General features: G+C 34.6%; 5 protein-coding genes across 8 annotated transcripts; 3 read left to right on the top strand and 2 right to left on the bottom strand.

Annotated features, from left to right (window-relative positions):
• Nucleotides 1–2404: 2404 nt before the first annotated feature.
• LOC144558377 (indole-3-acetaldehyde oxidase-like) lies at nucleotides 2405–13016 on the top strand. The gene is made up of 10 exons (XM_078307216.1): nucleotides 2405–2651; nucleotides 6362–7927; nucleotides 8441–8700; nucleotides 9008–9217; nucleotides 9553–9771; nucleotides 10451–11416; nucleotides 11596–11691; nucleotides 11782–11880; nucleotides 12005–12194; nucleotides 12610–13016. The coding sequence occupies exons 1-10, from the start codon at nucleotides 2510–2512 to the stop codon at nucleotides 12822–12824; spliced, it is 3963 nt and encodes a 1320-aa protein (XP_078163342.1). The 5' UTR covers nucleotides 2405–2509; the 3' UTR covers nucleotides 12825–13016.
• A 15690-nt stretch (nucleotides 13017–28706) lies between these two features.
• LOC144558374 (indole-3-acetaldehyde oxidase-like) lies at nucleotides 28707–36014 on the top strand. Of its 2 annotated transcripts, XM_078307211.1 has the most exons (10): nucleotides 28707–29005; nucleotides 29263–30906; nucleotides 31133–31386; nucleotides 31724–31933; nucleotides 32191–32409; nucleotides 33127–34089; nucleotides 34381–34476; nucleotides 34798–34896; nucleotides 35008–35197; nucleotides 35554–36014. In XM_078307211.1, exons 1-10 carry the CDS (start codon nucleotides 28873–28875, stop codon nucleotides 35766–35768), a joined length of 4023 nt encoding a protein of 1340 aa, XP_078163337.1. In that variant the 5' UTR covers nucleotides 28707–28872; the 3' UTR covers nucleotides 35769–36014. The 2 variants fall into 2 exon arrangements, 1 of the variants encoding a protein (XP_078163337.1); XR_013512889.1 differs by lacking the exon at nucleotides 35554–36014 and having other exon boundaries at nucleotides 28738–29005; nucleotides 34341–34476; nucleotides 35008–35048.
• LOC144558375 (uncharacterized) lies at nucleotides 35948–38047 on the bottom strand. Of its 2 annotated transcripts, XM_078307214.1 has the most exons (3): nucleotides 37844–38047; nucleotides 36347–37064; nucleotides 35948–36289 (listed from the first exon to the last, which is right to left on the bottom strand). In XM_078307214.1, the coding sequence occupies exons 2-3, from the start codon at nucleotides 37048–37050 to the stop codon at nucleotides 36151–36153; spliced, it is 843 nt and encodes a 280-aa protein (XP_078163340.1). In that variant the 5' UTR covers nucleotides 37051–37064; nucleotides 37844–38047; the 3' UTR covers nucleotides 35948–36150. The 2 variants fall into 2 exon arrangements, with proteins under 2 accessions (XP_078163340.1, XP_078163339.1); XM_078307213.1 differs by having other exon boundaries at nucleotides 35948–37064; nucleotides 37844–38043.
• A 1438-nt stretch (nucleotides 38048–39485) lies between these two features.
• On the bottom strand, nucleotides 39486–40175 carry CRR42 (DUF3148 family protein). The gene is made up of 2 exons (XM_078307215.1): nucleotides 39843–40175; nucleotides 39486–39730 (listed from the first exon to the last, which is right to left on the bottom strand). The coding sequence occupies exons 1-2, from the start codon at nucleotides 40118–40120 to the stop codon at nucleotides 39628–39630; spliced, it is 381 nt and encodes a 126-aa protein (XP_078163341.1). The 5' UTR covers nucleotides 40121–40175; the 3' UTR covers nucleotides 39486–39627.
• An 11150-nt stretch (nucleotides 40176–51325) lies between these two features.
• Nucleotides 51326–59276, top strand: LOC144557773 (histone deacetylase 15-like). Of its 2 annotated transcripts, XM_078306348.1 has the most exons (17): nucleotides 51326–51443; nucleotides 52417–52757; nucleotides 52937–53024; nucleotides 53309–53370; nucleotides 54022–54097; nucleotides 54257–54321; nucleotides 54882–54937; nucleotides 55133–55256; nucleotides 55337–55462; nucleotides 55594–55644; nucleotides 56266–56334; nucleotides 56620–56728; nucleotides 57077–57156; nucleotides 57482–57564; nucleotides 57668–57713; nucleotides 58158–58326; nucleotides 58856–59276. In XM_078306348.1, the coding sequence occupies exons 2-17, from the start codon at nucleotides 52443–52445 to the stop codon at nucleotides 59002–59004; spliced, it is 1668 nt and encodes a 555-aa protein (XP_078162474.1). In that variant the 5' UTR covers nucleotides 51326–51443; nucleotides 52417–52442; the 3' UTR covers nucleotides 59005–59276. The 2 variants fall into 2 exon arrangements, with proteins under 2 accessions (XP_078162474.1, XP_078162475.1); XM_078306349.1 differs by lacking the exon at nucleotides 51326–51443 and having other exon boundaries at nucleotides 52318–52757.
• Nucleotides 59277–72089: the final 12813 nt, after the last annotated feature.

The raw sequence follows: 72089 nt of genomic DNA, 5'->3' as shown, positions 1-72089 counted from the left end.
TACTAACTCGACTAAAAGTTGAGTTAGCTCACTATTCTCACTAACCCAAGTCTTCATCCAAACACATCCAAAGTTAGTACGGATTGGTGAGTAATGAGAATTCTATCAAATTTTGGCTTGATAGATGGATTGGGAATTGTGCCTTACATAATGTTTATCCGAACTTATTTAACATAGCATATGATAAGGAGATTCTAGTTTCACATGTGTTTACTCCTAATGGTTTACAAATTTCTTTCTGTAGACAGTTAGTGAGTATTTATCATACAGAGCGGTGTGTTTTATTATCACATTTTCATAATTTTGAGCTGAGTTCTATTAGTGATAAATTAGTTTGGAGATGGATTAGTTCGGGTAGATTTAGTGTCCATATTTTGTATGCTTGGTTGGCTTTTGGTGGAATCCCTAATTCTACATTTTCTAACATTTGGACTGCTAATATACCGTTAAAGATCAAAATTTTCCTTTGGTTGGCCAAACAAAACATAATTTTGACGAGGGGTAATCTAGGTACGTAGAAGGGGTTGGCAGGGTGACCAACAGTGTGTATTTTGTGAATCATATGAAACAGTTCCTCATTTATTTCTAACTTGCCCTTTGGCTAGTCAGTTGTAGACTTGGATATATAGCTCAATTTAATAATTTCACTTTTACATGTACAAGACTTCTATATTGCAAAACAGGCTAGTAGTTTAGGAACACAAATCCTTGCTATAGTTAGGTTTTGGTGTTTAAATCAAAAGTATAATGCTTTAGATAATCTAATGTTTATGTTACCTCCTGATGTAAAGGGCCTATTAGGAGATTTACTTACTATCTCTGTGGTGGCTAGCATGAATACAATCCCTATGTTTGAGATCGATCATATGAGGAATGAAGAACCTCAAAATGGAGGAACAAGAAAATTCACAGCAACTGTTTTTTTCTTAGTGAAGGGTATTTTGCTTATTGTTGGATTATGTTTTAGTGCAGGGTATTTTGTCTATCAAGTTTTAGTTTTTTGCTTGATGGTATCCGCTTGATGTCTGTTGTATGTTTGCATGTTTTTGTTTTATGTTGTTGTTGGTACCAGTTTTTAATACCGGATCCACAAACAATTAATGTAATCTGATTTTCGTTTAGTAATGAAAATTGGCAGATCTATACTCACTTCTTTGAAAAAAAAAATATTGTATATAATATAATGTACACATTTTATATTCAATTATTTTTTCGAGAAAGCTAGAATTATCACTAACAGAATAGACACATTCTTTTTACATTTTATATATAATTAAAGAATCACATTTTTTTACGTGAAAATAAATTTATATATCCTTTCAGTGATAATTAATTTGCACGAATATAATGACTATATGTTCACATTTTATAATTAATTATTTTTATGTAATCTACTCACTAGCTAAGTGCATATTCGGAATAATATTAACTACTATGATAATATTGTATGGTTATTCTTAACATTTGTTATAGTTTTTTTTTCTTGTTCTCTTAACATATTATGTGTCATGTGTTTAGTTTTTATTATTATTTTTTATAATATGTCCCGTTACACATACAAGCATAATACTAGTATATGATTTAAGAATAAAGTTAAAATGTCTTCATTTAAAGTTCAAACAGTCGATTCAAACCTCACAACATGATCTCTATTTTTTTAAATGTGCTTGGAGACCAAAATTTATATATATTTTTTATTATTATTTTTAGATGGATACAAAATAAATGTTTTTTATGGTTCAAAATGCTCGGGAATATATTTTTTTTTTTACGTTCATTTTTATTCATTTCTCTTGTTTAAAATATTTTATTGGAAGTACAAATAAGGATGTCAATTTAAACATGATATTATTTTATTAATAAATCCGTATCATATTCAATCAGGCAAGTATATATGAAGTTTTTTATGCTTATTTTTTTTATTAAAAAATTTCAGTACATTCCAATATCTTTAAATACTATTTTAAATAATTGAATATGTATTCTATAGAGAGACGGAACTTTATGTCACCGTACGTACTAAGCTTGTGGTTCCTTTACGTTAATTTATTGAATATGAATATAAATAAAGATGTTTTTATTAACTTAAATGAATATGAATATGAGAATACACTCTTATGTAGATCTCTAACCTAATTCAATATATTTAATCATGGGCTATATAGTCAAGTGAGATTCGGGTCGGTTCCAGAGGATCGAGGACTTTCCACCTAACAATTTTATTACAAATTGAGACCTTACAAAAAAATAGATAGCAAGTGCGTCGATATCGACGGAAACAGAAATTAAGTTTGAGAAGTAATTACAAAAAAAAGGAAACAGTTTATAATTAGTTGACTAGAGGTAATCGCTGTCCCGTCTGCTCCTAGCGTTTCCTATATATTGATCATCCTTCTAGTCATCGACGGCAATATATTTTCTGATTCTCACCAAGTGTAAACCTCTACCATTCTATATACTAAACAGAGAAGGCGATAGGGAGAAGGAAAGAGAAGAGAGAGGGGAAAAGATGGGGAAGAAATTGGAGAGGTTGGTGTTTGCACTTAATGGAGAGAGATACGAGGTGTTTCCGGTGGATCCTTCACTTACACTGCTCGAGTTCATTCGGACAAAAACTAGTTTTAAGGGCACCAAACTTGGCTGTGGTGAAGGTAATTATAATTATGCTGGAGTCTTGGTTTTAAAATCTGGTTTCGCATTTAACTAAAAATGTGCATTGTACGTAATTATATTATATGTTAGGTTAGATATAAATTAAAACAAAACTTTTGAGTTGATTGGGCCATGCATGCACATTGATTTTTAGTTCATATAAAATTCATTGTTCGGATATAATTAATATGAAAAGGTCGTCAAAATATTTTGTGAATAGTTCGTTTTGTAATAATAAAATTAATATTAAGTAAGAGTTTCTTATCTCAAAAATCAACTTAAAATTCAATGGATAGATAAATAATAAATTATTTACTAAAGTGAGAATAATCAGACTAAAATTTATTTATTCAGGGATTATACGGAGATATAAAACGTATATACATCTTGTTACTATGATGTGTTGTAGCGGTATTAAATCAGTACTAGGAATTCATAATAAGCTAATTCGCATAAAGTTTATAGTTAAATGTTTTCACAATTTTATATTATAATACTGGAAGGAGGGTGGTCTGAGAATGACTCTGGTGCCGTTTGCATAAAGTCTTTGATTTTCTCGATCTTCTAAAAAAAAAGTCTTTGATTTGTTTTTGGTGGAAAGTTAATTGAGTTCGGATCACCAAAAATAACTCAATTTTTTAGTTTAGATCCGAACCGTCAGATTTGAATCGGATCATCGTATTAAAAAGGTTATGTACGCTCCATCTCAGACCGGATTGGTCTGGATTCGAATCGGATGGTTCGAATCTAAATTAAAAAATTGAGTTACTTTAGAGGATCCGGATCCAAGTTAATTCCTACTTCCATAATATTTTCATCAATATTTAGTGTACATACATTTTCTTCATCAATTCTACATCTTTTGGGGAATTATTTAAAATAAGAAGTTAAAATTATGATATGAAAATACTAACAAAATTCAGAACTTAATTAGAAAGACATGATTTATAATATATATATATTTATCCTAACTATTTTTTTCACACACGATAAATAATGTATTTTTTTCTCTTAAAGCCTTTAGTTGAATGTCCCTCCTAAGAAGGGTCTGACTTTCAATGTCCCTCCTAAGAACTCATTATAATTTATAAAGTGCTAGATTTGAGGGCCAGAATTTGTAATCGCTGTCCATAGAAGGATAGGCATTCTCATAGCGACATTTAAAAGGCGGTTCTTGATTTTATTTTAATTTTTCAACCGAAATTGTTAGCCATTTTTATTAATACTCTACAAAAAAAGTTAATTTTAAAAATGTCCCTGTCATTTGTTTTTTTTTCAAAACTGCCCTGACAGCCAGGCCAACGGGCGGCCCAAAAAACCCACCAGACCGCCCCCTGTAGGAGCGAGTCACACCACTAGCGGACCCCCCCCCCCTTCCCCCACGGGCGGTCCTCTTTTTCTTTTTTTTTAGAGAGATGTTAGTATTTTGATTTAAATAATTTTGTGAACAAAAAGTTTTCTTGTTTAGAGTGTATGCCAAAAAATAAGACATTTGATATATTTATGAAGTGATGTCGTAACTCTTTATAACTTTGATTTTATTTATCAGTTGGATATCACAAGTCTAAATATAACACTAATTAAGGACTTTGCCTTTATTCAAAAATTTCCAAGTTCTGACAGCTTGTTGATTTTCTTCTCTTTATTTATGGTACTAAAACAGTAGTTTAGAGCTACTAAAATATGTTCAAACCTCAAATTAGATCTTTGTCCATGCACAAAGCACCTTAGACCGACCTCTGGTATGGTATCAAGTTCAAACTCAGGAGCCAAGCACTAGGCAAAGACCACTGGTATAGTGCAATGCACTAAAAATTTCAAATTTGACCTTTGCTGGTAAATCAACAAGTATGGATTGATATAGGGACTAAACTGCAAAAATGATTACACCAGCATGTAGAGCATTCAAAAATACACAGAATTGACATAAATTTCAACTTATTTGGATTTTTCTACAGTTAGTTATGAATTTCTAAAGTTTAACTTTCGAAAAAACTTTAAACAGCCATAACTTTGGCTAGGAAAGTTGAATTTGCGTGTATGAGCACTTTTCGAAAAGGGGAGGACGAGACGGATCCGATTTTGCCGGGATGTTTTAATTCGCGCTAATAAGCATTTTTATGACACATTTCTCGTGTAATTCCACCAACGTGAGAGTTATGGGGTGTTAGGTAAATATCAGATAAATAAATGGAGAAATAGAGAAAGAGAGGATTAAGCAAGATACCAAAACATTAAGCAGGCGAGTACAAGAAATAAAAGAAGACACAAGATTTTACGTGGAAATTCTTTCAAAAAAATTCACGGAAGCACACAACACAAATTCACTAAATCAAATAAGTCTTACAAGTACAAAATTTACAAGTACAAAATTATCAAGCATAAGCATTCTCTCTCTCACACACTCCCTCGCAATTACAAAAAATTAAGAGCAAAACCTAAAAAGGCTTCAAGCTACAGGCTCACAAAATAGCTAATTTCACATAAATTACGACACAACCTCTTTAATTAAAACACACACAGTGGCGGTTCCGCCAAACCATATTCAAATAGCGGTTCTGATTTGAGTCCGCTACTAACTAGAAAATAAATATGGGCTATGGCCCATCATTTGTCTTCAAACCAACAATTCTCCTCAAGACAATGCTTCTATTTGATCTCATAAGTACCATGTCATGCTTTAACCTACTCATAAGGTAGAGTCCTCAACCAATCCGGCCTTGTCACAACAAGCTTCAAGCTTCAAAGGCGGTAAGGATTTCGTCAACACGTCAAACTCATTCTCACTTGTATAGACCAGTGTTGTAAAAAACATTCATTTAGGCCGATTAATTGGCCGATTAGTCATTGGCGGTGACCAAACTGTCATAGATTTTCCGACTAAATGGCCGATTATTTCCGATTATGGCCAATTATTCTCGATTAATCGCTTGGCAGTACCATGTTCGTCTGACAACCGCATACCGTTATTGACAGCACTGGTATGGACCTTCTCCAACAACATTTTTTTCTTCTCGAGCACATCATGTACATCCAATGATAACGTATCTCCATGTGCATCGACATGGAGTAAAAAGTGAAATTATTGCTCAAATGAATTGCACTTTGACTATCATAGAATAACACATATATTTCTTACTGAATGCTCAACTCGTGAAAAAACTTCTTCATCTACAATAGTTATTTACATGCTAAGCCAGCCTGCAACCCATTTATGGGGGACACAGATTGGTTCAGAGGTCCCTCAAAACTTAAATATATTTAATATTACAATGTATTTTTTTTTACTTTTAGGGGATTTCTGAGCTAATATGAGGTCCTCTATAAACGGACCGCGGATTGGCTTAGTGGTCCGAATAAATATGGAATTCCCCATATTATTATGAGGTGTTTTGATTTTTTTTTTTTTATTAGGGTATAAATAAAAATTTCGGCTGTTAGAGGCTCAAAATTTATGTTTGAAACACTACTGATTGCTTGATGCCTCGTAAGGTCATATTTCTTTAACCTGTAAAAACATATTTTGTTCTTCCTAAAGACCAGATTAAAAATTAGCTATCCGAGGGTGCACTTGAGGTTCTGAACTGTAAATGGAGCCTTGCTATTAATGGGCCATCAAATATGACCACGAAGTATAAATAAATAAAATAAAATAAAAAGTATTTAAATTCATTTTTTTTCACTTGATGCTACTTTTCCCCTGTTATAGGTGGCTGTGGAGCATGTGTAGTCCTCATATCCAGGTACAACCCCATTACCGATGAAGTGATCGATGTCTCTGCAAGTTCATGCCTGGTCCTTCTTTGCAATATCAATTACTGTTCAATTACCACCACAGAAGGCCTTGGAAATACCAGAGATGGCTACCACGCTATTCATGAAAGGTTTGCGGGCTTTCATGCCTCCCAGTGTGGGTTTTGCACTCCTGGCATGTGCATGTCTCTTTTTTCATCCCTTGTCAATGCAGATAAAGATAATTGTAGACCTAAACCGAGGGATGGGTTTTCAAAGATCACAGTTTCAGAAGCAGAGAAGGCTGTAACAAACAATTTATGCCGGTGCACTGGATACCGGCCCATCGTAGATGCTTCCAAGAGCTTTGCTACTGATGTGGACTTGGAAGATTTGGGATTGAATATATTTTGGAAGAAAGGGAGTGATGCAAGTAGTGAAAACTTGCCACGCTACTGCAGAGGCAGTGTGTGCACATTCCCAGATTTCCTTAAATCTGAGATTAAATCACTGTCAAATATTAGGAGCATTTCCCAAATAAATATTTCTGGGGAGGGATGGTACCGTCCCGAAAGCATTGAAGAACTATATGAATTACTTAATTCAGATGTATTTAATACGGGCAATGTTAAACTTGTAGTAGCGAACACAAGTAGTGGTGTCTACAAGGACCAAGACTTGTATGACAAATACATTGAGCTTCAAGGGATCCCTGAGCTTTCGGTAATTGAAAGAAGTAAAGAGGGCATTGTAGTTGGGTCAGCAGTGACAATTACTAAGGTCATTGAGCTATTAAAAGAAGAAAAAGATTCCAGTTTAGTTTTTAACAAACTTGCCGACCACATGAATAAAGTGGCTTCCCACTTTGTTAGGAACATAGCGAGTATAGGAGGAAACCTAATCTTAGCTCAGAGAAGGCAATTTGAATCAGACATTGCTACAATTCTTCTTGCTGCTGGCTCAATTGTTAATATCCAAGAACCATCGAAAAGATCCAGTCTAACCATGGAGGAATTCTTGGAGAGGCCTCCTTGCGACAACAAAACTATTCTTCTGAGTATATTCATCCCATCATGGGCCTCATCAAGTAATCTCTGTTTCGATACATACAGAGCAGCACCACGGCCTCTGGGAAATGCCGTGTCTTATGTCAATGCCGGTTTCTTGGCTCTAACTTCCACTGATAATACATTAGAAAATACTGTTTTAGATCACATACAACTTGCTTTTGGTGCATACGGGACTGAACACGCAATAAGAGCACGAAAGGTGGAGAAATATTTAAAAGGAAAAATTGTATCTCCATCAGTTATTCTGGAAGCTATAAGGTTACTTAGAGAAACAATCATTCCTAAAGAAGGAACAACACATGCAGCCTATAGAGTTAGTTCTGCAGTTGGCTTTCTGTTCAGATTTCTATCTGCCATGGGAACAGAGCCAACTGATCTGTCTCTATCTTCAAGGCAGGATATCGTAGTCGACAAGGAGTATAGTCCAGTTGGACTACCAATTAAAAAAGTTGGAGCCGAACTCCAAGCATCTGGTATTTTTCTCATCCAAAAAGTACTTACATATATGGTTTGTCTTCGTTTTAACTTTTAACTCTCATCTGTGACATTACCAGCCTTTTTTCTTATTTAGAATAGTAATATTGATTGGACACCTAAACGAACCCATATATTGTCAGAGGATAATAAAATATCACATTTTTGTATATGGACCAATAGTCTGTCACTTGAAATACAAGTTAGAGCTAATAAAGAGTGAAGGTCAAAGCCTGGCATGACGGCTACCTTAAAATTCATTCTATATTTCAGCATAGGTAAATTCATAACCCCAATTTTGATATTAAACTGTGACCGCATCAGCTTATTAGTTGGTATGCGATCTCTGCATCCCAACATGTATCTTGGATGCTTAATTTGGTCTCCAAAATAGGACTTATTTACTTTCAATATATGTTATTAATTTTGTCCACATGATTTATTACAAATTATCTGTAGTCAATTTTATCTACATCAATAATTATAAATTAATTTTTTATTGTGCATGTCAGGTGAGGCGGTATATGTTGATGACATCCCTTCCCCAAAGGATTGTGTTCATGGTGCATTTATTTATAGCACAAAACCTCTTGCTCGAGTAAAAAAAATCGACTTCAAAACCTCCCTGGCATCAGAGAAAATATTAGCATTTATTTCTGCCAAAGACATTCCAAAAGATGGTGAAAATATAGGTTCTCAGTCCCAATTTGGTACTGAGGCTTTGTTTGCTGATTCGATAGCTGAATGTGCTGGTCAAGCACTTGGCATTGTGGTACTTCTTTAAAAACTAGCTAAATATTTGTGATAATATTTAGGTCCTTCACATTTAATTGTTCAAGGTTTCCCAATAGATCCTCGTAGGTTTGGTTAGATTTAGAGGTCCGAGGTTATTGGCTTGTCGAACTAATTTAAATCAAATATGTGTAAATCATATAGATAAAAGCTGTATTAATTTTGTAATATGTTCCAACATGGAAAATATAATAGCTTGTGATCTTTACTGTACTAATCGGTCAAACCTCAAGAATCAGCATCTGTTTTCATGCATCAAATCCAATACCTTGGATTTTCTTTTGCAGGTTGCTGAGACGCAGAGGTACGCAAACATGGCTGCTAAGCAAGTGATTGTTGAGTATAGCACCGAAGATCTGGAGAGTCCAATTCTGACTGTTGAGGATGCAGTTGAGAAGAGCAGTTATTTTGATGTGGCATCTGATTATGTGCCTAAGGAAGTCGGTGATTTCTCCAAAGGAATGGAAGAGGCAGACCTTAAAATTTTATCAGCTGAGGTACTTCTCTTTGTACTATTGAGTTATTTCTTTGATTTTCATTTCAGAGGCATTTATTAACTGATTGGACCTTGGTGAATCACTAAACCAGTAGGACTCGGATGGTAAGAATAGTGCCAGTGTGGTCTGGAATATAAGAAGAGCCAATTTGGTCAGTGATTATTAGAATAGCTACGCCATTATGAAGAGATGCAGAATAATGGGTTGCACAAGGACGCCATATGAGTTAGTTGCTATTCTGATATGGGTGCGAACTTGCTGGCACCATCCAATCCATAATGTCTTCATACAGACCCTTAAATGAATTATGTGCATTATTACCCTTTTTCTTGTAGGTAAAACTTGGCTCACAGTATTACTTCTACATGGAGACGCAAGTTGCTCTGGCCATTCCTGATGAAGATAACTGTATCACAGTTTACAGCTCGTCACAGTGCCCTGACTTTACACAAAGTGTTGTAGCAAAATGTCTCGGCATTCCTTTCCATAATGTCCGTATTATCACCCGAAGAGCAGGAGGCGGTTTTGGTGGGAAAGCTTATAGATCTATACCTGTGAGCATTAAAATCATCTTATAATAAATTAGTGGAGCTTGATATATATACCTCACTGGTATCACTGTCCAATTCAAGCACCAGCATGGGATGCTGTCACATAAAATTCCCAAATTAAAGTTTCTATTCACTCATGTAGGGAAAGGTATCAAATGCTACCAACAGTGTTACTCAGAATTAGGCACTCATCATTTCATTTAGAAGAATTTTATGACATGAAACATTTTAGCGACAGCATTATTTATGCCTACAATAAAATATGGACTTGTAGCTCATAATTCTTAAAAAAATGCTAAGTGAAAATCCACTACCCTTTCTATCTATATTATAATCATGCCTTTTCTTTCCTGCACACTTAATTTTTAATTGATATTTTTAAAATTAGGACAGGCCATTTTCTTAACAAGTAGACCGTGATAGGTTACTGACACCTTTAATTTGAGAAGCTTTCTCCTAAATGACCTGATTCATCAGTATAAATGGCTCACAGTATGGATTTTTATCTCTAGGAGATGAATGGCTCACAGTTTTGGCCATAGGCAATATACTTGAGAAGTATACCCGATTTATTCAATGTTTCTGACTTTCTGGTCTAAATTATTTCATCTCCAAAGTTAATCATATATTCAGAGATAAGAAAACCAAATTGATCTGACCTAAATTTATTATCCATTGTCAGATTGCAACTGCGTGTGCACTTGCCGCATATAAACTCCGTCGGCCAGTACGAATGTACATGGATCGCAATACAGACATGGTAATGGTAGGAGGCCGGCATCCATTGAAAGTACAGTATGATGTTGGATTCAAATCAGATGGTAGAATCACAGCATTGAACACGTATGTACTAATAAATGCCGGCATATCGAAAGATTACAGTCCATTTTTTCCCATTGCATTCATAGAAAACCTGAAGAAGTATAACTGGGGCAACCTCTCCTTCGATATAAGGATATGCAAGACCAACCTTACTTCCAAGTCTTCCATGCGAGCCCCGGGAGATCTGCAAGGATCTTTTGTGGCTGACGCTATAATGGAACACGTGGCTTCAGTTCTCTCCCTGGAAACCGATACTATTCGGAGAAAAAACCTTCATTCATTTGAGAGCCTGATGCTCTTTTTTGAAGGCGTGAATGAAGAAGCTAATAACTACACTTTGCCTTCCATTTATGACAAGCTCACACTGGCATCAGATTATAAAAACCGCGCTGAAATGGTACACAGTTTTAACCGCGCCAATAAATGGAAGAAACGGGGCATTTCTTCTGTTCCAATTGTGTACACAGTCTATTGTTTTCCGATTTCTGGTAGAGTATCAGTCCTTAATGATGCGTCAATTGTTGTTGAAGTGGGGGGAATTGAGCTTGGCCAAGGGCTATGGACAAAGGTGAAGCAGATGACAGCATTTTGTCTCGAGCAGTTGTGGGAGGATGGGAGTGAGAAGCTTCTTGAGAGAGTGCGTATAATTCAGGCAGATACTTTAAGTTTGATACAAGGAGGGCTTACTGCTGGGAGCACAACATCAGAATGTAGCTGTGCAGCAGTTCAACTGGCATGCAGTGTTCTTGTTGAGAGGTTGAAACCTCTCATGGATAGGCTGCGAGAGGAAAAGGGTGCTGTTTCATGGGACGTGTTGATTTCTCAGGTTTGCCACTCTCTGTACTATTATGTTTGTAATGTTTATTGGTAATAAATAAAAAACGTTTAGTTACAATATACCTATTGCACAAGTACTTAAATCTTTGATTGTATTTTTTTTTCTTCATGCTGATTATAATTTAAATATTAACAAATTCTGGTGTCTATCCTTTTTGTTCTATGCAGGCTGTTGTGGAATATGTGAACTTATCAGCAAGTTCTTTGTACGTTCCCGGCGAGAATTCTACTAAATATTTAATTTATGGAGCCGGAACTAGTGAGGTTAAGCATGCACTTGTATTATTTGTTTATTTATGCAAGTAACCTTTTTTTAATTTCATCTATAAATCTATTGGGAACATTTAATTTCAGGTTGAGGTTGATCTTCTTACTGGAGCAACTACTATTCTAAGGAGTGACCTTTCTTATGATTGTGGTCAGAGCCTGAATCCTGCTGTGGATCTGGGACAAGTTAGTACCATAATTATATAACTACAAAAATAAACAAAGTTTTGCATAATTTTTCAAAAGAATATATGAATCCCATGCTTTAGGAAGTGGATCATAACTTCTTGTTGTTGTTGAATATATGAAGGCTGAAGGTTGCTTTATTCAAGGAATCGGTTTTTTCTTGTACGAAGAATATTTGACAAACTCTGATGGCTTGATGGTCACGAATAGCACTTGGAATTATAAGATACCAACTATTGACGTCATCCCGAAAGAATTCAATGTTGAGATTATCAACTCCGGACATCACAAATACCGGATCCTTTCTTCCAAAGGTAAAACTCTTTGGTAGATAAAAAAATCATATGATATGTTAAGTGTACAGCTAACTGCACGTCTCTGCTTTCAAGCGAAAATATATCAAGTGGCTTTTCCTAACTAGAACTGAAGACCAGGAATTGTAACTGGCTATGTGTGGAAACTCTGCTATGTAGAATGCTATTGTTCAACTTCTCCAACAGACATTGACATCGGTCTCAACTTGAATTTTACATAAAATTATTCTTAATTTTCATTTTAAGAATGCTCCTTGGAATATTATTATAACAAGGTTTTCTTAAGTTAACTAAAATTTAAACTCAGATGCCCACAAACCAATTGTGTAGATTACTTATAAATGATCAATTAAGTATCCAGTAAAGAATTTTTTACTGTATAATAAACTAATGATTAATGTATAATGTGTTACAGCATCAGGTGAGCCACCATTGCTTCTTGCAGCTTCTGTTCATTGCGCAGTTCGAGAGGCCATTAGAGCTGCTCGGTTGGACTACTACTACACTTCAGATGGATCAGAAGGCTCTGCTCTGACATTTCAAATGGATACTCCGACCACAATGGAGAAGGTAAAAGAGCTTTGTGGGCTTGATATTGTAGAGAAGTACTTGGAAAGCCTGATCAAGTGACGTGGCAAAAATAATTGGTGGTTTCTGTTATAGAAGAAAAATGCATAGTTTTATAGTTATCTTAAATTTGCCATGTAAGATACGACCTTATTATTCGAGGTATAGCGTGAAAAGTATATTGCGGACTTGTTATTCCACAGAACATAATGTTATCATGCAATAAGGTTCTTCTTTAGACCAAAGATTGTTTAATATCGGAGAAGTCTCTGTTTATGCATTTTGTTTCAAAGCATGTGAACGTTTTTTTTTTATGAAATTAAGTCTGTTGTAATAACCCGTGTCAAGAAGAAAGTTGTACCATTTTGCAGAAATAAAAGACGTTAGACTAATTTACGATTCAATTTTTTCTCTGTTGGATCGGCGCATTAACTCTTATCATCATCGAGAGAGAATTTAGATACTTCCCGATTTTTCAAGCATAATCATATTTTCTTTAGCAATTAAAATCAATAATTTTTCACATGAATAGTTGTAAAGCATTATTTGTTGCAATTAGGAAGGATGAGTTCATGGCTAGTATAATTTATTAATTACTTTTTATATTAAATCTAAGAAATTTTTAATCACAAAAAATCTTAGTATATCATGATGCTATTTTTTTGGATATATATATATTCTCAGTTTCAAACTATTAGTAGTGAGAATTTTAACATAAAATCTTATGAAGCAGCATTAAAACTTTGGCAGCTTTAAAACTGCCAAAGTTTGTTTTAGTAAACTTCTCACCAGTTTCAAGTGGGAACGACACGGGCTAACTGGGATCAAGAAGACATTTAATATAATTAACGAAGCACATAAAAGAATAATAAAGTCTTTAAAATTGAACAATAAAGCATTTAAATTTAAATTCATCAGTGATTCGATGAACTTCTGACAGACTCAAACGAAATTATTTAAAGTGAACAATGACATGCATAAATTGAACAGTAAGTAAATCGTAAAGTTGTGAGCCTCACATTATAATACAGAAAAGAACACTTGTTCTACAAGCTATGCATAAAGACATAACACGAACAAGTACCGAAATTTTTATTAATAGAAAATATAATAAAAAAATATCCAGATTAGGGGACGCTTTTCGGGATTTTTCAGATATAAGGAAAACGTTTTTAAATATCGCGGCCAATGGCCGTTGTGGCTTATAACGGCCATACTTAGTGCCTTATTAACCATTCTAACTACATTAACCATGCTAATTGAACCAGAGAAAAAAACCGGAAAAAAACCCTGTCCGTTGTGAATAGAAACGGCCAGGCGAAAAAAAATAAAAAATTGCTGTCCGTGATTAATAGCAACGGCCAGAAAAGAAAAAAAAAAAAAGAAAAAAAAAAAAAGAGGCTGTCCGCGATTAACAGCAACGGCCAGGGAAAAGATAAAAAAAAAAATAAAAAATTCATGTCCGTGATGGTTTGTAACGGGCAGGGGCGGAAGAAAAAAAAAAAAAAAATAGCGGGCCGTGATAGATAGCAACGGCCATAGCCCATTCTTTAATTCACCTCCCTCGTTCTCTCACGCTCTCTCTCGCTCCCCTTTCGCTCGCTCTCTCTGTCTCTGTCTCCGCCGACAGCACCAAAAGAGAAAAAAAAAAAAATCGGTGGTCCTAACTGAGGAAGGAGATCACAACAACGTACAAAGGACGTTATAGAAAGCAACGGCCAGGTCTTCCCTCCATTTCGTCCTCTCTCTTTCTCAAGTAAGTTTTTTTTTTTTTTACTTAAATTAGTAATATCTCAATAATTTGTTAATTTGATTAGTTGTGAAGACAATTATTAAGTTTAATTAGGTGAAATTACAACCAATTAGTAATTTTTTGAAAAATATTGTTAATTAGGTGGAATTGTAACCAATTAGGTGGAATTGAAACCAATTAGGTGGAATTGTAACCAATTAGGTGGAATTGAAACCAATTAGGTGGAATTGTAACCAATTAGGTGTAATTGTAACCAATTTGATTGTAGAAATTAGTAATTTCTCAAATAGATTTAATTTTGTAATTAAGCATCAATTTTGTATTTAAGTTTAATTTCATAAATTAGCACACACTATTTAGGTTTAATATTTTAATTAGTATCCGATTAAGTTTAAATTTACAAATTAGTTTAAATTTTGTCAAATTGTACCAAACTTGCATTAACTTTATGTTTTCATTTTATTCAATTAGTTCTAGATTTATATTTTAGGTTTTATTACAATTTAACAAATATTATGTAGAAAATTCATCGTATTATGTACCTCAAAAATGTACACTTGAATATAAATTATTTAAAATGTTATTCATGCAGGATGGCAGAAAATTTTAGCAATCTGTTATGGATGCCGCATGCACAGCATAAAATATCATTATTATCTGATCCTGTAAGTTACTCGATGAATCATATAAAATTCAAATTTCATATAACTTTTGCTATGAGATAAATGCTTGAATTACGATATTGTTTTTAATCAAATTGTATAACAATGACAGACTTATAACGGGTTGGATGTTCGACACCATCGGGCTGTGATTCCATTTCACAAGCTCTGTGAACCATACGTGCAGAGGCTTGGTTTGTTTCAAGTTGCTAGAATGAAAGAAATAAATATTGACAAATTCCTCCTCGCTGGCCTTATTGAGCGGTGGAGACCAGAGACACATACGTTCCATCTTCCAGTGGGAGAGATGACAGTCACACTGCAAGATGTTTCATGTTTATGGGGATTACCAATAAAAGGGGCTCCGGTGACTGGTTTTGCAGACGTACAAGCGTCTGAATTAGTGGAACGGCTTCTTGGAGTTGGGCTTGCAGCTCGGCTGCTTAAAAAGAAGAAGAGAACGGGGCCGAACGAACAAGTTGTTCGCACGACTTCTGGATATTCTATAGAATTGAAGGAACTACGCAATCAATTTCAGGTCATGCCACACTTACAGCCGGGTGAGCCTACAGAAGAGCAAGTACAACAGTATACTCGGGCTTACATACTCGACTTGTTCGGGACCATGCTTTTTGCTGATTCTTCGGGAGATTCTGTTCCTGTCATGTATCTGCAATTTCTTGAAAATCTCAACTCACCGACTCAATACAACTGGGGTGGTGCTGTTCTAGCAGTACTATATAGAAACTTATGTAATGCCGTTGAGCGTAGCACAAGAACAGTGTGGGGGCCGACTCTTCTTCTCCAACATTGGTGTTGGACCAGATTACCGAACGGACGTCCTCGTCTCCTCGGTGGATGGACTCCAAATTGGGGCAACCCGGATTTAGAAAAGTAAGTACAAAAAATTTTACAATAGTTTAATTTATCATTTATTATGTGTATTAAGATTATGTATTTGTTTATTATAGGTGTCCTGCAATCGGGGAACAGTGGTGTTATTATCATAACTATAAGGAAGCTCACGGTCGTGCTGGAGTTGGTTACTTTCGTTCGACACTGCAAGATCTTGAAGACCACATGGTAAGATGGGAACCTTACAAAGATAAGTTACAAGAGAATCCACCCAAACTGCCGTTACGAATTTACGAGGAGAGTGATGTATGGCTTGCATGTGTCCCACTAATACACTTTTGGATAGTGGAACATCATTATCCTAATCGAGTGATGAGACAGTTTGGGTATTCACAGGTCATCCCACCTCCTGAACCATTGTTGAACGAGATTGAGGTACGTCGGTTACATAACATTAGTCACAATGTCAGTGTGGTCAGAAAAAATTGGGCCAATGAGCACCAATTTTACATAGAAAGGGCATCTAATCCTGCCGACAACTTGCCTGAAATAACGGGGATATGGACGGATGACCAGCTTTTTGATTATCGAACTTGGTTTCAGAGGGATTGTATGTTTAACGTCTTCTTGAATAGAAGGTTCATACAGGGTGTTGATAATCCCATGCCCGAATATAGAGATGAGCACGGCGCAGTAGGGTACATTCCCAGTGCCCCGAAATCAACACGTGTTGTAAGTTCAAATTTAATTACAAACACAATTATTCTATCATATAAGTTACAAGTTTTTTAATGTTATAGGGACTACGAGGGGTAAAATTAAATGCCATTAGTATAGCTCTGAGCAAATCAACCTCAAACACTTACAAGGCTATCGGGAAGTTTTTGCTAAAAATAAGTTGTGGCCTTCTACGAGATAATGGGATGGAAACTAAATATCGTAACATGATGAGAGCGGCCAATCTTCCGGAGAATCCCGATGACATTGAAGTTGGTGATATTCCACCTGATCAAGAACCCATCCCACCCTTTCCCCAAGATGATAATCCCAACTATCAACAAAATTGGATCAACTCTGAGAACGGGTTGATGGACTATCTCGCACAAGTCGCGAACATGCCACCTCAGTACGATCTGGTAAGTATAGAAAACTTCACAGTAGCTTTAACAAAGTCTTGATTACGATGCCGATTATGTTTATTGAAATATTAATGTAATTTTTATGACAGGGAGCACATGATCATGTTGCACAGGGAGACGCAGGTCCCAGCCATGCATTGATACACCTTCCATGGTTTAGGGATCTCATTATGGTTAGAATCTCGGTATTTACCGACTTTTTCCAAGTATGCAACTGCAACCGGACTTTTCATCCGTAAAAATTCGAAATATTCCTCACACCTTCGTGGCTTCTTTTTTTCACTAGTATTTTAAATATGTCACATATTTTTTTATCGTGTACCTTTTTCATCAAATTCTCGGCTACGTGTTGAGAACACAATCTGTGAACGCACTCGCCACCATCCTCGTACCAACCACCATATTGATCGGTGAATACTTTCTTGATTCCCATGTGCCGGTCAGAAACAACACACATGAACTTAGGACCGATAACCTCAAAACGCAACCACCTCATGAACCATCCCCACGTCTCGAATCTCTCTTCATCGACTAATGCAAAAGCCAGGGGAAGCAACTGGTTTTCCGCATCATAACCGCATGCCATCAATAATCTCCCTTGGTACCGACCAGACAAGAAACATGCATCAATACTAATAATTGGCCTGAGATGAGGAACTGCAGCAATGCACGGACCGTAAGCCCACACAGCTGCCTTAAACAACCTTTCTGTTGGATCTCCTGTAGGTTCATGCGCAACTCCATATTTTGTGCCAGGAACGGCTCTTTTGATTGCATCCAATAGTGGGGTGAGAAGGTTGTACGCTCCTGACCAACTACCGAATAATTGTGCGATTGCCAGCTCTCGGCCACGCCACAACCTGTTATATTTGGGAATGATTCCCGGGTATTCTTTACGGACTAGCCCTTTAACACTTTTAATGGTCAAGGTAACATTTTCCCTAATATCTTCTCGTATAACATCGGCGATCATTTCTGCAGTTAATTGTGCATGATCAGTACGAGAAGCATCGGCATTGCACGTATGTGGTCCTGAAATTGTTCTAATTTTCCACTTAGATGAAAAAAATCCAGACACGGCATATAAACGCCATTCACACCGCCAGTCCTTGCATTGGACTGTAAGGCTGGTTCTATTGCTACCAGTAGTTTTTATTTCGATATTGTTTTTTATGTGATAAGAATATATTTTATGTTTTAGAGCCTCTTTCGAAGAGTACTCTTGACCTACAGCAAATGGATCACAGAGGGGTTTGGTCCTACCAAAGTAGCTGACATCTGCTTCTCGAAATGCTGAGGTGTCATTGAAAGTTGCCACAGGGTGACTCATACCACGATCAGATATGGGAAAATGTTGAGCCCGAACACGGGGTTTTTGCGATTGTCTCGGGGTATCAACCGGGACATCCCCTTCTGAATCAGCTTCATTTTCCCAATCAGCATCATCCTCACACGAGTCAGCGTCATCTTCGTCATCACTTTGAGGCACGTCGTCGTCAGGACAAGAATTACCAACCCTTGGTGGTTCAACCCATGGACTGTTGTCATTATTGTATTCTGCCTGAACAGGCAATGACAACTCGTTTACATTAGGATAAGGGTCACGATAAAGGTCTTCCCTCTGTGTTGGTTGTGTTTGATAGGGTTGGAATAGACTGGGACCCGTTTGTGGAACACTGTATTGGGTATATACAGCTTGTGGTTGTGTCTCTGCTACCGTACTATCAATAAATAACTGCGGTTGTATTGAACCGACAATTGGAACCAACTCAACGTATAAATCAACATAAGTAAACTGGGTACTCGTGTTTACACTTTGGGTATAGATACCTCTCCAAGTCTGGTCGCAGACGATTTCTAGTATTTCATAATAAGGTCGAGATGTTGTACCCACATTAACCCGTGCAAGTATTTTTAGATTGTACTCACTCTCAGAATATCCAAGTTGACGATAAATGTCACCTATCACATCATACCAGCCAGATTCATCAGTTGCCGTCAATGAGAATCGCGGAGCAATACTATACGCCACTCCTTTACGACCGTGTCGTACTTCACCACCGAAATGAATCCTTAGCAGGAGCATGATTAGTTGTTTTGATAAACTAACCTACACAATAATACATAAATTAACATGATTAGTTGTTTTAAACAAAATTATACTTGAATGCATAATACACTTTAGGAAATATCTAATGCATAAAGATAATAGCCTGGTTCTTTCCTTTTACAAAATTCTAATTTAAGAATGCAATTTTACAATAACATGTGGTGAACAAATGCTAACATATGGATCAAACTTTGAAAATAAATACATATTTCGTGTGTCAATTTCTTCGAGTGGATTTCAACATTATAAATTTCTTACTAGTTACATACCATTGTACATCTAACTTTAAAAAGATAAAAAAAAAACACCACACAACAATTTGTGACCTCATGCATCCAATTTTTTTTTTTTTTTGCGTCCGAACAATCCACTACTATGCATAATTAATAAAAATAAATCCTTGAAATTGAAACTAGTATATTTTCCCTATTTTTTTTTTTGGAAAAGATAATATTAATATACCATTATCAAATAAATCATAATAATCATCAATAGCAAGACAATGGTTATGGTGCATTAATAATTTTTAAAAAAAATATTAGAGTAATTACAGCGTACATCCATTTGACATTTAAAAAAAAAAATCACAGGCCTTGTCACAGGTCATAATTGTTATATACCATCACATTAAATCAGGTCAACACACTTTCATTAATAAGTTGATCCCTGACCATATTTAAATTAGCTATTTTTTTTTCTGATATGTTATCATGTATTATACAAATATTATTTTTTAGGTCTAACTTGACCCATGTAATAACAATCTTTTATAATGCTCCATTTTTAAAAAAATGTCTACTTTAAAATTCCAAACTGTTAAAATGTTTTAACAACATCATAATCTAATCAGCAAAAAAGAATGGGTTTCGTTTCACGAATATGGACTAAAACAAAGCATATCCAAAAAAATAAAATTTTAGTTAAATAAGTTAGTGTAATATAATTTAATTTTTGGAGAGAAATTAAAAAAAAAAATTAGCTCTTGCATAATTACAAGAAAAACTCAGTCATCCATCCACCACCTTTTTTTAATTATTTGTTGAGTACAGGGCATATATATATTTATGAGATGCTAATCTTTTTCAAGGATACACATGCATGCGTAGAGTTATAAAAACTAAGCATTTATGACAACAAAATAATAATACAAAAAAAGTGTTGCTAGTGTGGTGATGACAATAATGCGACATGGATTGAAGCTATAATTCACAATACGAGAACCTGAGAAAGTGAGGGGGAGCTTTGTAACGTGAAACAGATAAACATCCCCCCCGAGGCACCGTCAAGAAATCTAGTTTCAGTCTATGACAATAATGACATAGAAAAATTTGAAACTAACCTGTTGATGGTGCAACGGAGGGAATGATTATCTAATATATATATTTCACGATGCAAAACTCCACAACACTTTCTACAATAAATTAATTATTTTTCATAATTGAAAAATATCTAAGAGGGTTACTTTCTTTTTTTTTCAGAGAAGATAATGTATTCAGTGGAGATTAAGAGAAGATTAAGAAGTTATGATACATATCAAGCTGCTGATGCTAATTTATATGCTGTATGGACGTCATGAAAAATTACGTTCAGAGAACTGTTTTGTCCTGGCCTTCAGAAAGAATTACGTCCAGAACTTCGCCCTTCAGAGAGAATTACGTCCGGATTTTTAACTGTTTTGCCGACAGGCCGGTGCTATCTATCACGGCCCGCTATTTTTTTTTTTCTTCCGCCCCCTGCCCGTTACAAACCATCACGGACTCTTTTTTTTTTTTTTTTTTTTGCTGGCCGTTGCTATTCATCACGGACAGCATTTTCAGAATTTTTTTTTTTTCCGCCTGGCCATTTCTATCCATAACGGACAGGGTTTTTTTTCCGGTTTTTTTCTCTGGTTCAATTACCATGGTTAGTGTAGTTATAGGCACTAAGTATGGCCGTTATAATCCACAACGGCCATTGGCCGCGATATTTAAATACGTTTTCATCTGAAAAATAACGAAAAGCGTCCCCTAATCTGGATATTTTTTAATTATATTTTCTATTAATAAAAATTTCGGCGAACAAGTATCTTATCCGTACCGTGTTTTGTTTATTTATTACCTGTATGCTTATCGGCCTTTTTAAGGAGTAGTTTTGTGTATTCTGTCTGCGCGCGCCAACGCATATTATTGGAGGGCAAGTTCATGTGCTTAATGGAGAAATTATTTCTCCATATTTCTTTTAATTAAAATCTGGGAATATGTGTTCTGTGCAAATTAGTTTTTCCGTTTGATTTTACAATAAATTTCTCATTGTCTAGAATCTAGTGGTCCATGTCGTCTTCAATTTATGTTTGTCTATATTTTATGGTTTATATCAAATTTGATCAAATACTAATTTATTCCCACTAATTTTATAATTTTGAGCTTCGCAATGAGATCCACTAATGAGATAGCTAGGTTTTAGAATTATTTTTTTCTAACTAATTGTAGTACTGCCGTATCTCGAGCTGATCGCAGTTTTTATTAATGGTAAATCGAAAAAAAAAAAAAATGGAAAAAAGTTCATGTAAATTTTATAATTGATAAAGCAACTACTAGGTATGGCATCCAAGCGGGACACACACCAGATGGAGTCCCGTGTTCGACAAAAAAAATATCAAACGCCATAGTTAAAAAAAATAGATTTATGTTTTGAACTTATATTTCAAGTTGTTTTATGTTATACTATAGGTGTTATTTTGCTGGAGCTCATTAAACCTTTTTTATTACAAAATAGTTACTCAAGTTTTATTTGTTTATTTGTAGCTATTGAAAAAAAAATTTGTTCCAATCAAGTTACTCTATAACTTTTCCGTCAAAAATATTAATAGAATATGCTTATTCCGTCCAAAATACTAACCAAATATAATCATTCCGTCCAAAATTTTAACACGCTCATTTCATCCAAAATACTAACGGAAAAGTTATACTTTATTAATTGTTTGGATGAAAAAAATTATAGAGTGACTTGATTGGAATAAATTAAAAGTTCAGTGATTAGTGATTATAGAGGGATAAATCAAATTTGAGTGACCAATTCGTAACAAAGGATAAAGTTTAGTGACCTCTGGTAAAATTTATCCTATATTATGTTATGTTATGTTCATGTATTTCGAACTAGTTATGTTTAGGGGTGTTCATTGGGTCATTCGGTTTTGAACCGAACCGAATTAGTTTGGACTAAACAGCTCAGTTTTTCTGGTTTAATGATCCAGTTCGGTTTGATTTTTAAAACCGAATTATAACTTTTGTTCGGTTTGTAAATTTTCAAAACCAAAATAACCAAACCAACCGAACTTTTATATATTATGAATTTGGTCCGGACCGTCCCGGTTTATTTCTTGATACCTAGGGGTGTCAACGGGTACGATACGGGTCGGGTGGAGATATTTTCAAACCCGTACCCGTTATAATAACGAAAAAAAATATTTACCCTTATCCATATTTTCGAATATGATATGGGTCGGGTAAACGGATAAAAAAGTGTCATTAACATTTCGATTTGTGCTTTCGATAAAATATTTTTCAAAATAAGAAAAAATAATGGATACAACTAATTTGTATTATGAAAAATTTAATAAAATACAAAATTTTATTGTGTCATGTATCATCTTCATACAAATATATCTCTATATATATATAATTTTATTTTTAAAAATTATTTTATACGAAAACGGGTAAGATAACGGAAAAAAAAAAATCATTACGAGTACCCAATTAGCTAACGAAAAAAAATCTTACCCTTATCTGTGTTATTGAATACGATACGGGTTGGGTAAACGGGTAAAAGGGTGCTATTGACACCCCTATTAATACCCCGATTTATTTCTTAATTAATTGCTTTAAATACTTTAGTTTATTTCTTAATACCCTGTTTATTTCTTAATATACTTTTGTTTATTATAAATCAATTGTTTTAAATAAAAAATTAATATATTTCGGTTTGAATCAAACAAACCGAACAAATCGAAATAAAACTTCGGTTCGGTTCGGTTCGGTTCTATTTTTGAAGCCGAATTATAACTTCGGTTTGCCTAGACTGAACCAAACCAATGAACACCTCTAGTTATGTTATGTTCAGCCATGTTATGCTATATGTATTAGTTTTTATGGTACTTAAATTTAGTAGTTATGTACTAGGTTTTTTTTTTTTTTTTACACGAAGAGATGAATAATGGATTTGTAGGTATTTAAATTTTGTAGTTATGTACTAGTTATGTACTAGATTTTTTTGTAGTCAAATGTTTGAACTATTTATCTTTTATATAATGGATTCAAATAATTTCGGTCAGCTATATAATATAACAAAATACAAGTAGCACAGTAGATTGTTATTATTTGCTGGAAAAAAAATATAAATAACTAGATAGTTTAACTATTCAAAAAAGAATAAATAAAAAGATAAATGAGAGCTACAAACATATAATTATAAAAAACTTATAGAAACTAAAATTAGTTGTTACCCGTGAATTTAAACATAACATAATATCAAATAAAAAAATATAATTACATAACAAGTAATATCTTTAGTTACAAACATAACATAAAAAAATATGAATTATATTAAAATAACATAATAAGTCCGAAGTATATGACCATAGCATAACATAGTATAACCTAACATAACATAACTAGTTTGATATACATGAACATAACATAACACAGCATCACATAAATCAAAATCATAAATCTAAAACAAAATTTAACTTCCTCCACTCTGTTAGATATTTCTGGAGTGATTTATTTTTTCGGGTCGGGAACTCCATCTTGAAATCATACCAAATAGTTGTCTTTCTATTTTTAACATTTTCGTAAATTCTCTCCCATTTTTATTTTTTTTATATTTACCATTAATAAAAGTTGCGGGAGAGTTAGCACAAGGCAACCTTAACTACACGCTTTTAGAGCAACTTCATTCTTGAAATCATAAAGGATAAGCTTTTAGTAAAAAATTATTCGTCAAAAATTATTTGTATTCATATAATTAATCTTGAAAATTTAATTTTGTTAAATATTTTTATACTCAATATATAAGTCTTGCAAATTACTTGTAAATTTTAATGGAACTAATTTAAACCTATTAGAGGAGGGATCCGCTTACAACGGTTTTGCTGACACCCAATTACACCTTATAATTTTTAAGTTTTCAAAATTCAAACAGCCAATTCAAATCGTTCAATATGATGGATATATTAAAATGTACTTGCAGATCAAATTTTTGGTGGTTAGTTAGCCTGAAATAAATTTCCTACATTTTTTGAATTATTTTACTATTTATAAAGTATTTTACAATATCGTTGTTTTCGTACTGTTGAGTTTTTGTACCCATCTTAATAAATAGTAAAAAAAAATGTAAAAAAAAAATGTAAAATTCGATCTACAAGCACATTTTAATATATCAATCATGTTGAACGGTTTAGATTGACTGTTTGGATTTTAAAAATATATAATGTAATACGGTGTTATCGAAAAACGGTGTAAGTAAATTCCTCTTGAAGTATTATGTTAATATTGTAGTTGGTTTACAATTGCGATACACGAAAAGAAAGAAAGAAGGCAGATTCCTAATTCTCACTCTACATTAATGAAGTAACAATTTTAATACGAAGAGGAGAAAAAAAATTGATCTAGTAACTAAAAATAACATTTTAAAAGTTGTATTTTCAAAATTCCAATGAAAGTTCATTTTTATTAAAGGTTAAAAGCTTATCTTTTATTTTTATTTTGAAAATAGTCGAGTGATTATGTCCAAATCTGTATTTTCAGGGAGAATTTCATGTACCTCTCAAAAAATTTGAAATTACGTAAGTTTTCCTCTAAAATTCATAATATCGTATCTACCCTTCTAAATTTAAGAAACTCACAAATTTATTTATTTTATTGTCTTTTCTTATTAAAACTCATTTCAAATTATAAAATACTCATTCTATTCTTATTAAAAATATATAAAAATATCCTTTTAAAAAAAATATGTGGCCTATTTAAGAAAATTGACATTCTAATTGGTCGGTTTTCAAGAGCAAATAATTAATTTGTCTACTTTTGATGTATGCATGGTGATATTTAGGTATATACTTGTGTGTACATCAGAAGTAGAGAAATGACTTATTTGCTTTCTAAAACTGACCAATTAGAAGAATAATATTTTTCTTAAATATCCTATATATATATATATTTTTAATAAAACATTAAATAGTTACTTTATAAATTTAAAATGAGTTTTGATTAAAAAAAACAATAAAATTGTGAGTTTTTTAAATTTAGAATGATAAATATGTAGGGGTGAAAACAGAGCTGGAATCGGCTCTGTATCCAGTCCAGATTTGAATCCGAATTAAACAAATGGGCTCCATATCCGGTCTAGATCCGAATCCTTCGGATCTGGATAATATTCAACCAGATCCGAATTTGAATTAAACAGAGCGGATAATGGCCGGATTCGGATCCGGATAATTTTCTCAAAGGTTAAACGGATTCGAATTAAACAAATGGGGCTCCGTATCCGGTCTAGATCCGAATCTTTCGGATCCGGATAATATTCAACCAGATCCGAATCCGGATAATTTGTTGAATAGGCACAGAACAACCGAATTCGGATAATGGACAATTTTCTCAAAGATTAAACGGATCCGAATTAAACAAATGGGGCTCCATATCCGGTCTAGATCTGGATCCGGATAATATTCAACCAGATCCGAATTAAACGGAGCGGATAATGGCTGGATTCGGATCCCGATAATAATTTGTTGAATAGACACACAACAACCGGATTCAGATACGGATAATTTTCTCAAAGGTTAAATGGATCGGATATCCGAATCGGATCGCACCCTCATCGAAATTTCTCTGCTGCTTCACTGCTCTTTCCGCTTCTCAACTTTAATTACTTTATCCAAACTGCAGTATTATATATAGGCAATCGGCTTCAAATTGACTTCAATGTTGATTGTGGGACTAATCCACAATACACATCCGGTATTACGCTCCATGTGCGCTGGAGCCTGGGGAGCCACAAGCCCACGTGGCCATGTCCCGTTTTCACCCGCACAAATATATTTCATTTCTTTAATATTTGTTTCATTAATATTTGTTTTATTTCTTAAATATTTGCATAAATATGTTTCATTTTTTTAATATTTGCATAAATATGTTTCATTATTTTATTTCTTTAATATTTGCATAATTATGTTTCTTTTTATTTAATTTTGTGATTTTTTTTCTTAAAGTTTATATAACTCAATTATCCGATAATTATTTGTTTCGTATTCGAATCCGTATTCGTAGATTATCCGCTCCGTATCCGTATCCGTTTAAGGCGGATTTGGTTTTAAATTTTGACATCCGTTTACTATCCGTATTTGTATTCGTATTCGCTCATTATCCGACGGATGCGGATATGGTATCAACACTATCTGCTCCATATCCGCTCCGTTTTCACCCCTATAAATCTCTCCTCCTTATTAAGGAGCTTAATGTCTAGATCCTGCAATGGTCCTGATTTACTATTTTTTTTTCGGAATGATGCTCAGCCGTTGAATTTCCAGATCGCACATAGATGAATTTTCCAAATTATGAGCTTCAACACTTAAGTATGCATTGGTCGCGCCGCATATGATCCCAGTGCTGCGCCACACCCGTGGACCGCGCCTCTGAACCACGCACGGCACCTGCGGACCGAGCCTGTGCACCGCGCACCATTTTTCTTTTTTTCTGCTGAAGGCGGGATTCGAACCCAGTTGGGTTTTGTTGGTGCCAAAATTATTACCACTACACTAGAGTTCACATGTGTTATTTTGTAGATAAATATAGTATTTAAATATTTTTCTCTACAAATTTGATTTAAATTATCTCTCCTCCTTATTAAGAAGCTTAATGTTTTCTACTACATAATTTACTCCCGTTGTTGTGCACGGGCACGATTACTAGTATGATATTATGAAGTTTAGAGGAAGGAATATGTAATTTTGAAGTTGTTGAGAGGTATACATAAAATTCCCCCTTATTTCAAAACAGAATATATGAATGTGCTATTTTTAAAAGGAAAAGAAAAAAAAAACAAGTTTTAATACGAGAGAGCAATCGCAAGGAATGAAGGCGCAAAAAACATTGAAAAAAAATGGAGTGCTCGATTAATATTAATATTAGAGAAAGAAAAAGGAAAGTCTCATGAGTCAAGTCTATGTTGTAAATAACGCAAATCAAGGAAAATTGAGGGTCCAATTTGAAGTTTGGGCAGACAAAATAAATTTTAGCGAATCTCTGTTTCAGGCTTTCAGCAATCAGCACGTGAAGCGAATTCTTTACTCAATTATGGGCCAATTAATTCCTCCTAGTCAACGTAGTCTGTACAAGTCAGTCGTGAGGAGTGGCATGTAGTATTCTGTGAGGCCACTCATCAAATCTGTCACTGGGTTTTCTAATAATGTTGGGAATAATATGCGTATTTAATACAAATTATTTGTAAATTTTACGAATAATATTCTATTTATTTTTCAGATTATTTGCAAATTTATATTTCATTTTTATTTGTTTAAAGTATCATTTTGATCCATCATTTGCATCATAAAGGAACAAATTACTTTTGAATTATATTTGAATCACAACTTTATATTCATTGAATTGTTCCTGACTTTCAAACTTAATATTATAATTCAGAGTTTATTTACATAACTACATAAAAGAAACAAATATATAACGCTGACAATCTGAATAAGCACATTGTAATTCTTGAATGGATGTGAATAAATTGAGTTAGATCAAATAAAGATTTGAATAAACAATATTTACAATATTATTGTCATATGAACTGAAAAAAATAAGTTAGTTTAATATTGCGAGAATTATCCTCCAAATAGTTATATTTTTCACTAACTTCATATTGTTTTGTTTTCAACTCTTTTGACTTAATTTTGATTCATTATGGATCATAAATTTTCTATTCAATTTTCTAAAATTAGTTTATATGAATCTGATAAATAAAAAATAATTTATTGGATCAAATAAAAAAATTGACATTCTAAATTCTTCATTTCAGACTGTACAAAGAAGTATCTACCATTAGTTATTTACTTATTTTTTATAGATCTAATTCACAAGTAAAAGATAAGTATGTTTAATTTAGAAACGAAGGTATCTTTATTAAGATTTTAAATAGAAACTAATGAAAATAACTTTATTTCGCTTAAAAATCTGCTTTAAAAAATTAAAGGAATAAAAAAGCTAACATAATTTATGGTGTTGGTGTTGCCGAGCAGCAATGTGATATAAGCGACAGTGAGGCCCGAAGTTTCGCGAAACACTCGCTACATATAATATACTACTAATAAGGAAGCACTGGATCTACATTGATTGCGGCTTTATCTTTTCGAAGTGCTTTCCTTATTCGTCTCAACTTGCGAGTTACGATACACTTCAGTCTTCACTCTTTTGTCGTTTTGAATAAGATTATATAGAAATCTCTACCAGAAGCAAGATCCGATGAATCCGATCCCAAAGGGACCACAGGACACATCTGAAGAGTTCAGTTGTGGTTTTACACGGAAGAAGAGAGGACGGAAGAGAGGAAGTTAGTAAAGATGCATAGAGGCTTGGTTTTCGCCATTAATGGCGAGAGGTTTGAGGTGTCTGACTCGGACCCGTCGATGACTTTGCTTGAGTTTTTGAGAACGCAGACTCGGTTCAAGGGACCCAAGCTTGGATGCGGCGAAGGTTTGATATACTTTTGTTACTTAGTAAGGATTTAAGTTTATTAGAATTGGGCCAATGCAACTTTTAAACATTAGTTCATTCGAGCTCATTTTTCTTTTTGTTTTTGTTTGCGTTTTGATTTCTATATCTGTGATATTCTTTATCTTTTTTTATTGGTTGGAAGGTTTTGCAATTTCGCAGGACTTAAAAGAGTATACTCTATTATTCTCATTTTAAAATGTATAAGATTCAAGTCTTTTTTTCACTTTCCAATTTAGGGGGTTGCGGAGCTTGTGTTGTTCTCCTATCAAAATTTGATCCAGTAACCAATCAAGTGAGCGATTTCTCTGTGAGCTCGTGCCTGACACTGCTTGCCAGCATAAACCATTGTTCAGTTACAACTACTGAGGGGCTGGGCAATACCAAAGATGGCTACCATGCAATTCACCAGAGGTTTGCCGGGTTTCACGCTTCTCAGTGTGGGTTCTGTACTCCTGGCATGTGCATGTCTCTTTTCTCTTCCCTCGTCAATGCAGATAAAGACAATAGTAGGCCGAAACCGAGAGATGGATTCTCTAAGATCACGGTTTCTGAGGCAGAGAGGGCTATTTCAGGTAATTTGTGCCGATGTACTGGCTACCGGCCCATTGTCGATGCTTGCAAGAGCTTTGCTGCAGATGCTGATATAGAAGATTTAGGTTTCAATTCATTTCAGAAGAAAGGGGATAGTGGTGATGTTTTTACCGAATTGCCCTTTTATTCTTCTGAGGGGCTTAGCAGTTTCCCTGAGTTTCTGAAAACTGAGATCAAATCCTCTGTGGCTTGTCAATCTCTTGCTGGGGGCAGGTGGCACTGCCCCCAAAGCATAGAAGAGCTGTGTAATCTGCTCAATTCTGAATCGCTAAGTACAAATCGTGTAAAACTAATTTCTGGTAACACCTCTTCTGGTGTTTACCGGGAACAAGATTGCCATGACCATTACATTGATTTAAGAGGGGTCACAGAGTTGAATATCATTAGAAGAGATACCAATGGCATTGAAATTGGAGCAGCAATTACAATTTCTAGGGTTATTGAATTACTAAGGGAAGAAAGCAAAAGCAGGGTATTTGCTAAGCTAGCAGATCACATGGAAACAGTGGCGTCAAAGTTTATCCAAAATATGGCGAGTATAGGTGGGAATTTAGTCATGGCACAAAGAGATCAGTTTGAGTCTGACATTGCCACAATACTTCTCGGTACTGCCTCAACTGTGAGTATTCTGTTGGGCTCAGAGAGGCTAAGTCTAACACTTGAGGAATTCTTACATATGCCTCCATGTACTAACAAAATTCTTCTCTTGAGCATTTACATCCCTTCTTGGGTTTCTTCTTGCAGTGTTTTGTTTCAAACATACAGAGCAGCATCAAGGCCTTTGGGTAATGCAGTGGCATCTGTCAATGCATCTTTCTTAGCACAGACTGTGATAAATGAGAAAACAGGAGATGTCATTTTGGATAATGTACTGTTAGCTTTTGGTGCATATGGAACAGAGCATGCAATCAGGGCTAGGAAGGTTGAGGATTTCCTGAAGGGTAAAACTGTCAGTACATTAGCTCTCCTGGAGGCAGTTAGAATTCTTAGAGAAACTCTGGTAGTGAAAGAAGGCACTAGGCATGCTGCTTATAGGATAAGCCTAGCCGTTTCTTTTCTTTTTAAGTTTCTTTCTCCTGTTACTAAGGGGTTAATTGCGCCTGGAGAAAATGGTTGTGTGGGTGTTGAAAGAGGTACCAAATATTCATTTAGTGAAGGATCAATAAATGGGAATGTACATGAAGAATATCAGATGCTTCTATCTTCAAATCAAAAGGTCGAACTTAGCATTGAGCATCTTCCTGTTGGTGCAGCAACTAAGAAAATTGGAGCTGAAATGCAAGCTTCTGGTATGTATTCATGGAATTAAATTGTACAATTTTTTCTAGATTTGTTAATACAAGAACTCTTTGATAATTTTCTATATTTAAAAATTTAATCATTTTGTATTTCAGAAGGGAAGAACTTGACATTATTACATCAAAATAAATGGAAAACCACTCAACATAGGTGAAACAGTCTGTGGTCTTTATAAAGTTTGTTACGCCCATTATAATGGAAAATTGATTGATGTAGGTGAAGCAGTGTACGTTGATGACATCCCTTCACCGAGAGACTGTCTTTATGGTGCATTTATTTATAGCACAAAGCCTTTAGCCCACGTAAAAGACGTCAGGCTCTCTTCTTCGGCACATAAAGTCGTATCTGTTGTATCTGCAAGTGATATTCCAAAAGAGGGTAGTAATGTAGGAGCAAGCACTATTTTTGGTTCAGAACCACTCTTTGCTGATTCGGTTGCTGAGTATGCCGGCCAACCAATTTCTCTTGTGGTATCTACTCTTGTGAAGCTTTTTCATTTTTTTTAATATTATTAGAAATGGAATCATTACAATTTTAAAAGGATGTTTCTAAATTAAATGATATTTCAAGATTTTAAACACTTTTTATTGTTCCTGTTTTTCCTGTTTGAAATAAAAATGGCAATCGTCTTACTTTTGGATAGCATATCACTTTTTAATTTTACCTTTTTAAAAGTGAGATTCTGTTGCACATTTTTCAACAATTCAACCACTCAACAGGAATGTGCTACTTTGCAAAAAAAGATCTTACATTCTCTATGTATCTGACCAAATTTGCCCTTAACTAGCTAAGTTTTCTTTTGAATAGGTCGCACAGACACAAACATTGGCAAACATGGCAGCAAGGCATGCAATTGTTAGTTACAGTACTGAGAACTTGGAAGCACCAATTTTAACATTGGAAGAGGCAGTAGAAAGATCCAGTTATTTTGAGGTCCCTCCATTCCTGTATCCTCAACAAACTGGTGATTTCTCTAAAGGAATGGAAGAAGCTGATCACAAAATCATATCATCTGAGGTATATACACTTGTTGCAATAGACGAGCACTGAGAAGAATTTAGTTACATTGATTGGCTTTTGATTATTCTTTTTAGGTTTTTGTTGAGCGTGCTTCTTATTTAGATATATCTTAGATGGAGAACTTCTGTGATCTTTCTGTTTAAGACCATTATCACTCTGGATACATTTATTATTTAAAAACTTCAGCTTCATTGACAGCATTATTCATTCTCTAACTGTGCAAATTTAAGCCGGCATGTAACTATCTTTTCCAGGTTACTCTGAGCTCACAGTACTGGTTTTACATGGAGATGCAGACTGCACTGGCAGTACCTGATGAAGACAACTCCATGGTGGTATACACTTCAAGTCAAACCCCTGAGACTGCACAAAATGTGATAGCCAAATGCCTTGGCATCCCATGTAATAGCGTGCGTGTTATTACTAGAAGAGTTGGTGGAGGCTTTGGTGGAAAAGCTGTTAGAGCATTGCCTGTAAGTTTCACAAACTAATGCCAAGTGTTGTTGTAAATAACACTAAATATTTCATCTTTTACTTGCAAAAGGCATGAAACACCACTCAAGCACATTTAATACCTAGAATACTTTAGGTCCTGTTTGGTACTTCCATCTTCTTCCAGAATAAGGTGGAAGAAGAGAGCTTCCGGAATAATTCTTCATGCCTTTAACAAGTAATGATTCAGGTCCTAATTTCTTATAACAGTGTTTCAGGTCCTAATTCTGGAAGAAACAAGTAATGATTCATAGAAAATAAAAATAAAATTCTTCATATTAAAATTTTGTATCAAGTTTCTGGGAAATATTTGGGTACAATTTAGATATTTATTGATTGGTAGATTTTCCATTTGTATTGTTTGAGTTGAAACTTTCAAATAAACCAATTATTTTGTTGTTCTTTGCATACACGAGTTATTTCCCTATGAACTGTGAGGTTTGATTTGCAAAAGGCCTAATGTTATCGTCACCAAGTTTTGTGGACTTAGGTTGGTCTGTTGTTCCACTGGTGTCAGGCACAGTACAGCCTGGCATATACTTGCCTGTATCAGTAAGATATTTTTCTTCATTCAGAGTTTCTAACCGGTATCTTTTCCTTCACGAAACTTGTATTTGACAGGCATTATTTGGCTCTTTTTTATTTATTAAGTAAAATTCATTTAGTATATTCAAATTTCGGTCTTTGTGGTGTTGCAGGTGGCAGCTGCTTGTGCACTTGCTGCCCATAAGTTGCGTCGACCTGTCAGGATGTACCTTGACCGAAAGACTGATATGATAATATCAGGAGGCAGGCATCCCATGAAAGTGACCTATTCTGTTGGTTTTAAATTTGATGGTAAAATCACAGCCTTGCATCTAGACATCCTAATTAATGCAGGTGCGACCCAAGATGTATCATTAATTATTCCCCATAACCTAGTTGGACCTCTAAAGAAGTATAATTGGGGTGCCTTATCTTTTGACATAAAAGTTTGCAAAACCAACTTGTCTACCAAGTCAGCCATGCGGGCCCCAGGAGAGGTACAAGGGTCTTACATTGCTGAAGCTGTTATAGAGAGTGTGGCTTCATTTCTCTCCCTTGATGTCAGTTTAATAAGAGAAAAGAACCTCCATAGCTACGAAAGCCTCTCTTTGTTTTACAAAGGTATTGTAGAGGATCCATCTGAGTACACTCTTCCTTCACTTATTTCAAAATTGGTTTCCACTACCCAATATGGAGATCGAGTAGAGGCGGTTCAATCCTTCAATAGAAGCAACATATGGAGGAAACGTGGTACTGCTTGTGTACCAATAGTGCATGGTGTGATGCTTAGACCCACCCCTGGTAAGGTGTCAGTGCTTAATGATGGATCAGTTGTGGTTGAAGTAGGAGGGATTGAGTTGGGGCAAGGACTATGGACCAAAGTGAAACAAATGACGGCATTTGGTCTAGGCCGACTTGGGTTTACTGGAGATGGTCTTTTGGAGAAGATAAGAGTTATTCAAGCTGACACACTGAGCATGATACAGGGTGGGTGGACTACTGGCAGTACCACATCAGAGTCTAGCTGTGAGGCTGTTAGGCTTTCTTGTGGCATTCTTGTCGAAAGGCTGAAGCCAATTAAAGAAAGTGTGGAGTCACAAAACAGCTCACTCACTTGGAATGCTTTAATTAAACAGGTTTGAACTAAATTTGTGGCCACTGGCCATCATATTTGCATTTTAAGGCTCTCTCATACTGGGAGTACCATGCACACTGTCATTACATACTTTGGTAGCAACTAAGACTTAGCTGTGAAGGCACAACTGAGACTCGGCTGTCTAAACTTTAGTGTACATCAGCGTGCAATAGGGCACTATACAATCCAACAAAACAAAAACCAGAAAGGAGAACATGCACCCAACAGTAAGTTTTGGTATTAATAATACAGTGTTTTGTTTTTTGCACTGACCACCTAAACTTCTACTTAGGCATCTATGGCAAATGTGAACTTATCAGCGAGTGCATATTGGGTCCCTTCCATGGCTTCCATGTCCTATCTTAACTATGGGGCTGCAGTAAGTGAGGTATTTTTCTCCATTCATATCCTTTCAGTAAATTGGTATTTCTCCAGCTTGACCTGTTTAGTAGAACTGCCTAGTACCATCACCTTTGTCTTGTTTAGTGGTTATTTCTGTTGAAATTATCTTTAAAGCTTTGAGCTTCATGTAGCAATAGTAACAATCACAAGTCCCATATAGCATAGATGTTAAAACAAAAAATAGTTATAACTAACCAAATATGTTCGTCTTCTCACTAGCACCAAATTCAACATAAGAAGTATTATAATTGAACTGTTAGTTGCGATGCAAATTGATTGAAATTATCAAAATTACTTGGATTTGTAGGTGGAGGTTAATATTCTCACAGGAGCCACTACTATATTGCGAAGTGACCTTATCTATGATTGCGGTCAGAGCTTAAATCCTGCTATAGATTTAGGACAGGTCTGCTGTACTTGACAAAGTTTCACTAAGAGAAAAGATCAGTAAAAGCTGTTCTTCAGATTTAGGTTTTATGTTGCAGTTGCCATTCTAAACTTGTTTTGCTCTTTTTAGGTTGAAGGTGCCTTTGTCCAAGGGATTGGTTACTTCATGTTAGAAGAATACATGACCAACTCGGATGGGATGGTTACTTCAGATGGTACCTGGACATATAAGATTCCAACTGTTGACACAATACCTAAACAGTTCAATGTGGAGTTGGTTAACAGTGGACATCATAAAAACCGGGTGCTCTCTTCAAAAGGTAACTTATGTCTCTCTATGTCATTTAACTAAACCTTAAGTACTCTTTGTTGTAAATATTCAGTTATCTGATCTTTTGGTTTATAATTGGTACAAACCGAATCAATCTTAAGTCTGCACTGATTCGTTATTTAAATACTTTTTATATGTTTGAAAAAATTATTTAATCTTTTGGGGAAATGGGAATTTTTTTTATGGGATTTTATGGCTTGGATCTGTTTATGGCATGCCATGTTTTCTTCAACTTCATTGGGGATGTAAAAGAAGGCACATCTGTCTGTACCTGTACTGATACAAACTGGCCAGATTGCAGTTCTCAGTTATGTTTAACATACTAATATCAGTATTTTCTTACAGCCTCTGGAGAACCACCTCTACTCCTTGCATCATCTGTGCATAGTGCAACAAGAGATGCAATAAAAGCTGCAAGAGTACAGTTGTTTTCTCTCACGGGTTCCAAAGATTCTCCTTTGGAATTCCAATTGCCAGTCCCTGCAACCATGTCTGTGGTCAAGGAGTTATGTGGTTTGGACCATGTTGAGAAGTATTTGGAGGCTTCGGCAACTAGCTGAGAAATCAACAAATCATGTGAAAAGGCTGATAATGGCATTGCATTTACTATATCACTGTTGTAATTCATACACGAGGGTTGAGGATACAAAAAATAATAAGAGGGTTGAGGATGCAAAAAATAATAAGAGGGTTGAGGATACAAAAAATAAGAACATCAACATGGGCGCACAAGTATAGGTGAACTGCAACAACTAAACTTTTATTTCTGTAGTTATTCTTTATTTTTTTGGTTTGGCTGTCCTCAAGGGACTCCTGATACAAGAGCACAGTAGTTCTCCCGGCAAAGTAAAAAATAAAAAACGTAACACAAACAGTACAATAAGGATCAACATAACTACACAGAGCAGCCCTTTGTACCAAAGATCAATATCTCACGATCAATCAAGCAACGGCCTCTTCTTTGGGTATTTCTCCCTCTTTCTGTTGCAACTCTTCTTCTCTGGGGTTTCCTGCCTCTCTCTGTTGGAACTCTTCAATTTGTTTCAGTATCTCTTCCTTCTTCTCTTCTTTGGGTATTGCTCTCTCTTTCTGTTGCAATTCTTCTTCTGTGGGTTTACCTCCCTCTTTCTGTTGGAACTCTTCAATCTGTTTCAGTATATCTTCCTTCTTCGCCAGCAGCTCCTCGATCTTTCCATTGATCTTTCCTAACTTTTTCTTCAATGTGTCCACATCTTTAATTTTCTCACTCTTTTCTTCGTTCTTATCTTTGCTCTTTTCCTTCTTCTTTTCTTTGCCCTTCTCATCCTTGTTATTTTCTTTATCTTTTTTCTTCTCTTTCTTTTTCTCATCCCCACCCTTTTCTTTATCTTTCTTCTCATCCTCTGATTTCACTTCCTTTTCCTTATTTTTCTTCTTTTCCTCCCCATCCTTCTCTTTATCTTTCTTCTCATCCTCTAATTTCACTTCCTTTTCCTTGTTTTTCTTCTTCTCCTCTCCATCCTTCTCTTTATTTTTCTTCTTTTCTTTCTTCTCCTCCTCTGAATTCACTTTTTTTTCCTCATCTTTCTTCTCCTCCTTACGTGTTCCCTCTTTCTCACCTTCTTTCTTTCCAGCCTCCAGTACAGCATCTTTTTCTTTCTTCTTTTCCTTCTGCTTAGGCGATTTGTCTGTCTCTTTTTTCTTTTCCTCTTTATCTTTCTTCTCTTTTTCCAATGTTTTTGCATGTATTTCAATCTCTATCTCCTTTTTCTCATCTTCAGCATCTGAAACCTTTTCAGTGCTCTTGACTTTTAGATGAAGTACCTCTTTGGTCTCCTCTTTGAGTTTGTTTTCTTCCTCCATTTATAACCTGGTATCTGTTCGAACAAAATAATCATCTTAGTTTACCGATATCTATGAATATGAAAAACAAATATCCGGCATGGGGTGTCCAGCAAAGAACTATTCTGCTACCAGCTAAATTATATTTTCTAAGGACCAAAATGACATGCCAAATCTATTTAAATATAATCACAGCGATCAATTCATTGACAGGTATGCACCCATCCAGTGGTATGGCCAGCATCATAGATAAAAAAAAATTTCCCTTTTTTGTCTTATGTATTATAGTGCCGACTTGTTATGTTAATTTGAAAAAAACAAAACAAAACAAAAGCTGGGAATTTTATGGGCCTAGAGATAATAAACGTAAAATGGCACGTTGCCATTTTACCCTCAAAAAAAAAATTCATGAGAGTAATGCATTAGTCCTTCAGCTTCAGCGAATTCGGTTCGCTCTCCAAAAATTTCATATAAATCGCACTTATTTGCCAAAGAGAACGCAATTAATATACTCAATAAAGATACAAAAGCGGGCTTTTCTCAGCTCAATCATCATAAGATACTTAGCAATCAAAATAATTTAAATGAGCTACTTCTATCAAAACTAGGAAGCAACTAGAATTGTTTTTAAGAAACAGAACAAGTTTGATTGAGTTCATGCAAATCTGTATAGAACATTGAAAAAACAATCCAGATCATAATTTGCAGCTCAAGGAACGAGAGAATTAAAAACCTCCTAATACAAAATTCCTTGCAAATCAGAAAAAAAAAATCTTTGTAATCTCGGACAGAAGGAGAGAGATAAATATCATACCTTTCAAATAAAGCAAGATCTCCGTAATCCAGCCAAGAAGTCCCCGGAGATGTATGTCCTGTAATTTGAACTAGAACGATCGTCTTAAAATAGAGAAACACAGATCTCGCCTGAAGTAACGACAAAAGGTGGCAAAGCTCCTTCGAGATGAAGAAAGGAGAAATTATTGACTATCATGGGAAGGCCACGTTAGGTTTCTCTCTTTTCACTCACTGACAGCTGCTAAATTAGAAAAGGGACCGACCTTTCGGCGAGTCCGTATCCCCTCAGGTACCGGACTGAGTGCAATGCCCTTAGCCGGACCAAAAATAATACAATGCCTATTTAGATATAGGATGTTCGTGATGAGATTCGTGCCAGATTAAAACTGACACTCAGATCTCATTCTACACGATCAGCTATTACACTGGATCTGAATTCTCTGTCGGCAAGGTTTATCCTAATTGGGCCACTTAAAAAGAGGCCATTTATTCGGAACTGGAGATGTTCGTTGCACTTCAAAACTTCAAAACTGTAGTGCATACATAGTTGCGTGTTAAAGTTGATGCAAATAGCAAAAACAACTTCGCGGCCTTCTTATAAATTGTGTGCACCTTATAGGGGGAGTTGCAAGGCTCTACGTACTGCCCCTTTCTCGTGAGTGTGTATCTATTTATCTTGGGATATATTAAAAATTAAACTAAATTAACAATGTTAAAAAAACTGTAAATAAGTGTAGTGTTATAAGTTTTCGTCTCTCTATAGAAAGATGTATTGTTTAATTCTCAAAAGTAATTTTTAAAAATCATTAGAGTGTATTGAAATCTATTTATAAACAAAAATATATTGCCAATATTGGTTGATCTTCACTCTTCATAAAGACACGAGTCTTTACTGCAACACGAAATTAAATTATCTACGATGCCTATAATTTTTTATTCAAATTTAATTTGGCCCGGGCGTTGGTGTCATGTGAGACGCAATACAATACAAAATTACAAACTTATAAATATTTGTGTTACGTAGAATCAAGTTGTTGATGTAGCTAAACAAAATTCTAAGATAGTTTGTAATTCAGTGTTGTAAATAATGGTATGCGTTCGTCAGACAGAAAGGGTACAGTCAAGCGATTAATCAGAAATAATCGAGAATAATCAATCAATTAGTCGGAAAATTTATAATGATTTAGTCACTGCCAACGACTAATCGACCGGCACTGGTTTGTATTCATCTTTCACAAGATCAATAGGATGATAATGAATGAAGTAAAATATGCCGGGGCGCATCCAGGGCATTTTATCATTCATCTTTTACCCATTGATCTCGTGAAAAATGGATAAAATTTTATTTTAGAATTTTGTATTGTTTATAAATATGTGAAAAATGAATAAAAAATATTTAGAAATATAAATCAAGGCCAAGGGTTCTGAATTATCGATCATGCCAACATTTTGGCTAATAGGACCAGAAGGGGAAGTTTCAATTACTGGATTTACTTTCCCAATTTATGTACCCTTATAATGTAACAATGTAATCCATGACATCAGTTTGAACTTTGAATGAATTGGAACCTAGCATGCAGTTAAGCAAAAAAAATTGGATTTATGAAAAGTTCACAAATATGTATGAAATTGCTGAATTTAACAGTATTAAAACCCAAAACTTACCAAATCAAATTAATTTAACAAGAAATATATTCTGTTCCCAAGTAAAAAAAAAAAAACAATTTCTTTAGCACCTATCTCTTATCAACTAAGGCATCCATTTTCAAGATAATAATGATATTTCTAATTGGTTTTCGTTTCTTATTCTTCTTCATCAAAAGGTCTGAAATATTTGCCATCGAGAAGGTAAGTTCCTATTGCTAGACGAACTGCCCATACATCCTTCGGCTTTCTTGCCACAACTCTGTAATTATAAGATACAAATTAGCTTAATTAACCTACAATAATTTAACTTTTACATCAGGAACTGCATGACAATGCGAAAATTTGCAAAGAAAAAATCAAATGAAACTGACCTTCCTACATCACCGGCCTTGACTTGACCGGTGTTTGCCCGCAAAGATGGCATCGGTGTAGCGGTCTTCAGAGCCGGTGGGGCCTCGATAATAACAATTGGTGAACCGACATTCAGCCCGGCTTTGCCACTTTGTGATGTGTTGCCTGAATTTGATGCACAATTGATCACAAAACCCGATCGCAGTGTCCTCCGAGCTAAGCATTTTACTTTAGAATTCAGAGGAAAGGGGAGTTTGGTGCTTGTAAGATTAGCACTGGGAAACCATGGCGGTGGCATTTTCTCTTTATTTGTGGATTTTGAGAGTCGATTGTATCAAGGGGTCATAAATCATTCCCGCTTCATATACGAAGTTGATAAGATGAGCTTTGGCCTTTTCCTCAACGGTCAACATCCCCTCCATTTCTCCAGTTCAGTACATTTGTCCCTGCTGATTGGCAAGCCCACGCCGCACCACGTGTCCCCTTATAGAAGTTTTCTTTGATATCCCGTGGCGCTGAATACCGTATTGTTCGATCGGTCATAGCATTTTTTACAGCAGGTCCAACCAAGTGCCAATCCCGAAAACCTTTGAACGGGCCAAATCTCACCAGTGTTATGAAAACCCTGGACAAATCCAGTTTCGAGCCACTGGAAAATAAAGCTGCGGAACATACTGGATACTCTTCCTCAACAAGACTGATAACAGAATTATGTTACAATCATAGTTAGCTGTTGTAAACCTTAGTTAGAATAGTTAATTTCTTCTATAAATATCAGTCATTCATGAACAAACAGATGTCTAAGAATGTATTTCTGAATCTCTCTACTTCTATACTGGTACACACTGTATGTTCTACAAAGCGATGGCTTCCCAGACCTGGATGTTCCCCGGGCATAAATGGGGATGAATGTTAATCTGTAAAATATCTTCTTTAATCAGCGCTTCATTTTTTTATTCATTTTACTTTATAATTTCAGTTATTTTATGGTAATATTTTGACTCTGATCCAGTCAAGTCAAACCTTTTCTTACCGGCTTAGTGCATGTACGCATCGCTCCAGCAAGATAAGGATCCAAATCTTTTTTTTTTATTAAAATCGTTCAAAATTTATCAGACGGCTTCAATTTTTTTCTTTATATCAATCTAATATATTAAAACGATTAAGATATAATTGAAGCTGTGTGATAGATTCTGAATGATTCAGATTAATATATATATATATATATATATATATATATATAGGCTGTAGCTAATTTGCTGCCGGCAGCATTTCTGCCGGCGGTGCTGCCGCCCATTTTTCTGTTTTGTGATGTCCAAACAACAAATCCAAACCGTTAGATATTTAATCTATATTATAATCTACTTGGAGACCAAATTTTACATTTTTTTGAATTTTTTTACTATATATTAAGCTGGTTTGAAAACCGCTGATTTCAATGCTGCAGAAATTTACTGAAATCAGCGGTTTTCAAACCAGCTTAATATATAGTAAAAAAATTCCAAAAAATGTAAAATTTGGTCTCCAAGTAGATTATAATATAGATTAAACATCTAACGGTTTGGATTTGTTGTTTGGACATTACACGGCTAAATATAGCCCCGGCAGCACCTCTGCTGAAATGCTGCCAGCAGCAATTTAGACAGACCCTATATATATATATAGAGTAAGGCTACGCTACTTCGCGAATTAAACATGTTGTTTTAATTCGCACTCATATCTCTAGTTTCGAAGTCCAAATAGCCGATCCAAACCATTAGATGTTTAATCTATATTAAAATGTGCTTGGAGACCAAATTTTACATTTTTTGGAATTTTTTTACTATTTATTAAGATGGTTTGAAAATTGTTGTTTTTATTAAAATTCTGCACCATTAAAAAACAGCGATTTTCAAACCATTTTAATAAATAGTAAAAAATTCCAAAAAAATGTAAAATTTGGTCTCCAAGCACATTTTAATATAGATTAAACATCTAACGATTTGGATCGGCTATTTGGACTTCGAAACTAGAGATATGAGCGCGAATTAAAACAACATGTTTAATTCGTGAAGTAGCGTAGCCTTACTCTATATATATATATATTAATTTTCAGAATTTAACATGACAGAACTAGAAGACAACATAACGGTGTTTTTTTTGGGGCTTTCCACTAATTTCTTACATGACTCATTTTGGGTCCTGGGAAGAAATTTTCTTGACCCAGATAAATTTGGAATGAGATCTGCTGCTATTCAAAACCGCTGCTATTCGTGCTCTTCTCTCTATCTCTCTCTTCTTTCTCTCTCTTTTCTCTCTCTTCTATTTCTCTCTCCTCCTTTTTATAAGAGAGAGATAGACACAAAAATGGAGAGCACCACACTGCTATTCTCCCTAGAATAACAGCGGATTTGGATCCGATAAATCTCCAATTCGACTCTTATTGAAATTCGAACTTCTAAAGAGATTTAATACGTAGACAAAGAGTAGAGTGAACTTTGAATTTTTAGTCATTATTATCAAATTATTGTTGCTTGATTTGGTTTTTCAATGTTACATCTTTGCTATTTAGTGGGTGTTAGGCAAGAGAAATCAAGTCTTTTTAAGTCTCCTTAAGTTTTTTCAACTTTCTTAGTTATTTAATCCTTCTGAATATTTTTTAACGAGGATTAAGATCACCTCATTTAGTTTTTTATTATCCGAATCTTAAGACATATTTACCACCAAATTAATTCTCTCTAGTTATTATATAAGAATTAAGACAATCGAACATAAACTCCTTAGTACCGATTAAGATTTAATCCTACACGAGCTACTTATAGTGTTTAATTAAGTTATGTTAAAAATTCTATCTTAGCCAATTAAATAAAGGGAGTACCTAGCTATCCCCCCAAAACAATCCCCCATTTCATCCCCCACTCATTAACTACTTCAATAACTACTAACTACCTAGGGGGACCACTTACTATTTGAGGACCACCAAATATTCGAAAGATTTTACAACTGGCGCACGTAAGTATTCATATATAATGCATCAAGTATTCATCTATAACATATCAAGTATTCATCCTAAGATATCAAGTATTTAAAAAAAAAATCTGGACACGTTTTTAGAGGTGGTTTTTTTTTTTGCCGTTCAATCTAATCAATATTTCTGACGATCGGTGAGGAATTTTGCAAATATAAAACCACAAATATTTTCTACATAATTTTATCTTTCAAATGAGATCCATGATGACATACTTTCGAGTTATCCGTTGCACAAGTATTCATACCTTATTGAGAAAGTATTCATTCTCGTCATGCAAGTACAAAGATAAAAACTGGACACATCACTCATCCATCTTTTACACGTTCTTAGAGGTAGCTGTTTTTTTCTCCGTTCAATCTAACAAATATTTCTGACGATCTGTGAGGAATTTTGAAAATCTAAAATCACGAATATTTTCTACACAATTTTATCTTTCAAATGAAATCCATGATGACATACTTTCGAGTTGTCCGTTACACAAATATTCATCCCTCGCAACGTAAGTATTCATTACTCATTGAAAAAGTATTCATCCTCGTCGTGCAAGTGTAAATACAAAAATTGGACACATCACTCATCCATCTTTTACACGTTTTTAGAGATGATTTGTTTTCTTCGTTTAATCTAGCCAATATTTCTGATGATTTTGTTCGCTTACAAAAGTAGGCTACAAAGTCTCAGGTATAGCAAGCTATACCAGTTTAAACCTTGAATCTACTCTCGTCTAGGGTTGCAAGTGCACAACCCTATCCGTATAGTATATTAAGGTATCGATCCTCAGGGACGGTTTAATTCGATTCTAAATCACCACTTATCCAAGCTAGGTACTAGAAGTGCGAAGAGTTGGGTTTGATTTATTTATATTTCCTAATTTCAAATGAAGATTCAATTAACAGTAATGAAAGCAGTTAAAGGTTTTAGTTTTGAATCAAAGATAAAAGGCGTTCCTAGGGTTTCAGGTTTCATCCCAAACTTTGCCTTCTCTGGACCTATCATGCGACTCGCATCATCTCTGATGCGGGTCGCATGGCCCTCGAGCAGAGCTGACATGTGTTTGTATCTAAGTTGATTTCTTGTGCGAGGCTTCAACCTGTGGCTCTCGCCTACTGGTATCTAACCTAAATTGATTGTCTGGTTAACTAGAGGTATCTACAACCTTTCGATAATAGAAATTTCACCTCTCGGCTACTATTGATCTTAGATCTACCTCAAATGCTCAATCACAATTACAAGATACATCAAGGCCAAATTACTAGAAGAGATGCTATAGACATCTAACAGTAGACAATCAAGAATCAATCAAGAAATCACAATCAAGCAAACAATGAATACTCAAACAACAATCACACAAGTTCAAACTTAGATCAAAACATCATTCAACTCAAAGACAAGGTTTAGAGACTACATCCTAACCCTAAGAACTAGAGATCTACTCAAGCATAGCAAAAGAAAGCATAAAAGAGAGAGAGAATAGGCAGATCATGATGAAGCTCAAAGATCCAAGGTGGATTGGAGAGGATCTTGCAATCTTCTCTTCTTCTCCAAGCGATCTCCAATCTCTCTCTTCTCTCTTGATCTTTTCTCTCTCCTTGAGGCTTTGAATCTTTAAATTTCGGAACTCCCTCTCTGGTAGCAGGGGTGGCCTATTTATAGGCTTTTTAAAACGAGTGCTTCAATTCTGGGCCTTTGCTGTCTGCTCTGGAAACTCGCGATGCGACCTGCATCAGGTCTGATGCAACCTGCATCGACTCTGATGAGGGTCGCATCGGCTCTGATGAGGGTCGCATCGGATGTGATGAGGGTCGCATCGGATGTCTCAGATTTCAGTAACTTCCCTGATTTTGCCCGTTTTCGCCTGATTCCTGCAAAGTAAGAACCAAAACATAGCAGTACCACATTCTATGGATATTCAATGTAAAAGGCACCATTTGTTGGTTCAAAACATAGATTTTTGTATGGAAACAAGTCGAAATAATAGGTCTAATAAAGTGATATCAGATTTGTAAGAAATTTTGCAAATCTAAAATCATGAATGTTTTTTACACAATTTTATCTTTCAAATGAGATCCATGATGACATACTTTAAAGTTGTCAATTGCACAAGTATTCATATCTCATGACGCAAGTATTCATCCTCGTCGTGCAAGTGTAAATAGTTCATGTATCAAAAGTATTACAAGCATATATGCATACCTCGATTAATTTTACAAGAGCAGCAAAATATTATTGAACATTGTTTTATTACTCTTTAGTTTAATTTTATTTTTTGAAAATAAAAAATAGTTGCCACATGTTTCACTGTCGAAACAAGAATAATTTATCAAATTTTAGAGATCATGTAATGAAAATGTTACCAATAGAAAAAAAAACAATATTTAAAAGAAACAAAACATATTTCATTGACTATTCATACATATAGGTTGAAGTATTCATACATAAGATATCAAGTATTCATTCATACATGTTAAAATATTCATACCTAAGACATCAAGTATTCATTCGTATACCTCTATTTTTTATACGTTAAAATCTTCATACCTAAGATATCAAGTACTCATTCATACACGTTGAAGTATTCATACCTAAAATATCAACTATTTATTCATACAAATTAAAGTATTCATACAAAAGAAAGCGGTCAAGAAAACATAGATAAAAGTATCCCAATATTAGTAAAATTGAACTAAAAAAATATAAATCCAATAGACTATTAGACAAAAGATAAGCTCCCTTTTTGATGTAACATCCCGTAGGCTTTTATAAACAACCAAATATGCATTACATCAGTTTCATGAGATAACCTATCTACAGGCATGAAAGTACACGTAAAAATAAAAATGAAAGCATGTCTACACCTGTAAAAACTAAGCAAAGAGATTTACAAATGTAAGCACAACATTAAGTATTTTTAATAATATAATTGTAATTCTAAATCCTGCCTCAAATGTGATGTCCATGCTGGTAGCAAGCTGTAGCCACATCACTGGTACACCATTGGTACATCACTGGTACGCTACTGGTACATTGAATCAGCACAATCCTTGCAAAAGGAGGCGACATCCTTCAAATACTCTCAGCGCCAAAGTTACTTTTGAGTTGGCAGTAGGTCATTTGAGATTTAAAAGTCTGACAAGCATGAAGCAAAATTCAAAGGAAGTCCCCGATTAATTTATAATCTGAAAAAACCTTTAAATTAATTCAGATTTACTTCTGATTTCAATAACCAGTATCAAATCTGTGCAAAATAGTGATTTGATACTAGAGAATTTGCAAAATCAACAAGATTGTCTTCTAATCACATAGAATCAGTACCTTGAACTCTGCCTCGCTTTCCTCTGCACTTCTCGCTCATGCCAGAAAGTTCGAAGCTGATCCAGACCGATCGGGTCCAAGTTTTCCACCTTGAGACCAAAGATAGTGGTTCAAGAGGCAAATCGACTCATCGGTGCCCAAGCCGGAGACTGAGGTGAGAGGAGCGGAGGAGGCGGAGGAGGCGGAGAGAAGTGAGACGCTGAGCCGAAGATGAAGGAGGGTGGAGAAGTCAGAGGGCTCCGATGGGAAAAGCGTGAGAAGATTGTCAGCGGCGGAGCTAGCGGTGGAGTAGAGACAGAGCGTGATGTATTTTGGAGAAAAATAAGGAATTTGATTTTGAGTGGTAATGAGTGATTGCTACGACTTTGAGAGGGGATCAGGTTTTGGTATTTTTTTTTTCTTTTTTGAGAGAGGGGATCGTACGGGATATTGCTACGAATGAGTTTGACAGTTATGCGCGTTGACTGGAGTTGACGGGGGACAGAACGGGGGATGGAAGCACGGGGAAAGATATAATTACCCTTAAATAAAATAAGTTTTTATTTTTTACCCATATATTAAACCTCAGTCATCTTTATAATATTTTATTTATCATTTATCTATTTTACAGTTTAACATGTTTATTTGTTATATACAAAATGAAAATAAATAAAAAATTATCATAAAAGTTCAATTAAGATTACAAATATAATTTTAAACAATCTGTAAAATCCGCATATATACACAATGTAAGATGAATTGAATGAGTTTAATGACGATTTTTAAAAAATACGCTATATATAGTCGGATTGTGTTTAATTTTTACAAAAATTTATTATTCTCATATTGTACTTGTACATCCCTAGGGAAGAACACCGATTTTTTTTTTATTTGTGACATTTTGAAAAAAAAAAAAAATTAGTTCATAGCACCTGGGAGTGTTAATGGCACTCTTTAATCTGTTTATTCGATCTGTATCGTATTCGATAAGATGGGTATAGGTAAGACTATTTTTTTCATAAACTTGTTGGGTACGGATACAATTAAAGATTTTTTTCGTTATCTAAATGGATAAGGGTACGGATAAAGCCTATTTCATATATGTTACCTGATCGGATAATTATAAAAAAATTGTATATGTTATATATATTAATTAGTAATGAATATTTATTTTTCAACTACTCTTGATAGTTGTATTATACTTAATTGATTATTAAATCATGTAAATAAATTATAACAAATTCCAATAAAATTTTAGATCTTTAAAATACACATATGTGTGAAATGAATGTGAAGTTTTAATGTTTTATTTAGTAAATAACAAAAATAATTATTATATTAGTATTACATGTTATTTACATGCTACCATTTCGTTATCCAATAACCATAATAGATAAGGATAGAATACATATAAGAAAAATTATAAAGAATAAGAATAAAATACGAATAATAACAATTTGTAACGGATACAAATAAGAAAATACTTTCATCTGATCTTTATTGTACCCGTTGACACACCGAGTAGCACCGATTTTGAAACTTTCGAAATATCAAGGTTCTAAATAGCGTTGATCGCGTCATAGCGGGGAGCCTCCAAAAAAAGCTATAGCGAAAGCTATGCCACATAGCATTTTTTTTATTTTTATAAAAATTATATTATATATTTGTACTAAATATCAACATTATTTAGTCTCATAGAACAACAAATAATACTAAATTGATTAAAAAATTATAATATTCATATTGAACCAGTACAAAGTTCAAATTGCGACTCAAAATATCCATAGTAATACTAATATCATAAACTATCGATCTTTTTCTATTCAAAATATCTTCAACATCATAACATAATTTATCTTTTTTCTATTTAAATTTCAAAATAACTTAGAAATTGAAAAGAAAAAAATTCATACTTCTAGTAAAATAAACAGATGATCCTTGAAGAAATTCTTGTTAGTCCCTAAAATTTTCATAATTTAGCAATTATTTATTTGATTTATCATCAGTTAAAAAAAAACCAAGGGCAAAATGAAAAATTTATTTATTTTATCAAAATTAATGTAATATTCATCAAAATTAAACAATATCTTCACCATTTATTTATTTTAAAGCCTATATAAATTGAAAAAAAAAAATAGCTCATGTTGCATAGTGCGCACTATTTGCGCTACACGCTATGCGCTATAGTGGACCGCTATTACCGCTATAGCGTCCGTAACTCAAATAGCGTGTTTAGCGTTTAGAGTCCAAAAACGCTATAGCAACGCTATAGCGCGCTATTTAAAACACTGCGAAATATAGCACCAACGCTCTGCTGTATTATGATATGCGTGCTATGGATTTTATTTTTCTTTTTTTCAAAATACTCCGGATAAAAAAAATCAGCGGCGAACCTATACTTTGTTTTCATATAGTTGACCCGGTGAAGAACCCGCAACACGGTGTAGGATTTTGATGCTTGCCGCAGCTCCAGTTCCAGCCTGCCCCCTCCCCGAATTCGCATATATCTCAAACTTCGAGTGTTTTTTTTTTGGAATATCTCAACCGTTCAAAGAAGTTCTGCACGAATCTCAAACTACAAATAATACTTGAATAGGCACCGTACACATTGGTCACGCAAAAGTTGAGATATCTGAGAGGAGACTTGAGAATAGGTCTGAACAGTGTTTTAATAATCGGTTCTTATTCGGTATTCGGAAAGCTATCGAATACCGCATATACAGTATACGGCCGAATATTCGGATTTTTATTCGGATTTATATATTCGAATTTTCAAATGAAAAATCATAGGCATTAACTCTAATAAACATAAATAAACATAGATAAACATTACAAATAAATATAAATAAAACATAACACAAGTTAGAACAAGTTAACAACTCATAGTACAAATTACAAAACTACAAATAAGCATAAATAAAACATAAGTTCAAACTTAAATAAATGAAATTATAACTTATTTGGTTCTTATTTGGATTCTTATTCTCTATTCGGAAATATTAGGTTCTTATTCGGATTTTTATTCTCTGTTAGGAAATATTCAGCCGAATAGATAATATGCGGAAAAAAATATGCGGCCGAATATTCGAAACCGAATATTGGACCGAATACTCATTTTCTATTCGGATTCCAACCGAATACGAATATTCGGCCGACTAAACCGACTTTTAAAGCACTGGATCTGATGCTCATCAGTCCTACTTTAGTTCGATAGATTCAATCACCGTCCAATTCACTTTAAGATGTGTGTGCTCTGCTCTAAAATTTGTGCGTGTCTGTTTTAATTTTTGTGCATATAGATATGAAAGTGAATCAGACAGTGTTGAAGTTCATTGGACCCAAAAATAGGTTCGATGGGCATCTGACTTGCTCCGTTCTCCTCAGAGGATACACGCTCCCCGTCCTCTAGAGAACAAAGTAGGTCCGATAGACATAGAACTTACTTTTGGATCCAATGAGCTCCAACACCATCTGGTCATATTAAGATCTGTGCGCATGAAAATTGAAACAGGCATGCACATATTTTAAAGCATAACGCACATATCTTAATGCAGATCAAATGGTGATTAAGCTAGGGGTGAAAACGGATCAGATAGTGGTAAAACCATATACATATCAAATATCATATATCAGATATCCGTAGATATATACATAAATATTTTCATAATATATATTAAATTATATAATATATATCTACTATTCACATATAAATAATAAAAATTCAAAATCATATCTGTACCATTATCCGCACAAATATTCGAATATCAGATATCAAATAAAATACAGATCCAAATTTAGGGGTGCAAACGGATCAGATACGGATCGGATATTAGACAGATACGGATACATATATTCGTTTTTTATAATAGTGAATAACATATTTTTTTCATAATATATATTAAACTATAGAATATATATATTATTCAGATACAGATAATTAAAATTTAAAACCATAAACATATATGTATCTACACGCATATTCATATCCCTATCTAATTTTCGAATACGATCGGATAATATCTGACCGTTTGGACCCTTATCCAAATTCGATCAAATAATATCCAATCTGTTCTCATCTCTAGATTGAGCCCATCAACCCAAAATAGAAATTCACATCTCTCCATTACTTGATAAGGGAATCTTTTGCAACTAATAGATCTGGACCGTTCATTTTAACTTGGCACGAATCTCAAAGCCCAATAATACTTAGTTTGAATTCCAAACCAACTGTGATATAATCTCAAACCGTGAAATGAGGGTAATCCTCTACAATATCCGGGAGAATACGAATCCCTAAAATAGGACATCCAACCTACTCTTAATTTTGATTTTTTTTTAAAATAGAACCAACTTTAATTATTTTAATATAATAAGCACCATTAAATTGATTTGTTTAGAAAACAGAGAAAACAATAAGTAGAAATGACCAATACATATTTTTTAGAATAAAATTAAAATTTTTCCTCCACCAATCTCTAGAATCGGTGAAACTATTTTTTATAAAAACCAAATATTTTATTAAAATAATTAAAATTAATTATATTTTAGAAAAAAAATCACTGAATTCCCCGTACGCCATAAGGCCGTAACCACGTTTATCAATTACCGCCGAATTCGCATCCTCTGAGGTATTATATATTTTGCGTGACCTTTCGGAAAATCTCAACCGTTATAATAAGTTCTGCGCGAATCTCAAAGCTAAAATAATGCTGGCCCCCTACGTCACTCCGAATAGACACCGGACACGTCGGTCACGCAAAATATGAGATATCTCAGAGGATACGCACTCATTTCCGCCCGCACCTAACGTCTGTCTCTATAATAATCAAGTGGCGATCCTCTGACAATGGGGTCTTTATACTAAATCTTAGTCAGGGCCGTCCATACTTTTTGCCTGATACGTTTGTTTTCCCTTGTCAGAAATGTACTACACGAGGTAGATAGTCAGTACAGTCGAAGAACCTTTTCCATTCCTTGCCACCAAATCACCAATTACTTCCCCCGCTCTTGCTCCTCCTTTCTGAATCCGTATCACCCCAGGTACCTGAGGTGCAAGTGGTGAATCTGGACCGTTTATTTCATTTGACACGAATCACAAAGGAGACCTCCAACCTCAACATGCACCGGATTGAGTTTGATATGGATGAAATTGATCTAAACCGTCCATTTTTTTCAATTGCACCTCCGGTACCTGGGGAAACACGGACTCCTTGCTTCTCCCCTCTCAAAAACTCCCTTGTTTCTCACCCGAAGAGGTAGACTGCTTCTCACCCTAAAAGGAGGCTGAGCAGTTCGATTCTTACTGGTGCTCGAGCGAGAGGTTAGAATTTCTCCCTATCGCTCCTCCTTTTCGCTTCTTACTGAGTTCGATTTTCTCTGGTCCGTACGGAACTTGAGACGCTACCATTCTCCTCTCTCGAGGTCAAAGGCGTTGCTCCCGCTCCCTTGACGCCGAGGAGGAGGGTCTGAAATGGAAAGGAGTCTCTAGTTTCTGGCGGAATGGAGATGATTCGTACTCGTCTCTGATTTCTCATCTTCCTTCTTTCTATGTGTGCTCGTCTTCTATTTGTAGTTATTGCACGTACCAATAGCGTAGAATAAGTGTCTAGCTGACATCATGTGTTATGCATGTTAGTTGGTGAAGGATTATGGACTTTGATTGGTTCATTTTTAGTCAGGGCTAGTATTTTAACTGTTTGACAGCCTCCTTTTCTGTTTAAATGAAGACCAATTTGGGTCAGTTTGATTGAGGTACAATTGAATGAGAGTGTCAAATTTATGCTAAGCTGAGTTTAATTGAGCCCTAATTCATACAATGCCGGGGCCAAATGATGATTGATTTCATAATTGGCACCCTGAGCCCTAATTCATACAATCCAGTTGGGGTTTAGTTGTTCATTTCAGGGAAGTATTGTCTCACTATAACCATTCTGAGAACATTTTTGTTTGCTTTGCTATTTTTGCAAAATGGTTGTTGTGCCCCAAATTCCCTGGCGATTGCTAAAGAAGGTTCTTTGGACTGACTTAGGGGCCCAGCTTTTATTGTGCCTCTTCTTGTTTAGGCACATGGCTCTGAAGTGATATGCTTTTTTTAATTTTAATGAAAATATTAGTGTGATTCTGTAATATACCTTTTTTTTTCTCTTTACTTTAGTGCCAACTTTATCAGTTCTTAATCACCTAGTACAAAAATGTTTGTCGATACCAGGCAATCAATTATTGAGATTTAGTAATTCTGTAGTAAAGTTACATATCGTGAGTATTTTTTATATTAAAATTGTGGTTTAACACAGATTGGATAAAGCTGTTAGATCCAGCAATGGGGGGAGAAAACGGTACTCATAAAAACAAATCAGAAAAACGAGCGCGTTTAGCACCTAATGGGTCCAGTGATGCTTCAAATCCCCCTCTGGGAGCACTTGAACCAGAGGTTTTCAAGGAGGAAAATAATGGCTCAATGGAACCACACGAGAAGGATAATACACTCAAAGATTTCTATTTTGGAGATGACGATGACGATGAAGATGATGAGGATGACGAGTGGCAACCATCCAAAATTCTGTTCGATCATGAGAACTCATTTTGCATAAACTGCACTGTGCGAAACTATGATTGCACTGCCTCCTCTTGCGAAGTAAGTTTGTTTCACAAAATATACCAGGATTCATATGAGAACAATAAAATCTCGTTGTCAGAAATCTAAAATCAAATTTTAGGGGATATTTATTACTCAGAATATTGTAAGCTAATTGTTGTTGCAGTTATCTGATAATTATTTTGTCATAAATTATGTCATGTGTGTTGTGTTTTAAGCATTGTGGTGCGGTTAAGGCTTCTAAAGTGAATGGATATGATGCCTTTCAAACTAAAATTGGAGATGCAATCAGCAGCCGATATAATGGTACTGGTCATTTATTTTTTCTCTATTCAGTTGGTGCGCATCCTTTTTCCTCCTTTCTTTGTAACTTCAGATCTTCCTGTTGTTTATTTTAGTTAACATATTCGTCAAGCGTAATGAATCCCTTTACTTAATCTATTATTTTTCAAACGATAGTATGCTTAAATGCTTTAACTTACCAATTACTCCGAAAGCTTATGCGGACAGATATGCAGTCATTTTGTACTTGATTTTCTTTATATGTTTATAACAAAGTTTCTAATATAATCTCTATATTGGAATTGTAGCTTCATCATCTTCTTCCAATACTGCCTTTGGTTTTGATGAGAGGATGTTGCTACACAATGAGGTAATTATAGATTATTTAGCTGCCCCATGAGCTTTCAAAATTTGGTCATTAACTTGGGACTCTTGACTCTTTTCTTGTGTAGATAATTTTTTTTGTTTTTGCTTTTTAAAACTTTCATGCTTCAACTTTTATTTTTTTATACATCTTCTATTTCCTTGTTTTGAAAGCCTAAATTAAAATTATGCTGGCTAAACTCATTATGCAAGGGTTATCATGCATGTAGTAAATCCAATTCTCTATGCAAAAGATTGTTATCCTCTTTAGGCTTCCCAGATGTGATTATTTTCGATTTGTAACTCCTTCCTATTGCTTCCCTTATGTTGCTTTTTACCGTATAAAATAAAAGGCTGAAGAAACATTATGTGCTGGTATTTGTAATACAAAGATACTACCGATAGAATGTAAACTTTATTGCATTTCTGAAACATACATTAGAATCCAAGACCTGTACTTAGGTTTTTCGAGTTCATCACATTTCGTGGAAATAACAAGTAAAATGGTAAACTGTAATTTTAGATACCCAACTACTGATACCCAGTTACTAAAGAAATTATGGATCCTACAGGTACCGTACTTGCTTGGGTTGAACACAGATCTTGGTACAAAATATCCTAGCTTACTTGCTTACTGATTGTATCATTCTTTTGTTAGATTGAAACGAAAAGTTACCCACATCCAGAGAGACCTGATCGTCTTCGAGCTATTGCCACCAGCCTTACTGAATCTGGTAAATTCTACTTCGTAACTAACAAAATTTAGCTTAGTGTTCCATTTTGAAGTTTTACTTTTCTGTTTGGACTTCAAACTTAGAAATTTTAGTCTTTAACCTCATCTTTTACCATATTTGGCATTCTGCTAGAAGTTAACTAATTGTTGTTTATTTTAGGTATTTTCCCTGAAAAATGTACTTTGATTCAAGCTCGTGAAATAACACGAGAGGAGCTCCTAAATGTAAGAGATCACGTCCTCTTTAAGAGAAATCGCACACATAAATAGAACTGTTCTAAACTTGGATGTGTTTTTGGAGGTGCATGATTATGAAGTAAGTTGAAAAAGGTTATGGTTCTACGGTCCATGGAGCGGGGGGGGGGGGGGGGGGGGGGGTGGGTGGTGGTAATTCTTGCTGATGTCCTAGCGTTTGTAGTACTTTATGGTGTTCCTAAGAAACCTTAGTTTTTGGATATATGAGTATATACAAAATGGTACATCTGTTGCAATAAACATGCCATTGTTTAAATTGTCTCTCTTTGGTTGTATATGTCAATTTTGCCATAAAATGTATGAACGTTTTAAACTGCTGGCATAACATTGCCACTTTATTTACACAATTGGCATAACCTTGGCATGCTTTGATTGCTCCAAAAAGTTAAATGATGAAATATTGGCACGTTGGATTTAATGAGTAAATGAAATTTGATTTCCTTTTATGTCATAAAAGAATTTTGCATTCTACTTAGTAATTCTAGCTTTTGTTTTTGTCTTTAATGCACCATCTGTCAAATTTCATACAGGTCCACTCCCTTGATAATGTTGAAGCCGTTGAGCAAACGAAGAACATGTTCTATAGGTGAGTTGGTGCTTTTTTGCATGAAGACATTAATTTAATTATTTCGCTGTGGTCCTGCTGTTGCATTTGTTTTATAAATAAGTACAGCTTAAATTATACCTTAGCCTTTGAGAAAACAACTAAATGATTTCTTTTTTTTCTTAAGATATATTTAATGACTGTTTAACCATATATGTGAGTTTTTCAACTTTACAGCTATTTCACACCTGACACATATGCAAATGCACATTCGGCATGTGCTGCCAAACTCGCTGCAGGCATTTGTGCTGATCTCGCGACCTCCATCATGTCAGGACGTTTCAAAAATGGCTTTGCTCTGGTAGAATTTTGTTTACACTAATCGGCTGATATTCATTTTTCTTCCTAAAATTGCTTAATGGTTAATTGTTTGTGATTCAGGTGAGGCCTCCAGGACATCATGCTACTATAAAGCAAGCAATGGGATTCTGTCTACATAACAATGCAGCTGTGGCCGCTATAGCTGCTCAGAAAGCCGGTGCACAAAAAGTTCTTATAGTTGACTGGGTAATGATGTCTAATATATACTTACATTACTTTTAATGCTACTGTATTCACGAAGATGGTTGGCGTGGTATGTATGGAAAATCTTATGTTTGCTACAGGTCGGGTTTCATCACACTTAACTTTATGTGCAGGATGTCCATCATGGCAATGGCACGCAGGAAATATTTGATGGAAACAAATCAGTATGTTTGTTTTTACCTTTAGCATTAGCTCCTTTCTTTTAACAATTGTCTGTCAAAAGAAGAAATATAGCATATACAACCTCTTTAATAATTTTCTTAAATATCTTTAGGAGGGAGAAGCCGTGAACTAGAAGTTACTATGTCTTTCTAGGTATCACAAACTAACAGTTCGAGAAAACAAACAATTATTGTTATCTTTCAATGTTGCAAATCATTGTTGCGAAAAAATTTGTTACAATGTTGTTGCATTACAACGTTGCTATCCTATGTTGCATATTAATATTGCGAGGAATGAAGTTGTGCTTGAATTTATGTCTTGTTCTCAGTTCAAGAATTAAGTATCCTGATCCTAATAAGGTTTTTAGGCTTAAATTTATTATTAGGATTAGCTTCTATTGCTTTCCTTCATGAAGGAGTTTGAAAATGGATTGGTGATAAGGATGGTTAAGTTAGGCATTTCCCAGGAAAGGATGGAATTTCAATTTTAGGAATAAATTGAGTTGAACTTGGTTGTACTCGAAAATTATTTTGTCGTCAATTTGGCCTTGTTCTGGATTTGTAGCATAAGTTGGTATAACAACTTTTCTTTCATTATTAAAATGAGTTTGTTTGCATTTTCAGGTATTATATATTTCTTTACATCGGCATGAAGGTGGGAATTTCTACCCTGGTACGGGATCTTTTGTTGAGGTAATTTATTTCTCCAAGAGCTCTTCTGGATTTCATGTTTCAAACATGTTTCATCAAGATCAAAAGCTTGGGGTTTGGGTCGATGAGGTTAGATTTTGTCAGATTTAGTGGAAGCCTACTGGGGTTCGAGGAATAAATCTGTAGTGTAAACACCAAACAAGGTAAAATAATAATAAGGAAGATTATTTGGCTAAAGGCCAGTACCGCCAAAAAAAAAGGTAAAACTGAAATTTGGTGCTGTTGTTCTTTTCAGTACTAACCTGGATATAAAATTTTAATTTGCAGGTTGGAACTAATGGCGCTGAAGGATACTCAGTGAATATTCCTTGGAGCTGTGGTGGGGTAGGCGATCGGGATTACATCTTTGCTTTTAAAAATGTTGTTCTGCCAATAGGTAATTTGTCCTTTCTTGTTCTCAACTTCTATGTATTTTTCTTTTCGGTTATTTACCATATAGTTTTTTGTCTTTTATATTTTTGGTTATTACACCATAGTTTCCTTATCTCCTTTTAATTGTTTTTACCAGTATGTGTCTGCCTCTATGACAAATTGACAACTTTTAAGACAAACTTGTGCTTGTTTTGAGATTCATAGGCCTTGCTTAATGTTCTCTAATTTTATTTGTAATTTAAGTTCAACAAATTATGCATTGTGGATTAAGGAATTTGTATGTATCATTGTTGTATTGAATACTGTAGTGAGTTGTAACTCTTTGACTTAAATGTGACATTTTCAACTTCAGCCAAGGAGTTTGCACCTGACATGACGATCATATCAGCTGGCTTTGATGCGGCAAGGGGTGATCCCCTAGGTGGATGTGATGTGTGTATTTTTAGATCTTTTTAATTACAACTTTTCATCAATAGAATTTTTCCATATGCTTATTTTAACAATTTGATTTCCAGTTTCTTGTTTTAATATCACACTAAATGAAGCAAGGCCGATTATTAGAGAGATTTGTATGTTTTGACTCAGAATGCATATTGGTTCTAGTCACATTAATTGCTATATCAGGCTTGACAGGGTACATATGGAGTTAAATTAGAATAATATATAGCAAAATTGAGGGATTTGATAAACTTTGGCCTGTGGCTTCTATGAGTCATAATTTATTTGAATATACCTTCTCAAGTGCATCTGCTATCAGGTGACTCCTGCTGGGTATGCACAAATGGCACACATGTTGACTTCTCTTTCTGATGGAAAGTTGTTGGTTGTACTTGAGGGAGGGTATGTAGTTATTTTCTCTTTTTTTATAATTGTTTTAGTTTAAGCTTAAATTATTTCTGTAATGCAAGTAAATTAATATGTTGTGGCCTGTATGATTAAAAAGGTATAATCTTCGCTCGATATCCTCTTCAGCTACAGAAGTGGTTAAGGTATATTATCATTTATTTTTTGAAGTGAAAATTTTCATCAAGCTCCAAAATTTAATGTACTATATCAGCGCAAATAATTATGCACCCTCTGATCCCTTTTACCTCGTTACTGTTTCAGCCAGTTATCCAAAATTTTGATTGATACTTGTAATTACAAGCACCGACTGGTATAATATGGATACTGTGCACCTTTTAGTCTAGCACATATTGTACAAAATTCCAAACTATGCTCAATTGTATCCCCAGTTAAATTCTCATTTGTGAATCTTTTAGTCATGCAGTACTGCAAGTAAGCTAGAACTAAAAGAACAGAGGAAATAGAAAGGTTGAAAGTTGGTCTAACTGCTATACCTGTATATCATATCTGCACATCAGTTCATAATGGTACGCAGTGTTGCTCGTATGCATTGCCAATAATATTCAGAATAAAATTCTACATGGCAGGTTTTGTTGGGAGAGAAACCAGAGATTGAGCTAGAAGACCCGATGCCATCGAGGGAAGGCTTAGAAAGTGTTCTTCATGTCTTACAGATACAAGTTCACTATTGGCCAGTTTTGAGTCATCACTGTGCTGTTGTGAAGCCTTTTCTGGATTATTACTCTTTAAGCAGTGGTGAGTTGTTTTGAACCTACAGGTTTGATACAATCTCATCTAATCATTATGGTTGCTTGATTGTTAATTTTTTAGGCATAAACATCATGTTTTTGTCAGCAAATAAGAAGTGATTAACAATTAAAAAGTTCAGGCTACTACCAAGTAAATACGACACCTTAAAGTCCAGTACAACTATAATATTAGACCTTCCACAGGAGGGTAAAATTTGCAATTTTGTTGGTAATTTCATTCTTCAAAATGCATACCGATTTCCAAAATACAATTGACCACTTTTCCTGATAAAGTTGATGATACTGATAACTTCTCAATTTATTTTTGCTAGGATTATTGGTTGTTAAAGGAAAGAAATTATAGTAAATATAATAATAGCTGTAATTAGGTAGGTAATACTGTAATAGTTGGTTTTTCTTTTTTAGATTTTCCTTTGGTCTACATATTTGTACAGTATTGTTAATTGAGATATATAGAAATTTCCACTTTCAGTGTTGTAATAATAATTCCTAATGTTTGACTCAAACATCTACAGTGATAAACATAGGAAACCAGACGAGGAAGAGGCCCCACTACACTGGGCCTTTCTGGTGGAAATGTGGAAGTAAAAGGATTTTCTTTGAACTCATTAGCAAGAGGCTTCAAAAGAAAAGGTTGATGAGGCATGATAAGGGAATCAGATAAAAAGTTTACTTCAGCATTTTGCATAATTCTTGCATTAGGTGCTGCTAGATCTTAGTGCAGCTTTCTCCGACAAGAGGAAAGTTGGATGTGTAATTGGTGAAGCTTTTGTTTTGTAACATGGTAAATCCAGTGGGAGGTTTGGGGCAAAACCCTAAACCTTAGTCTTATTGTTAAGCAATTGCTAACTTTTTGGAACTGAGAACGCGACTGATGACCTGTGAATCTTTTTGGTGGTAGTTGTGAAACATGAATCAAACACCTTTTCCGTGCGTGCTCTTTGTTTTGTTTTATTACCTTTGCTTGTGTCCTGTGCCAACCTTGAAATTTGTTGGTTCTTGAAAATTTTGTAGAACAGGTGAAATTTTGTTAATTATCCGATCAATCCAATTAAATCCATGCGAATCAACTTTAATTTACCCATAGTACGCCTGATCACCCCGAACCACTATCTCTGGGCGTCGTTTAGATGTAAATTATGCTAATTTGGGGGATAAGCGGTGGTTTAATTTTGGGGCAAGAAAAGGCCCGCGTTCTATCTCGAGTTTGCATTGGGGTCGACGTCTCTCGTTCTTCTTTCCCAAGTAATATCTATAGGAGTCTCGGTTATGTACACTAAGACGTGAGGTTTGAGAAAGGTATCAGGTCTTAAGGGTTCAGACTTCAGATAACTGCACGTCTGCACACTACTTCTGTCATCTCTTATTTATACTTCAGAATATACTCTTTAATACGGACATGAAGCGCACGGCCGTCTAGCGTGCCATCCCGATCTGCCCACAATTTCTATCTCGTGTTTACAGGCTTGCAGCAACTTTAAAAGGTGTTTTATACTTGATTGTAAAATTATTTCTAATTTTGGTCATAAAAAATAAAAATAAAAAACAGAAATTATTATTTAACCTATTCTTTTTTGGGACGTGATATGAGTACCCGCACTCTCATCCCCCCATTATCCCCCCAATTTTATTTGTTCAATCTCATCCACATTTCTCATGATCTATAAGGAATTTTGCGAATCTAAAATCACGAACGTCTTCTACGCAATTTTATCTTTCAAATGAGATCCATGATGACATACTTTCGAGCTCGTCATCACACAAGTATTTATACCTCGTCATTTAAATATTTATACCTAGTATTTTTCACATATGACACTGCTGACATTTAAAAGTATTAATATCAAGTATTACAAATATTTATACCTATGCACGGAAGTATTTATACCTATGTGGTCAATTATTTTTGTTAGATAAAGGTTGACACAGGGACGATTAGGAAAATGTGATACGGAGATGCGGGGTCCACGATTAGGGATAAAATACTTACAAGTATAGGTATAAATATTTGCACGATGAGGTATAAATACTTAAATGACGAGGTATAAATACTTGTGTGACGATGAATCCGAAAGTACGCCATTATGGATCTCATTTGAAAGATAAAATTGCGTAGAATACGTTCATGGTTTTAGATTCGCAAAATTCCTCATAGAACGTGAGAAATGTGGAAGATATTGAAAAAAAAAACTCACCTCTAAAAACGTGTATGATTCTTCTCCCATGTAGTTTGAGTGGTCCCTCTATATAGTTATATCAAGTTAGACATGCAAGTATTAATATCTTAATTTGCAAGTATTAATTTATTATATTTCAAGTATTTATACCCATGAATTTAATTAAACTTGGAAGATTACAGTGTTGTGAATAAATTTAATTAAACTAGTTAGTCAAGTTAGTTTATGGAAAGTTAAAATCTGTTTAAGAGATGGGGGTACAATGCGAGTACTGGAGTGTGGGGATTGAAATAATTATTCTTCCTTTTTATTTTCAAATTTCTATCTCGTGTTTGCAGCAACTTTAAAAGGCGTTTTATACTTGATTGTAAAATTATTTCTAATTTTTGTCATCAAAAATAAAAAAACCAAAAATTATTATTTAACCTATTCATTTTTTTTTTTAAATCTTCACATAAGTTGTGAGGAGGAATCGAACTAATACATCATATTTCCTAAGAGGCTAGGCCATAGTTTGTAAGAGTGAAAGTTGGTAAGGTGTTCGAACTCTTCTCTATAGACACCTTGTGTAAATGAATTTGTTGACCCTTGACTCGGTTGAGTTTGAGGCCTTTATAAGGATCTCCCGTGATTGTCGCATATGAGCGGTCACATGGGGTCGTGACTGCATAGATTCATGGATCACCACATAGGGGCGGTGACCATCCCGAGCTCGCTTTAGGAGGTTTGCCGAGTAGGTATTTATTGGGCTGTTGTGAAGTATTTCAGGCCCAACTGCGTAATCGGGCTTAGGAGGCTCTCGACTGCAGTCTCGGTACTCAGCCCATGAGAAATTCATGGGGGCCTTCGGTAAATGATCATATCATTCACCCCTCAAGTCGGAATGTATCAGTATGATGCTTTGGGGTTTATTACCTTGAGTGAGGTTCTTCTCCAAGTTGACCTAAATTGGTCATCCTCCGAGTTTGAGGTCAACCTAAACTAATCAGCCCCCGAGTGAGGTTTGCTTATGCCATATCAATTGTGTTCAAAGTTTTTTAAGATATGCTCCCAATTACTTGGATATTGTATTTGTGGTTCTCGAGTAAGTAGCCACTACTGTTGACGCACAAGATACTCTTGAAGTCAAGGTTAGTAGCGTTGGATCATCATGTGTATGAGATTTCGAGAACATATGTATTTTTCGAAAAAAATATGCATTTTCGAGTAGGTGGACTCTTCCACCTATGCAGGTCTCCCCCCTTTTTGTGTTTTCAAAAGATATGGTTTTTTTTTCTCGAAATTGATGATTTCATAATTTTTCTTCTCGAAAAAATGGTTTCAAAGTTTCCCTTTTCAAAAATGGTCTTGCTCATTAGTCAAAATAATTTGTAAATTGAACGTTGAATATTCATGGTATTTTAGGGGTATTACGGAAAAATTACCGCTGTCGTCAGGATATCAAATCAATGTCCGGGTGGGAATCTAGGAGTTGTGACCATTTTATCGCTTGTATAATGTTGACACGTGGTGAGAGCTCGAAAGCCGTGCTCTTTTGTCGCTACTACTACCTTCTTTTTTCCTTTTTTTCTCAAGTAAGGTAAACAAACCTTTTGTTGATGTTACATACTTGTATAAATTTAATATTTTTCGTTTTCTTTTTCTCGTCGATGTGTAGTCTAGTAGCAGTAACTATATAAACTTATTAGAATTGTGTATGCTTGTACCGAGACTAGTTATTTTGAGTATCGAACGAAGTAGGCCTTCTCGTAAATAAGAATTGTTATGTCATATTAATTCGTAAGCTAACTAGTTTGTTGTTTTATGAAACTATATATAGAAATGGCCGAACAATGAGGTGTTATCGAGGGGAGTCCCATGTTGAGTGGTTCCTTTTTCACTACTTTCGAAACTTGGTCTCATTCCAACAAGTCGTCAACCCCAGAGGATCTTGAGGTTTTTCAACCTCAGGAAGGAAAGATTACCCTCCCCCCCCTCGAGAGAGGGAAGTCTCTTTTTCGGTTTGAACAAGAACTGTCGGGGTCTCGAAGCAGTGGCAATATATTTATGGGACCTCTATTAGAGGGAGCGGTGGTAACGGATAGTGATATTGAGGTTACAGAGTCAGATAGAACTGATGACTCTAAAACTTTGGATAGCTCGGATAAGAACGAGAGTAGGGAGGAAACCGAGCTACTTGTATCTTGAGAAGGGTCGGTCCCATTGACATCTACTGCTCATATCGAGGTTGCTTAGCCCACATTGAAAGGTCAGAAAAAGCCAAATAGTGTGGCTCGGGAGGGTCATCCCGAGGATGTAAATTTTATGACTGTGTTTCTAATCCCTCACAAGGAAGGGATAAGGGGGGATAGGTAATGGGTGAAGACATTTTGGGAGGAGCTTATCACTGAGGGGTATAGGGACAATAAGACCATAGAATTCTTGGTCCTCACTCCTCCTTCTGCTGACAACAAAGGACACGACCACGACAAGCGGTTGTGTGTCTATTGGAAGATGCTAAGATGCTGCTTCCAGCTCGCCTTGTCGTCTTTCGAGAGGAAGCTATTGAAGAAGTTGGATGTTGCTCCTGTATAAGTGACAAGTACCTCCTGGTGTATTGTCATCAGTTTTGAGGAGTTTAGTGATCAATTGGATGGTGTGAAACTGACAATTTCCATCTTCACACACTTCTTCACAATAGCTGTCATTAAGGACGATAACTTAGCGAGGAATAAGAGATTAAAAAGTGATCATATATTTGACATTGCGGGGGATTTCCGAATTAGCAGGATAAACACTTGGAATAAGGGTTGGGTATGCATCCCACACCTTAAGCTTGTAGAATCTCTGTAGGATATTCGGAAGGAGTGGCGACTCCTGAAAGTCAGGGGTAAAATGCAGAAGTCAATCCTACCGTGTGTGCTTAATTCCAAAGAGAAACAGGTGGTTCAAAAAATCATGGACCTTGTTGGACGTTAATCTCTTTACTTCAAAAAAATTTATTCGTTTTCGAGTTTCCGCTTACTTATTTTTGTTTTATATCATGCAGGTTTGGACTTTATGGAGCTTGTCTTCGAAAACAACAACACTACTCCTGTCTCAGTAAATCCGTTGTCGAAAAGGGCTCCTCCTGCTCTGGTGAAGAAGGTTGCTCCCAAGCCTCCTCGAGGTCTGAAGAGAAAAGAAACTTCTACCTCTGAGCCTGTTGCTTCAGAGCTAGCTTCGACAAACGAGAATAAGGCAGGAGAATGTACAAATTGCCCTTCATTTTCAAACCAACAAACAAAATACCCCTCTTCATAAATTATTAACAAAATGCCCTTGTGGGCTCCACTTTCTCTTCACTTTTCTCTCCCTCTCACTTCTCCTCATTTACTCCATCATTTTTTTATATAAAATGGAGGGTTATGCAACATACCAACAAATATAAACACATTTACTTGTTGCATAATTTGTCGTGTTTTATTTAATAAACCAATCTCTTTATGTAGTTTTTTTTATTTCAAATGGAGGATTATACAACAGATCATAAAATATAAAATGCATCAAGATTGGTTTATTATTTAATGTTGGTCATTAAATTGCTTTCAATTTAAAAATTATAATAAAATTATTTATTATTATGTTATTAATATTTTCTACTATATTCACGAAGTCTGTAGCGAATATTATTTTCTTAATATTTTGTACTTTATCCATAAAGTTTGTAGGATGTAGCTGATATTTATTAATTTTTTTTGTTACTTATTAAATTGCATTGAGATTGTTTCATGATGTGTTAAATTAGTTTATTATTTTTGTAGCAAATATGAATTTTTTTTGTCGCAAATATTTTGTACTTCATCGCATCAAGATTAGTTTATTATTTTTGTTATATCATTTTTCAAGCTTACGTATAGAGCAGGAACAGATGCGTTTTATATCATTATTTATAATGTTTTTAATCATCCTTTTAACTACTGTTGTTATGTTAAATTCAACTATTTAAATTTCAATTGTCGTTTCTGGTAAAATATTTTTTTTCCTACTGCACATTTCAAACTGGTACAAAGAATGTATGGGGGTGTCATTCATTTTAATTCATGTCATGGAGCTAATTTAACACATCATGAAACAATCTCAATGCAATTTAATCAGCAACAAAAAAAATTAATAAATATCTGCTACATCCTACAAACTTTATGAATAAAGTACAAAATATTAAGAAAATAATATTTGCTACAGATTTTATGGATCTAGTAGAAAATATTAATAACATAATAATAAATAATTTTATTACAATTTTTACATTGAAAGCAATTTAATCACCAACATTAAATAATAAACCAATCTTGATGCGTTTTATATTTTATGGTCTATTGTATAATCTTCCATTTGAAATAAAAAATTGCATAAGGAGATTGGTTTCTTAAATAAAACACAACATATTATGCAACAATGAAATGTGTTTTATATCTGTTGGTATGTTGCATAACCCTCCATTTTAAATAAAAAATGATAAAGAGTAAATGGGGAGAAGTGAGAGAGAGAAAAAAAAAAAAAAAAAAAAGTGGAGCTCACAAGGACATTTTGTTAATAATTTATGAAGAGGAGTATTTTGTTTGTTGATTTAAAAATGAAGGACATTTTGTTAATAATTTATGAAGAGGAGTATTTTGTTTGTTGATTTAAAAATGAAGGGCAATTTGTACATTCTCCCGAACAAGGCTAAGAAGCCAAAATCGAAGACTACTCCCGTACCTATGAGACAAGAGGCGTGCAGTTGTTGCCGCAATGCTGGCTTCGAAAGGGAAAGCTCCGGACAATCATTTAATGGTCAAAATCCTGACAGGGGAAAATAAGCCCGATTTAATTTGAAAGGAGGGTATTCCTTGTCAGTTCTCGGGTAGCATCGCGATCTATCTCCCGGGGTACTCAAAGATGCAAGACTCCACAAAGAAGCCGAAGGGTACCAGGAAATATGCCCAGGAAGTCTTCAGGGCTACTGAGCTCCCTTACATGCAGGAGTTAATGAAGGAAAATCCTAGGGGTGCCCTTTTGATGGCCATGTCGCACATCCACGAGCTCGGCTCCTTTGTGGGCCATTTAAAGGATGACCTAAATGCTCGGAAAGGGAAATTGCAAATTTCCGAAACAGACCCCGGATGGTGGCCAAGGTCTTGATAGAGAGGACTTATTGGAGAAATCACGCGATTGACATGACACACGCTCTCGAGTTGGCAGAAAGGGAGTTAAGCCTTTGCAAGGATGAGCTCGAGAGTCTAAGTCCTCAAGGAGACCATCAAGCGCTTCTCGGAGAGCAAGGCCTTCAAATCAATTGCTTTGATCACATGCCTCGATCTGATGAAATTCATTGTCCATATGGAGCTAAAATTGTTTTTTTTTTTTTTTTTTAACTCTTGACAGGAACTGTCAAGTTTGGAGCTAAAATTGTTGAGAGAGAGATATCGGCCGCTTGAAGAATCTCCTTGATTATAAGTGGGACGAGGAGCGAGATCTCCTATTTACTCCAAAGGGAGAGTCAGTTTGCATGAGGCTTAATTAAACTCGAGAACAACACTCCTTCCGGGGGTGTACATTATTGGGACAAGGAGTGCTAGTCTTGAGACATCTATTTTGCCGATTCTCCTGTTGATGGTACCTCTCCGCCAGAAATGGAAGTAGCATGTTGTAACTTTTATGGATGAATGATGATTGTCGAGAATCATGTTCTCGCCCCCCTTGTTGAACCGTTTAATTATTTAATGAAATTATCTTTTTATGATATCTTGTTATATGTGCTTGGAGTTTTATTTTGTTTATCTCATGTCTTTGTTACACGCCTTCTGTCCTCGATAATCTTCATCTTAACGTTTTCTTTCGAGAACGCATGCATATAGATCAAGATCACTTGTTATATGAATTGAATATTTAACAGTTCTATATTCATCTCGATTTTCATTCTTAAAATTATGCTTATAACTTATAATCTGATAAGAAGTTGACAAGACAAAATCATAAAAGTATTTACAATTTATTTACGCGTGGTTTTTAATATAATAATGAAGTAAAATAAAAACATAATGTGGAAATTTGTTTATATTTTCTTAGGAAGTATTTATACTTGATAAAAAAAAAAAATTGTTGCTTGTATATTTTTTAGAAAATAAAGTTGAGATCAGTATTTTATAGTTGCTCGACAAAGTGTTCATACCTACTAATCAAAGTTGGGTAAAATTTCAACAAAATATACAAATAGCTGGAATTTGTTCACGCTTAAATATTACTTGCAATCATGAGTCATGACATAAAATTCAGCTATTACTTACTGTGATCAGAATGTCATGGAATCGATAGAAAAATTAGTCAGGAGACTCAGGACTCAGAATAGTACATACAAAAGAGTACAATGGAAAAGGCTGCACATGAAATAAAGCACAGGCAGAGATGCCTCCCAATTTCCCAGGAAGACAACAATCCAGTCCCGTCACAAAAATCGAGGAAACAACGGGATTCAAAAAGAAAAAAAAACAGGAAACATGAAAAACCATGGCACGAATTAACCATCCAGAAAAGAATGGAGCGGGTGGATTCAAGGAAATGCAGCAACGCAGAAGAGGAAATAACAGAGGTGATCGAAAAACTGGGCCAGCCTTGCGGAATTTTTTTCATAAATCATAATTAATAAAATGAATTTTATGGAACCAATATGATTGGTTTTTTTTTTCAAAAACCATAAGGACCGTGGGTTCTCACGGTCTCAAAAAAAAAATTTATTTTATAAAACAGAATTTTTTTAATTTTTTTTAATTTTTTGTATTAAAATATTAGAAATGTTGAATATATTTATTTGAAAATAGCAATATAATTTGATTTATTAGGAAGACTGCAATAAATAACCTGGATCAATATTTTTCAGGTCAGGTTTTTCGCGGCTGTAAGAAAAATTAATATATTTTTTTATGTGTTATTAGAAAAAAATAAAAATACTTAGATTCTGAGTTATTGATCCCGGTTCAAAAGTCACTTCTAGGTAATCCAGAAAATATTGTGATCCTTCTAGAACATTTAATTTATAAAAAGTTATATCTATTTTGAGAATTCTTTTTGAATAACAATCATTAAATAACTTAAAATTTTTGTTTTTTTCAAAAATAGATACATTTTTTTATAAATTAAATGTAATAGAAGGATCACAATATTTTCTGGATTACCTAAAAGTGACTTTTGAACCGGGATCAATAACTCAGAATCTAAGCATTTTTATTTTTTTCTAATAACACATAAAGAAATATATTAATTTTTCTTACAGCCGCGAAAAACCCGACCTGAAAAATATTGATCCGGGTTATTTATTGCAGTCTTTCTAATAAATCAAATTATATTGTATTTCATCTATTTTCAAATAAATATATTCAACATTTCTAATATTTTAATACAAAAAATAAAAAAATTCTTTTTATAAAAAAAAAAAAAATTTGAGACCATGGGAACCCCACGGTTCTTATGGTTTTTGAAAAAAAAAAAAAAAAACCAATCATATTTGTTCCGCAAAATTCGTTTTATTAATTATGGTTTATGAAAAAAATTCAGCCTTGCGTGTTCAAAACACAGGAAAGAAAAAAAACACAGACAGCTCACATCAACCGTCTAGTGTTCTTGGTCTGGGAGGTCGAATGGGTTGGGATGGAGGCAGCCAGGCAGGTAGATTGTTCGTTGGATGAACTGTGGATCCACAGTTGGAATAGATTTTAAAAAAATACTATTTTTTTTTTCTTTTTGAAAGAAAAACGGAGGAGTTGAAGTTCATCTGTGCATTATTATATTTATCAGAACAACGAGCAGGGCAAGCATCTTATTATTGGATGAAACAAACAACAGCTGAAGAATAGAGTTAATTAAAAATTAAAAATAGTAACTAACGTATTTTTTTATTAAATTAGTAGAATAGTGAGCTAATTCAAAAAAAAAATAGTTTATATTCTTGATTCAAATGAGAATTAGTTCAAAAAATATTATTATTTTTCAATTAATTCTATTCTTACTCCAACAAAATGCTCTATTCTTGCTTTACTTTTTTCTTAAAATTACACTTGTATGCTAACGGGTTCTTATTAGCTACATTCATGGGAAAAAAATGCTTCAATTCGGACTATTTGATTTTAAAATGAGCAGACTGGATTAGATCGATCTAAAATTGATGAAGCCTTTTCTGTATGTATATAAATTTAGTCTATTTGTTTCAATCGTAGCTCCGATTTGAAATAGTATCTAAAGATAGGTGATACCAATCCGTAGAGTGGCGTAGACTACTAGACTGACTAGACTTTGATCAACAAATTTTGCATTATTTGAAAGAACCTGGGTGCACAACACTATGACGATTGATGGCTGGTCAATATTAATCTCTATGATTAAATTCCAATACAATCAAATGATTCCATTTTCATTAGCATCTAGAGATCATGAAATTACTGAATAGTTTTGATCTCCTCGATGAAATATTTATCCGAATTAACTATTAGTCATCTTAATTTCACAAATAAACTATGTATAAATATAAATATTATATATGAATGAGAAGGTTTCAATACCTCATGCTTTTTATACCTCATCATATTTTATATTTTATATCTTTGTTTTCAAAGTTCAAACTGTTGATCCGAGCTGCTCAACATAATATTTGTACTAAAATATGCATGGAGATGAAATTTTATATTTTTTTGGAAATTTTTTACTATTTTTTAAGATAGGTACAAAATCATTACTTTTTGGCCGTCCAAAAAACAATGATTTTCTGTCCATCTTAAAAAATAGTAAACAAATTTCAAAAATTATAAAATTTCATCCCTAACCATATATTAGTATGGATATCATGTTGAACGGTTCGGATCGACAATTTAGACTTTGAAAACGAAGATATAAAATATGAGGCATTGGAACCCTCCTCTATATGAATTTAGGGGGTGAAAACGGAGCGGATAATGGTAAAAATCATATCCACATTCTTTTAATTTTCCGGATATGGATACATATCAGATATTGAATGGATACATATACAATTATGGATCGGATCAAATATTTATTAAAAAAAATACTGAAGTTTGTAATATCTAACTAATTATAACAATGAATAACATAATTTGTTGATAATATATTAGACTATATGGTATATATCTACTATTAGGATACGGATAATTGAAACGTAAAATCATATATGTGTTCATATTCACATGAAAATTTGGATATTAGACATCCACATCTAATTTTCAAATACGAATCAGATATTATCCACACCAGAAGCCACCATTAGATCAACAATTTTCAAAGTGGATTAATAAATAGTAAATAAATTTAGAAAAATATAAAATTTGGTCTCCAAGCACATTTTAATATAGAGATAACATCTAACGGGTTGGATCGACTTTTTGAGCTTTGAAAATTGAAAAACGACTTAGTTGCATGTGTAGTACCATCGGTTTCTTCATTAATAGATTCATATAATCATATGTCATGATTTTGCAAATGTGACCTCAATCATTGTGCTATTAATTTTTTTTTTAATTGCTAAGGACCTTATAAATTTTTAATTTTAGAGAGTGCTATATTCTATAGTTCAAAGGTAGCATACTTGAGAAGAAAAATATGATAATGTATTAATGTTAGCAATTTAAGTTTTTAACGGTCTAATCATTCTTTTCAATATCCTAATGATTGATCCAAACCACTTGATAAATAGCAGAAGAAAATACTGATATCTACATATCAAATAGTGTCATCTTTCAGATAGAGAGATGGGCTACGGTGAGCCATGGAGTAAAATGAGTTGGTGTTCCATGGCACTATATTTTTATTTTGAAAATCCAAACGACCGATCCAAACCGCTCAACATGATCTCCATATTGAAATGTGCTTGGAGACCAAATTTTACATTTTTTGGAAATTTTTTACTATTTATTAAGCAATTTTGAAAATCGCTGATCCAGTGGTCCAGAAATTTTTACTGTTCACAGCAAAACAGCAATTTTCAAAATTGCTTAATAAATAGTAAAAAAATTCCAAAAAATATAAAATTTGGTCTCCAAGCACATTTCAATATGGAGATCACATTTAACGGTTCGGATCAGTCGTTTGGACTTTCAAAATGAAAATACAGCGTGGAGTACAAACGCGTTTTACTCCATGGCTCACCGTAGCTCATCTCTCTCTCTATATATATATATATATTTAATATCAAATCAAGCGGTCAAATGCGAGAGTTTTAAAGTTAATTTTGATGCATTTGTTTTTTAATATTTTTATCCGTTTGGCTTAATACTAAAGTAACTCGAAAAAATAAATTATTCCCATGTAAATGCATCACTAATAAAATAAATCAGTTGAACGATATGAGTTAGGTTGGGGTGCTATGGATAGCATAGTGGCCTCTATGCTACGGCTCAATATTCGAGTTTTCAAAATCCAAACGGTCGATCCGAACCGTTCATCTTATTCTCCATATTAATATCTGCCTGGAGACCAAATTTTATAATTTTCTGAATTTTTTTACTATTTATTAAGCCACTTTGAAAATCGCTAATCCAACGGTTTTACTGTTTTGTGCAGCCACCGTTGGATCAACAATTTTGTAAAATACTTAATAAATAGTAAAAAAATTCAGAAAAATGTAAAATTTGGTCTCCAAGCAGATATTAATATGGAGAATAAGATGAACAGTTCGGATCGACCGTTTGGATTTTGAAAACTCGAATATTGAGCCGTAGCATAGAGGCCACTATGCTATCCATAGCACCCCAGCCTAACTCGAACGATATTAGTCGTTTAAAGTCTATCCAACATTTTTTGGAGTTGGTGTTATATAGACACCCATGTTATATTTTTGAACAGTAACACCCATATAAAATGCCTCACTCTAAAAATTAAGAAGAAAAGAAAGTATGCACGGCACGATTTAATCATTTTAGTGGGCACGTGAGCAGTTATCCCAGAGATAAAATTGCTCTTTCGAGGCAGATGTTGATTCTTCTTCCGAAACATCTCAACGGCTGAAATTCGAATTCTAGAAGTACTGTTGGTGACTTGGCACTCTCGTGCTCGGCACGTGACTGATGTGATCCCAAACCACACGTTAACACCTGATCTCCTTATTCGGACAGCGGGGCAATTGCCCTTTATTATGCAGATCATCCTGGTTCGGAAATTGAAAATACACCAAAGACACTACGAGCGGGATCTAACTATGGTGCATCATGAACCGGGTGCAGGACAGGAGACTCTAGTCTAGAATGTTCGACGACTTGTTGACTTTTGGTAGGTTGCGCAGCATCCAGTAGTAAACCTCGGACCAGACTCCAGAGGATACTTATTAGGAAATATACTTATGTCACTTTTTGATTACCCGTCGGATTCGTCTAAAACGGATCTTGGTTGTCCGTCATCTCTGGAGACCTATCTTTGCTGGAAACATTAATTAATCACTGGTCAATCTCATAAAAAGAAAATTGGACAATGATCATCGGTCAACTACGGGTGCGTTGGTGAGAGGTGAATTTAAGAAATATAATACAGCAAGCAAAAACATAAATAATATAATAAAATAAAAACAGCGAAAATT

The sequence above is a fragment of the Carex rostrata genome, chromosome 8, assembly GCF_964058835.1.
Source record: "Carex rostrata chromosome 8, lpCarRost1.2, whole genome shotgun sequence".
Classification (NCBI taxonomy): Eukaryota; Viridiplantae; Streptophyta; class Magnoliopsida; order Poales; family Cyperaceae; genus Carex; species Carex rostrata.
This window is presented reverse-complemented; position numbering and strand designations above follow the sequence as displayed.

Coding starts and splice junctions, on each gene's coding strand:
- LOC144558374 (XM_078307211.1), top strand. CDS start 28,873: ATGCATAGAGGCTTGGTTTTCGCCATTAATGGCGAGAGGTTTGAGGTG. Junction 34,897..35,007: donor CTGCTATAGATTTAGGACAG/GTCTGCTGTACT, acceptor TGCTCTTTTTAG/GTTGAAGGTGCCTTTGTCCA. Junction 35,198..35,553: donor CCGGGTGCTCTCTTCAAAAG/GTAACTTATGTC, acceptor ATTTTCTTACAG/CCTCTGGAGAACCACCTCTA.
- LOC144557773 (XM_078306348.1), top strand. CDS start 52,443: ATGGGGGGAGAAAACGGTACTCATAAAAACAAATCAGAAAAACGAGCG. Junction 54,322..54,881: donor CACGAGAGGAGCTCCTAAAT/GTAAGAGATCAC, acceptor AATTTCATACAG/GTCCACTCCCTTGATAATGT. Junction 58,327..58,855: donor TTATTACTCTTTAAGCAGTG/GTGAGTTGTTTT, acceptor AAACATCTACAG/TGATAAACATAGGAAACCAG.
- LOC144558377 (XM_078307216.1), top strand. CDS start 2,510: ATGGGGAAGAAATTGGAGAGGTTGGTGTTTGCACTTAATGGAGAGAGA. Junction 11,417..11,595: donor GGGACGTGTTGATTTCTCAG/GTTTGCCACTCT, acceptor TGTTCTATGCAG/GCTGTTGTGGAATATGTGAA. Junction 12,195..12,609: donor CCGGATCCTTTCTTCCAAAG/GTAAAACTCTTT, acceptor AATGTGTTACAG/CATCAGGTGAGCCACCATTG.
- CRR42 (XM_078307215.1), bottom strand. CDS start 40,120: ATGCCACCGCCATGGTTTCCCAGTGCTAATCTTACAAGCACCAAACTC. Junction 39,731..39,842: donor AAGGCCGGTGATGTAGGAAG/GTCAGTTTCATT, acceptor TTATAATTACAG/AGTTGTGGCAAGAAAGCCGA.
- LOC144558375 (XM_078307213.1), bottom strand. CDS start 37,050: ATGGAGGAAGAAAACAAACTCAAAGAGGAGACCAAAGAGGTACTTCAT.